The sequence below is a fragment of the Oryctolagus cuniculus genome, chromosome 13 (genome assembly GCF_964237555.1).
Source record: "Oryctolagus cuniculus chromosome 13, mOryCun1.1, whole genome shotgun sequence".
NCBI classification, from domain to species: domain Eukaryota; kingdom Metazoa; phylum Chordata; class Mammalia; order Lagomorpha; family Leporidae; genus Oryctolagus; species Oryctolagus cuniculus.
The window spans coordinates 36,117,458-36,189,546 of NC_091444.1; the positions used below are offsets into that span (position 1 = coordinate 36,117,458).

General features: G+C 43.1%; 2 long non-coding RNA genes across 2 annotated transcripts; one reads left to right on the forward strand and one right to left on the reverse strand.

Annotated features, from left to right (window-relative positions):
• Positions 1-16,006: 16,006 nt before the first annotated feature.
• LOC138844949 (uncharacterized) lies at positions 16,007-43,953 on the forward strand. The gene is made up of 6 exons (XR_011381461.1): positions 16,007-16,421; positions 17,834-18,118; positions 19,251-19,443; positions 19,765-19,916; positions 20,806-20,898; positions 43,035-43,953. It is a non-coding gene; the product is annotated as an uncharacterized lncRNA (long non-coding RNA).
• On the reverse strand, positions 27,685-57,810 carry LOC127483539 (uncharacterized). Its single transcript, XR_007909927.2, has 3 exons — positions 57,750-57,810; positions 41,873-41,965; positions 27,685-32,948 (listed from the first exon to the last, which is right to left on the reverse strand). It is a non-coding gene; the product is annotated as an uncharacterized lncRNA (long non-coding RNA).
• Between the last annotated feature and the right edge of the window lie 14,279 nt (positions 57,811-72,089).

Sequence of the window (72,089 nt, forward strand, 5' to 3'; positions counted from 1 at the left end):
GTTCACAGAAAATGGAATTAAAAGTTTTCTTAAAAAATTTATGCATTTATTTGAAAGGCAGAATGACACACAGAGAGTTATCTTCCAACTGCTGGTTTGCTCCCCAAATGGCCACAACAGCTGTGTCTGGTCCTGGTGGAAGCCAGGAGCCAGGAATTCCATCTGGGTCTGCCGCATGGTGACAGGAACTCACGCACTTGCGCTACCTTCTGCAGCCTTCGCAGACACCTTTGCAGAAAGTTTGATCAGAAGGGGCCGGGCAGGATCTGAACTGGCACTCCAATAGGAGAAGCCAGGTTCACAAGTGCTGGTCTAACCAGCTATGCCACAATTCTGGCCCCAAGAGATAGTCTGTTTAGGTAAAAACAATACAAAACAAAACAAACCCTGAAATCCATGCAGTTTTTCACACCATGCATTTCCATGAACTTTTTGAAAACCCCACTGTACGTGTAAATTGCTTAGTATTGTTTTCATTACCTTGAACCCCTACTCCAACTGTATAAGACCCTAGTGTCACCAGACCTGGAGGTGCTCCTATCTGACCCCAAAATTAATTCTCCTGAACATTGTGTGAGGTCAGTGGCCCTGCCTGTAGCCCTGGCCCAGGAGTCTGGGGACTTTCAGAAAACTCTACTTACTCACCACCTCATTGCTTTCTGGAATCTCCCTATCTCTTCCTACTGACATCTCTATCTATTAACCATATTTACTCCAATAATAGCATTTCTTACACTCTTTGGGCACTCTTTATTGATGCCAGATAATAGTATCCTTAAAACTTGTAGCAACGTCAGTTTCCCCAATCTGGGTGGCTTCCATGGCTTCATCTCCAACCAGATACATCTTAACCTCTCCCAGTGGCCACTGTACCTTGGCAGGTAACTGTCATGCTATGACCTACCCTTAGGGCACAGTTGGTACTCTAAACATGCTTTTCTTAAAAATATTTATTTATGTGAAAGAGTAACAGAGAGAGAGGGGGAGAGAAGGAGGGAGGGAGGGAGAGAGAGAGAGAGAGAGAGAGAGAGAGAGAGAGAGAGAATCTTCCATCTGCAGGTTCATTCCCTCAAAGACAATGATAGTTATGGTTGGGCTAGGCCAAAGCTGGGAGTCAGGAAGTCCATCCAGGTCACCCACATGGGTGGCAGGGACTCAGACACATGGGCCATCGTTTGCTGCTTTTTCAGGTGCATGAGTAGGAGATGGAACAGAAATGGAGCATCTGGGAGTTGAACACTATGCTCATATGGGATGCCAGCATCACAGGTGCCAGCTTAATCCACTGTACCCCAACACAGGCCCCAGCATTCTTAACACTTTGCACTTCTTCTACGTCATCAGGATTCCTTGGCATTGTCCAAGTTAAGTCTCACATCCTGGTGATTTCCCTTTTAGTTTCCCTGCCAATAGCATCATAATTGTCTTTCTGTGAACTTCTTGAAACCTGATTTCCAAAAATCAAGTGTTGGTATGTGGCATATGGTAGCATTTCCTTTGTCAGTCTTTGCAAATTTGAAATGGCAGGGTTACTTTTCCCCACTATCATGTTCTTCCTTTCAGAACAGAATTAGATCTACAGCAGTTTTCTATGTCATGTTCTTATCCTCCTAAAAGATTCAAATAGTAAAAAACAGCAACGCTTTTTCTAATAGAGTAGGATATCAGCCCTTTCTCACCATCTAGATGCTTGCCCTGTCATGGTCACTTTTCTTTTGCATCTTATATTATCTATATATATTCTTTTTTATTTTTTTAATTTATTTTATTTTTTTTAACTTTTATTTAATGAATATAAATTTCCAAAGTACGATTTATGGATTACAATGGCTTCCCCCCCATACCGTCCCTCCCACCCACAACCCTCCCCCTCCCACTCCCTCTCCTCTTCCATTCACATCAAGATTCATTTTCAATTATCTTAATATACAAAGATCAGCTTAGTATACATTAAGTAAGGATTTCAACAGTTTGCTCCCACACAGAAACATAAAGTGAAAAATAATAGATGATTTTTTTTAAATGATGATGAAATCAGATCAGACCTATTGTCATGTTTAATCCCAGTGAGAGTCTAGCTGGGAATTGATAATTTCTTTTTTTTTTTTTTTACAGAAGATCAGTTTAGTATGCATTAAGTAAAGATTTCAACAGTTTGCACCCCCATAGTAACACAAAGTGAAATATATTGTTTGAGTACTCATTATAGCATTAAATCTCAATGTACAGCACATTAAGGACAGAGATCCTACATGAGGAGTAAGTGCACAGTGACTCCTGTTGTTGACTTTACAAATTGACACTCCTGTCTATGGCATCAGTAATCTCCCTATGCTCCAGTCATGAGTTTCCAAGGCTATGGAAGCCCTCTGAGTTCTCCGACTCTTATCTTGTTTAGACAAGGTCATAGTCAAAGTGGAGGTTCTCTCCTCCCTTCAGAGAAAGGTACCTCCTTCTTTGAAGACCTGTTCTTTCCACTGGGATCTCACTCACAGAGATCTTTTTGCCAGAGTGTCTTGGCTTTCCATGCCTGAAATACTCTCATGGGCTTTTCAGCCAGATCCGAATGCCTTTAGGGCTGATTCTGAGGCCAGAGTGCTGTTTAGGACATCCACCATTCTATGAGTCTGCTGAGTATCTCGCTTCCCATGTTGGATCACTCTCCCCTTTATTTATTCTATCAGTTAGTGTTAGCAGGTACTAGACTTGTTTATGTGCTTCCTTTGACTCTTAGTCCTTTCATTATGATCAATTGTGAACTGAAATTGATCACTTGGACTGGTGAGATGGCATTGGTACATGCCACCTTGAAGGGATTGAATTGGAGTCCCCTGGTATGTTTCTAACTCTACCATTTGGGGCAAGTCAGCTTGAGCATGTCCCAAATTGTATATATATTCTTTTGATCTGATATTACCTATAAACTTGATTGGAGCAGGCAGTGTGAAGTGCATTCTCATAAAAATATTATCTTGATTTTTATTTTCACCCACATGATCTTCTCCACACTTCAAGACTCGTGTGTGGGTGTGTGTGTGTGTGTGCACGTGTGCACACAAAGTGCTTCCAATACCTTTCCAAAATGAGGCAAGAGATATTTACTTCACTTTTTTTGTACTGCTCATGAGGAAAAAAATGAAATCATACTGTGAGGACACTGGAAAAATTTTCTAAGATGAAATAGGGTATTCAGTTTGGGTTGTTGTCTACCAGGCAGAAGCATTTATTGCTGGCTGTGAACCCAGAGCAGATATGAAGCTGATGTCCTCATTTGAAATAGCAGGGATCTGGTCCAATCATCAAATATTCTGCAAAACTTTGTGTGCATGTGTGTGTTTGTGTGCACATGCATATGTGTGAACTCATTCCTCCCTGAGTGATCCTTTACATGTTGGACCAGAAAAACCCACAATCACGTGGTTAATTAAATCTAGCTGTAGGGAAATCATGGTCTATTCCTAAGCACAGTGAGTCAAGCCAAGTGTTCTAGTCAATGGTCCATTTAGACGGTGACATGAGATGCTGTCAGTGAAGCACTCGGCACCAGGCCTGGCAAGGAGGCTGTAGCCCAGCCACTGCACTTCATCACCACTCACCACGCCTCACGGCTCTGCCTCCGGCACACCAGTCTCCCCCGCCATCCAAGGGGCCTGCACGCATTCTGTTCTGCAGCCTGGAACCTGCCTTTCCCCAACCTACATCAGGATCTTTTTTATAAGCGCTTGGAGATCCATAACCTTTCCATCTCACCACTCCTCTCAAAGTGATTATTGGATTAATGCAGCCCCTCACTAGTGATAAACCTCATGAAAGCAGGGACAGTGACTGCTTTTTTCACTATTGTTTTTATCATACAGAGAGCTTGGCGTATGCTCAGGTTTGAATCATGTTTACTGAATGGATGAATAATTGCTACCATTAACAAGCAACTATCGCCAGCTTTACTGAAGTGCGTGTTTAACTTGGGCCAATTCTTCATCTCTTTCAGCTTCTGCTTCTTGTCCCTCCTCTTCTTCCTCCTTTCTTTCCTCCTCTATCATCATCACCACCACCATCATCATCACCATCGTAATCATCATCGTACTGTTATTTATGGAACTTTTCCTGGGTACTATGCAAAGGGCTTTTCATCCTTACAAAAACCTCATAACACAACAAAAAGGTAGTTTATTATCATTTCCATTTTGTACAGGAGGAAAATTGAGTTAGCCCAAGATCATTCAGTTGGTAGTCGAGCTGCATAACAAGTGACGCTCACGACAGTGTGAAACATTTATTACTATTGATGAGCCAATATTGATTGTTATTATTAACTGAACTCCACAGTTTACATTAGGGCTCTCTCTTTGTGTTGCACAGTTCAACAAATGCAGTGTCATGGCTCCTCCATTACAGCATCATACAGAACAGTCTCATTGCTCGAAACCTTGAAACCTTTCGTGTCCTGTGTGTTCATCCCTCCACATCTCCTGTCAACTCCCTGGCAACCACTGATCTTTATCACTGTCTTTATTGCTTTTGCTTTTCCTGGAATATTTTATAGTTGGAATCATGCACTACTCCTTTGTAGCCCTTCAGACTGGCTACTTTCTCTAAGCAATAAACATTTAAGCTTCCACCACATGTTTTCATGAATGGATAGCTTTTATTTTAATTTGTTTTCCTGCTTGCTTTAAAGATGTTTCTGTTAGCTTTTGGCTGTCAATAGTTTGACTGTGATGTGCCTGGTGTGGCTTTCACTGCTTTAATTTTGCTTATGATTCCCAAAACACTTAGATTTTTAACTAATGTCTTCTTGCAAATATGGGAGTATTTTCAGTGACTATCTCTTAACATATATTTTTCCTCCTCTCTATTCTCACTCTCTTCTCCTTTCACAACTCCGATAATTACATACATGTTGCACAATTTAAGTTCCTGAGGATCTGTTTATCTTTTAGCTTTCCCCCAACCCTGCTGTTTTCTGCTGATTGGATAATTAAGATTGACATTCCTTCAATTCATTATTCTGTTACCTCAGGTTTCCTGTTAAGTCCTCCGAGTAAATTTTTCATATCAATTGTCCTACTTCTTCATTTCTAAAATGTCATTTGGATCAATCTTGTAGTTCTTTCCCACCTTTTGTCAAGATGTTTTATTGCTTACTACTGTTGAAATATATTCATCAAGAGCTGGTGCTGTGGTGCTGTGACACAGTGGGTTAAGGCCCTGGCCTGTGGTGCCGGCATTCCATATGGATGCCAGTTTGAGTCCAGGCTGCTCTGCTTGCTTCCAGTCCGGCTCTCTGCTATGGCCTGGGAAAACAGCTGGGGTTGGCCCAAGTCCTTGGGCCCCTGCACCTACATGGGAGACCACGGGGAGGCTCCTGGCTTCGAATCAGCTCAGCTCTGGCCATTGTGGTCATTTGGAGAGTGAACTGGTGGATGGAGGACCTCTCTCTCTCTCTCTCTCTCTCTCTGGCTCTGCTTCTCTCTGTGGCTCTTTCAATTAAATAAAATTGGCTATTTGAGCCAACTATTTGAGCCATCACCATTGTCTCTCAGAATGCACCTTATCAGGAAGCTGAAATCAGAAGCAGAGCTAATAGTCAAATCCAGGTACTCTAATATGGAATATGGACATTCCACGCAGTATCTTATTTCCTAGCCCAAATTCTCATCCCATATGTTTTGGTTTTGATGTAAACTGCATGCTATAAATTCTACATTGTAGAGACTCTGGATTTTGTTATCATTCTGTGACATGTGATGCAGTGAAGGTGTTTTGGCTTTGTTTCATTCTCTGTTAGAAAAGGTATGTGGAAGGCCAAGTGTTGTCTAAGGCTTTTTATTTCAATGGATTTCAAACTCCTAACTCTGTCTGCCTTGCAGATCTTGTCAAGACTTGGTTTTAGGATTTGATAAGGTGAGTATAAAATGTGTCTTACTCTAGATCAAGTCTGTCACCTCCAGCCTATGACTGTCTTCACATCCCAGCAGGATATCTGGGCAGTTAACAAGACCTAAACTGGTACTGCAAAGCATTCTGGGCTGGTAGACCTCAAGAATCTCTGTGCTGCTCACACCTCTGTAGCAGCTACTGTCTGATAACCCTTCTTTTGTCTCTCTGTGTACACTCACAGTCCAGCAAGCACAGAGAGGCAAGAGCTTGTGGAGGGGCTGTCGCTATGGCACAGTGGGTAAAGCCGCCACCTGCAGTGCCAGTATCCCGTATGGGCACCAATTCTAGTCATGGCTGCTCCACTTCCCATCCAGTTCTCTGCTATGGCCTAGGGGAACAGTGGAAGATGGCACCCATGTGGGGGACCCGGAGGAAGCTCTTGGCTCCTGGCTTTGGAATGGCTCAGCTCCAGCTGTTGCAGCCTATTGGGGAGTGAACCAGCAGATGTAAGACCTCTCTCTCTCTCTCTCTCTCTCTCTCTGCCTTTGCCTCTCTGTAACTCTGCCTTTCTCTTTAAAAAATAAAAAAGAGCTTGTGGAGAACCCCCAAAGAGAGGTACAGCTCCTGTTTCTCCTGTGTTCTGCCCCACAGATCCTAGCCAATTTAACCGGCTCAAATGCTGATCCTTTTATTTATTTATTTAAAAAATTTTTTTAAAAGATTTACTTATTTATCTCAAAGTCAGAGTTACAGAGAGAGGAGAGGCAGAGAGAGAGGTCTTCCATCCGCTGGTTCACTCCCCAGATGGCCACAATGGCCCATGTTGCGCCGATCCAAAGTCAGGAGCCAGGAGTTTCTTCCGGGTCTCCCAGGTGGGTGCAGGGGCCCAAGGAGTTGGACTATCTGGTATTGCTTTCCCAGGCCATAGCAGAGAGCTGGATCGGAAGTGGAAGCAGCTGGGTCTCAAATGGACGCCCATATGGGATGCCAGCAGCACAGGCAGCAGCTTTACCCGATAGGCCACAGCACTGGCCCCTCGAATGCTGATCCTTAGAGTAATCTGTGTGATCAGCTTTTGTTCCAGTTCTCTATGCTATTTTGGAGAAATTTCCCACAAGAAGAGAGTTGAGACAAGTGCTTCATTTTATGAGTTTCCCTTCTCTCAGGGATGGTGATTCAGTGCTATCTATTGTTCAATCGCTGAAAAAATGGCTCATATCTTATGTATAGTTTACATTTATCTATGGTATGAAGGCTAATCCAGTCATAGTGGCTTCATTATAACCAGAGGTGGATGTCCTGATTAAGCTAAGATTTAAATCTTTGCCCATCTCAGTTCAGAATTAATTATTCTATACACCATGCTCTCTTGCCTTTCATATAAAGAAACACAGGGTAGAGGCAAAACAAAGTGCAGAGTTAGAGTCTATATGGGAATAACGACCAAGATATTTCCTTCTCCAGATTGGAGAGGGTAGAAAGAAGGTGTTTGAGTGAATAACACTAGTAATCACATCACCTTACAAAACTTGCACATCTCTAAAGTGATTTGGGGCCCATTGTTTTATTCTCACAGCAACCACTTTTATGCCTGCTAACATTAGATGTTTTCATCCAAGGATGACCAGTAAAGAACTCAGAGACCATGAATAGGAAAGTGGCTTGATTAAGATTACACAACTAGTTAGTAAGGGGTGGATCCAGAACCTAGATGTCGTCACAGCTCAGCCTTTAAAAGCAAAACAAAACAAAACCCCTTATCTCCTTCCACTAAATGAAGGACATCCTCATAGGAAAAAAGAGGAGTGGTTATAGCCTTATTGTCAAGAAAGAGGACCTTGGTCACAACTGCATGTGAAAAGCCATCATTCATTTGCCCTACCTGCTCTGTGGATGCTTGGTCAGAGGCACAAAATGGGGAGTGGCTCTACAGTGGTCTACGCCTCTGATGGGAGGAGCTGGATTCACTCGGACCATGCACTCTAAGATGGCAAAGGCATCTTTCTGGACCTTTATCACAGTGCATTTCTGCATTCCCTACTTTCCCTTATCTAGGGAGGATGCTGTTCAATGTACAATAACAATGTAATAAATAACTGCAAGTCATTTTGCAAATACCAAGCACTATATAAGCCATTATTAATGTCTCATCATCCTGCAGGTAGGTTTATAGCCTACAATCTATCAAATAAGTCTTGGAAAGAATTTACCTAGCATATAGATATGCCCCCATATTGGGTAATACATACTTGTCTCATCTTCGGGAGGTTAGAAATTATATAGCGAGTTTGGGATGGAATTAATTATGGTTGACTTAAAAAAAACCACTACTCAACAGCAGTCCTGATAGACATGCTCACTGGCTTTTATCAGTAAAAGTTCGCTGGCTCAGCTATTATTTATCAATCGTATTTAAAAGTAATATTTTTTTTTCTGTCTAGAGTTTGTCTGTCATGTGTCTGGCTTGTCCTTCAGATTGGGATAATATGAATTAAGAAATTTGAAGTTGATTAGTTTGAAAAGCAACAAAGCTGAGGCTGATAAGTGGCTCCTGCTTCTCTCAGGAGAGTCGGGAGGCTGTGCAATGCATTCCCACTCCCATGCTCATCGGCAGTAAGGCAAGGGTGATGGGAACTAATTAAGCAAACTCATCATAGTGTTTCCACTCTTCTCTTTTCCCGACTAAAGAGAAATACAAGTTTAGAGGCAAAAACCCAGGGTAGAAAATACTGAACTGCATGTAGGCATGCTTCCTCCTGCAGGAGACAAATACGGTGCCCCAAATATCTCTTTTTTCTTAATTTTTTTTTTTTGACAGGCAGAGTGGACAGTGAGAGAGAGAGACAGAGCGAAAGGTCTTCCTTTGCCATTGGTGCACCCTCCAATGGCCGCTGCAGCCGACGCACTGCGGCCGGAACACTGTGCTGATCTGAAGCCAGGAGCCAGGTGCTTCTCCTGGTCTCCCATGGGATGCAGGGCCCAGGCACTTGGGCCATCCTCCACTGCACTCCCAGGCAGAGAGCTGGCCTGGAAGAGGGGCAACCGGGACAGAATCCGGTGCCCCGACCGGGACTAGAACCTGGTGTGCTGGCGCCGCAAGGTGGAGGATTAGCCTAGTGAGCCGCGGCACTGGCCCCAAATATCTCTTATGGCTGCTATTTGGTGAGAAGCGCCACAGCAAAAAAGAATTTCAAAATGACTTTGTTTTAGAGCTGGAGACATTGAGTCTCAGAGAATTCATAGAGGACTTGAACCCAAACTTCCTCTGACTGCAATCACAATGCAGACCAAAACTCATTCTCTCCACCTGCAGTGCAGCTCCCATTCCCTTTTATTTCTTGCCTTTTTTTTTTTTTTTTTTTTTTTTTTTTTTTTGTGAGCTAGCTCTCTCTCTTCCCAGCCAGGGCGAAAGCCCCTAGGTGGACACAGTTAGTGTCTTAATCATCTTTATAAATCTCCTCCTTAGGTAAAGGCACAGTGTGTTGTATGTTGCAGACATGTGCCTCATGCTCATTAAATAAAAACTAAGTTGTAGGGCAGGAATCTGGCACAGCTTGGGATGCCCACATCATATATGCAAGTCCCTCCTTCTGAGGTGTTTTTAATCTCTTCCCCATTCCTCAAAATCACAAGATATTTGATGTTTTGAAAACAGAAATTAATCTTGTGCCTTTAGAATATATAGTCATTATTAAAGAAGCTCAGACTTAGCACAAATCTGGATTTTCCCTACAATGCTAAAATAAATGGCCAATTCAGTCAGTTCAAAGAAAAAAAAACATTCAAACAAGTTGTTGGGTGCTTTCCACAAAGATTACTTCACATCAAATGGTTTCATCAAGTTGGGTGGAAGCAATGGTTAATAATTTTCCATTACTAGTACCTAACAATTTGGATAGAAATGGGGAAATGACACTTGATTGCTTGTGTTTAAAAAAATCCTGACACTTGATTGAATTGTCCCAGCTGGCCCTGAGAAGCCAGAGACTGCAGGCTTACATAGCAAAGTTATCAGCTGGGAAGTGAGCTGATACTGCCATTTCTGATACTGGCATTTTAGTTCAGTAACTTGTTATGTGGTTTACACTGGCTTCCTAAAGTGTGGGCAACAGCAATTTTAACAGCAGTTGGGAACTTACTTACTTGTTCAAAACACAGAATCTTGGACTGCCTCATAAATCCTGTAAATCATAATCTGAATTTTAGTAAGATTTCCAGGTAACTGGAATGCATACTAACATCTGTGCTTAATCTCTAGTTTGTATTTGAGAATATGGAGGCACCTGAGTTTGTGTCTCAGTTTAGAGCATGCATAGCTGTATGCATAGTTGTAGAAACAGTTCACCCTAAGACAAGGTCAGAGTAGCTGGTATTAGAGCCCTGGGGGAAGCCACAGCAAGAGGAGGTTATGATAAGCCACAGCTCAAAGCCATTCTTCTGTTTAATAACAGCTTGATTGATACATAGTTTACATATCATGTGGTTCATTCCTTCAAAGTGCACAATTCAGTAGATTTTTGTATATTCACAGAGTTGTGCAACCATCACCACAATCAATTTTAAAACACTGTCATCATCCCTAAAGAAATCAGTACCCACGAGCCAAGAGTTTCCAATCCCTCATCCCAGCCCTCTGCTCCAGGCAACCACTAATCCACTTTCTGTCTCTATAGATATGCCTGTTCTAGACATCCTGTGGTCATCTGTGACTGGCTCCTTTCACTTGACATAATGGTTTCAGAGTTTATCCAGGTGGTATTATGTATTGTTTCTTTATTCCTTGTGATGGCCTAATAGTATTCCATGGCATGGTTATACCACGTTTTGCTTACCCACCCATCTCTTGATGGACATTTGAATCATTTCCAGTTTTCAGCTATCACAAATACAGATGGAATAAACATTCATTTCCAATTTTTGTATGAACATAGATTTTCAGGAGAACCAGTTTTAAGTTTTAAACAAAGTGACTTATGTGGCTGGTAGCAATAGAAAGGTAGGTAGACAGGACTCCTGCGAGGAATGCCAGCCTACTAAAAAAGAAAACCTCGTGCCCAGCCTGCTTCTTTCATCTACATGCCACTAGCAAATCATGTAACATCACAGAAAACACATAAATATTGCCATATCAACCTCATACGCTTTTTTGGTGTGTGTCAAATGAGATGAACATGCAACCATTTTATAAGTCAAAATGGTATACAAAGCCTCAACAGGATGAATATTCTTATCATGTAACTATTTTGGCAATCCATAAAACTGCCTATAGCTAGTGGATTAATGACATTTTCTCTCAGGGCCTGGGTTGCTGAATCCCACCCTGAGACTCCTTCTACAAAGATCTCAGTTAAAGAGAGATATGAAATCCTTAGAACTCTTTGAAGTTATCTGTCTTCAGTTAATAGACAACTTCTTTGGGGGGCAAATTTGAAACACAACGTAATTCTAGAAATCCATCTGGAAAAAAGTCCAGGGAAAACTCTAATTCTTTGAAGAAGAGCAAAACAACAAAGAAAGAAAAGAGAAAAGATGGAGAGAGGGAGAACGAGAGGGAGAGAGAGAGAGAGGGAGGGAGAGAGAGAGAGAGAGAGAGAGAGAGAGAGAGAGAATGAATTTATGGCTTCATTCACTTTAAGGAGGTAAGGGAGCCCACATGTAGCTAGGTTGTTTTGAGCTAAATGTGAGGCCCGTGGATTTCCCCCAGTACCAAATTTGGTTCCCAGGGCAGAAGGGAACGAGTATGGTGGCCACAAAATCAGAGAATCTGAATTAGAGAAGAAGGAGAGAATGTTGGGTGTGTGGGAGGAGGGGATTTACTTTCTTCCTGTTCTAGCCCCTTGTGCTAAGTTGAAATGCTAGGGTTTTATGGGTTAATATAGTTCCCTGCCCTTACAGGATATGTGTGTGGTAAGGGCACCATCTGGGTGAGTGAAATAGATACTCACAGGTATAACATACTCAACACAGCAGGATGTCCATAAAATTCTTAATCTAGGCCCTTTGGGCCACCAAGAGGAGGCATAAGAGGTTATACAAGCAAACCACTAAGTCAGGTTGAAACCAGACATACAAACATTTTCATAAATATTTAAACATTTCTCCCTTAGCACAAAAGGCCAACTCTCAGACCACTCTGAGAAATATAGATCTCCCTGAGGTGCCAGTACTTTAAGCAAACATTGTCTCTTTCTAGCTGTGTGGTCACTGTCACCAGGAGACCCATCTATCTTTTGCCATAGCCATCTGGGACAACTTGGCTAGACAAAATTTTCCTTCCAGAACCTTCAATTATTACATTCGTATTCAAGGAGAAACTCCTTTGAAGACTTCAGAGTTTCTTCCCCGGGTGATACCACAGTGAGGAGGAAGCGTACACTAAGGCATATATCAAGAATTGCACTCAGTGGAGGATGGCCCAAGTGCTTGGGTCCCTGCACCCCATGGGAGACCAGGATAAGCACCTGGCTCCTGCCTTCGGATCAGCGCGGTGCCATTGGAGGGTGAACCAACGGCAAAGGAAGACCTTTCTCTCTCTCTCTCTCTCTCTCTCTCTCTCTCACTGTCCACTCTGTCAAAAAAAAAAAAAAAAAAAAAGAATTGTGCTCAAACCCCAGTTCCAGCAGTTGGGAGGAATGGGACAAACAACTTTTCCTGCAGAGATGTTGTCTCTTCCTCTTTGATGGAATGACATCCCACAGAAGTGTTTGAAGAAAAGCACCTGCTTCCATATCTTGTACACTGTAAGCTTTCCAAAAAGGCTAGCTTTTCCCATACTCCCACAAGGGGACTTTTGCAAATGAACTAGAAGGAAGTCATGAAGTTCACCATTCTTGCATGGAGAGGAGGCATCTAGGAGTTCTCTCCCTCCAACTCTCACTGTGTGGTAGAGGAGCCAGTCTCAGCTGACAGCATCCACCTCCACTCCAAAACGTATATTCCAAAGAAAGCTGTTCTACTGGGTTTCCAAAGGCACTGCCACTCCTACTAACCTGTCTGTTTGCACTGAGCTCTACCCAGAGGGCCTGGATGGAGTCATCACCTGGCTTTCTCAGTAGCTTGGACTGCAATAAAACATCTAGAATGGAAAACACTTACTACTCTGTATTTGTGACTTCTGGGAAAGTCAAGTGCAGATGATAGGCAAATGATTTGCTAGCAAGGAATCATGAATTCTGGAGACTAAAAAGGAGCCCATCCAAGAGATCCTGTGTTCTCAGTGCCAAGAATGGTGTCAGCTTGTGTGTAAGATGTGTGTTGAGGATATATATAGGAGGGTAAGTTACATTATTGTTAAAGCACCATAAAAATGTGCAGATTTAGGGCTGGAAAGCTTTATGGTGGTCCTGCAAAAGTTAGAGTTTGAGTTCCAGGTTTGTCCAGAGGAATGTGGCATACAGCACTTCAATGGGATAATTTTGAGGATCTTGAGGTCCAGGAGTACATGGACCATGGGAAGGGCGCTGGCCTCAGCCATGTGGTTCTTGGTAGGTCTTCTTGACTCTTATCGCCTTAGTGTTCTCAGATGCCCAGTGATTTTAATTAATTATGGCAACTCATCTACAGTTTCTGATTATGGTAGGAGTATTAAAGGGGATAATTCTGTTGAAAGGACTTCAGAAAGTTGAGATTTGGGAGAAATGTGAGAGAACAATTTTTGAAATTAGTTTCCTGCGTTGGTGGGTAGAGGTGCATAAGGTGCATAAGAGGTGCATTGGGCAACTAGTTACAAGCTTGCTTGCATACATTCAACATTTTCTCTAGAGAATGTTTACACAGCTGGCAAGCAAAGTCAGTCCCAGGCAGCACAGTCTCACCTGAGTACATAAGGCAGAGCCCACACCCAGCCATAGAAGAGGTGTGGTGAGAGCCTCTACTTCCCCAGCCTCTATGCGCTATATCCATAAATGGCCATTCCTCTTACAAGACCAATCCTGCGTTGAAGAAGGACACTCTGAGCAGTCTTAGCTCTGCCCAGTGGGCCCAGATTAAGCCATAGCCTCCATAAGTTTGCCTGGAAAATCCAGGTCCAGAAATGAACACTAGAACACTACCTGGCTCACCAGTTCCCCCAGAATTAACGTACAGGGCTCGAGACAATGGCCTGCCTCCTGACTCACATCACATCACCTCCCTTGCAGGCTCCATTGTGGGTATAAACCTCCTGTGTGTGGACTCACACTCCAGGTTCTGGTGTAAGTAGGCTTACTCCTGACTGTGGTAAGGAGTTCCTATTCTGGTACCTGTCTGGAATTCTTTGTCCTTCCCTGTGCCACTTCTGCACTCAAATCCAGTTTCCTGGGATTTCTTTCTTTTTTTTTTTTTTTTTTTTTTTTTTTTTTTTTTTTTTGACAGGCAGAGTTAGACAGTAAGAGAGAGAGAGACAGAGAGAAAGGTCTTCCTTTTTCCATTGGTTCACCTCCCAAGTGGCCACTACAGCTGGTGCGCTGCGCGGATCTGAAGCTAGGAGCCAGGTGCTTCCTCCTGGTCTCCCACGTGGGTGCAGGGCCCAAGCACCTGGGCCATCCTCCACTGCCCTCCCGGGCCACAGCAGAGAGCTGGCCTGGAAGAGTTTCCTGGGATTTCTCAAGAGCATTTTCCCCATTTGGGACAGCCAGCTCTCAGATGGTTCTCCACTGTTCTTATCTCACCGTGGTTGCGCCCTGGAGTCCACTGTTCTTATCTCACCGTGGTTGCGCCCTGGAGTCCACTGTTCTTATCTCACCGTGGTTGCGCCCTGGAGCAGGTTGCCTCCACATTGATCCTGGGCTGACCTATGCCGCAGTGCTGCACAGTGGCCGTGACAGTGTGTGTTCCCAAAAGGCACTGGAGCTTTCATCTTGCACTCTTGGCTCAACCACTGGGGAGGAAGCTGGTAGCTTTTCCAAGAGGACACCCAAGCAGCTTCAGGAAAGGCCCAGGGAGGGAAGGATCAGAGCTGTCATGGGGGAGGAGGCTTCCTTGAAGGCAGATTTCAGGGCCTTTCAATCCTTTCTATCACCATGGTCTGGCCAACAGCCTCATGGGAGGCTTTAGTCAGAACTACCCATCAAGCTTCTCCTGGAGTCTTGATGCACAGAAGCCATTAAAGAATAATTATTTCGCCCTAAGTTACCAAGGTTATGGGTCTAGCTGTTACACAGCAATAGACAACTAATCCACTGGTTTCCCTAGCTTCTCTGAACCAATGCTGCAAGTATCCACCAAACACCTGTAGCACCTCCCACACTCACCCCAGCCATGTGCTGGTCAGCAGTGGGCCAGTCATTGCAAACACTAACCTATCCCTCTCACCCTCTCTTGTTGTGAGTACAAAAGCTAGCCTTTCCCATGAGGTCTTTTGAAAAAAAAATTATTCATTTGAAAGGCAGAGAGACACAGACACAGAGATAGAGAAATAGATAGACATCTTCCACCTGCTGATTCACTCCCCAAATGTCATCAATAACCAGGGCTATGTGAGGCTGAAGCCAGGAGCCAGGAACTCCATCCAGGTCAACCATGTGGGTGACAAGGACCTAAATACTCCAGCCATCGCCTTCTTTTCTCCAGTGTGTACATTAGCAGGAAGCTGAATCGGAAGCAGAGCCAAGACTCAAACCCAGGGACTCCAATATGAGATGCATTTTACCGGCCGCCCCCTTTTGTATGAGTTCTGATATAAAACTGTAACTAGGCAGGCTTCCCACTGCCAAATCAAAACTGACATGAAGGATATTAATAAGGGTGAAATTGTTAGGATCCAAGCAACTTTCTAGATTGCATTGTTTTACTTTTTATTCTATTTGCAAATACATTTTATAGGTAAAGAGCTAAATGCCTTTTCCAAAAGGGCCTGTGTCCATTTTACAGAGAGGGAATTGAGCCTGCTGTGGGATCCCCGCTGGAGCTGGTTTATCCGAGTGCTTGCTCAGCTCCTATGTGATCTGCTCTGCTTTTCAGCCTCTCTCTTGACCATGGGTCATACTTTCTGCTTCCAGACCCACAGCCTGGTATTGAGCCACATGTGGCCTTTTTGCCTCCAAACACTTGACCTAGTTCAGTTTGGGGAAACAGTGAAGTAAAATTGCATGATGTCATCTGGCAGCTGCCCGGCTGCAGACTGCCCCGCCCCTCACAGCTGCTCAGCCACAGAGGGAGCACCCCCTGATGCCAGCTGGAGCCCCCAGGGCAGGAAGAGGAGACTGGAGGAAAGGTGAGCCAACAGCAGAGTGCACGGTCCTGCCACATGCCCTGACATCAGCTGCCAGGGTGGAATAAATCGATAGGATTAATCGTTCTCCTAGCCATCTTGTGAAAGGGCTTCAGAAATGCAGTGTCACCATCAATTCCCTTGCTGGCGTCATCACAGACACATTTTAAAGTGTCAGCCTGAACGGAAAGCTCCAAAGCACCCAACATTGTAGAAAAGGGGATTTTCTCTCAAGCCATTTTCTCGTTTGGGCTCCTTCTCCCTACCCCTTGCCACAATGGATGGACTCTAATCTACAGTGAAGCCATAGCCAGGCAAAGGAGAAACGGAAGCCGGGAAAGACCTGGGCAAGGTGCGTGAGCAAGCCCAGGTGTGTTTGGGGGGGGGGGTGGCAGGGGTTTTTCCTAGAGTGGTGGTGGCGATGGTAAGGAGCACAGGAAGTGCCCACCTGCCTGTACCACCCCTGCCACTAGCCACTTCTCCAGACCCAATTTTCCTCTCTCCCCATGGTTTGAGTGAGAAACTCAGGATGTCAAGTGCATCCGGGAAAGTTCAAGAATACGTGATCATCGTTTTGGAGTTTGAGTTGGGAACTGCTCTAAGTGCAGTGACGTCCTTGAGAACTGTTCCACTCTGTGGGAGAAGACCTTTGCAGAACCTTCTCTGGTGGGTCCAGCATTTGTAGAGTCTGGTGCATTGCCCAGTAGTCGAGCTCGCCTGAGCCACACTGGTCACTGTGGACCCATGGACATTGTTAGGTATGGAATAGCTTTGGGTTCCGGCCTTTTGTACCCCCAGAAAGGAGAGATGGGAAAAAGAGATGGAGACTGACCTCAACAGAGACAGGTTGCTTTATTTGAAGCAAAGAAGTTGGTGACAGTCTGTTTTTGCGAAGAGAATACATGCTGGTCACATTTAGAACTCAGGTTTTTATCCAGTTGAGGAAGGAAGTTGCCACTGCGGGGTGGGGAGTAGAAGTCGCATTGAAGCCTCAGGGAACCTTTTATCTGTTTCATAGCTGCCCTGTGCAGCTTATCTGCTTTGCCATTTTCATTGCAAGGAGTTGAGAAGGGTCTGGTTAGGCACCAGACATAAGGGAGAAAATGGGGGGCGGGGAGAGGAGGGGAAAGAATGACATGTCCTTTAGGCACGATTTTGAAAGATTTACTTCTTGTCACAAGAGAAGGCATCTGTGCTTTCCAGTGTGATAAAAAATGGCAAGAGTGGCTGGCACTGTGGCTCAGTGGGTCAATGTCCCATCCTGCAGCAGCGGCATCCAAATGGGCACTGGTTCAAGTCCTGGCTGCTCCACTTATGATCCAGCTCCCTGCTACTGTGCCTGGGAAAGCAGCAGATGGCTCAAGTGCTTGTGCCCCTGCACCTACGTGGGAGACTCAGAAGAGGCTCTTAGCTTCCTGGCTTTTGCCTGGCTCAGTCCAGGCTGTTGAGGCAATTTGGGGAGTCAACCAGCAGAAGGAAGGTCTCTCTCTCTCTCTCTCTCTCTCTCTCTAGTTTTCTCTCTCTATGTAACTCTGCCTTTTAAATAAATAAATAAATCTTTAAAAAATAAATAAGTGACAAGAAAAGCAACTAAGCAGCTAAAACTTAAAGAGCATTAATGGCATAGGCCATGTTCTATGTGTTTTAGTAACGTGACTTAATCCACACAACAAATCTCGGATGAAAAATTACTGGTACCCCATTTACAGACAAGAAAACTGAGGCTCTGAGAGTTTAAATAACTAGTCTCATTTCCCCTGCCAGTGCTGCATCTGAGAACTCGTGCTTCTACCATGACACTGGATTGCCAGCAGCTCAGGCTCACCAGAGACAGCCACTCCTGCCTCCTTGGACATGGAGTGAACATGGAGTGAACCACAAAAGGAAAGGAGCAGAGTTGGGCGGCTCCAAAGCCATGGGAGACTCTACCGACTTGTTCTGCTGCTCACTGCTTATGTTGTCTTTTCCAGCACTGATTTTCCCTTTTCTCATTCTTTTTGGCTACTGCACCATGAATGTGAACTAGCCTGATTTCCAGACCCGCTGTGGGTAAGTGACCCAGAAACCCAGGAGGCTAACGTTAACATTCAAGTTTTCCTGAAAGACAGCCTGGTTAGGAGTCATGGAAAGACCTGGAGCTTGAGCACCAACAGGCTCAGGTGTAGGCCCCAGCTCTGCCACTTAAGAGCTATTGGTCAGATTACAGAAATGCCCCCGGGCTTAGACCCTTCATCTGCACATTGGGGTTCATGAAAGCCTGCATTGTAGGGACACAGCAAAACCATGTGTGTGAAGCTCCTGGCAGAGTTCTGGCTTCATGAAGGGTGCTTGGTAAACAGCAGCAATTATTAGTTCTAAAATGAAGAGGATTCTGCTTCTCCAGGGAGGTGTATTTTTTTTTCTTGTCTACTTCATGTTCAGAAATGGGAATTTCTAAAACCTTCTGGTACTGCACCACCACTGACTTTCTCATGTTGTGCTGAGGTCTGGAGAGGTCGCACTGATTGACTTGAGAAGGCTCTGTTTTGATAATAGAGTGGAATCCTTTTTCAGCAGGCAGGATGTGGAATTCTATTTTCTTCCCCAACGCTGTGCCAGAGTGCCTTTTTTAACAATCTACCAGGCCCCCAAGTAGAGCACTTTGCCCCTTGTACTCAACTACCTGGGAACCTTGGCAAGGAGAGCGCTGGCTTGAGACCTGCCGATTCCAGTTCCTGCATTACTCACACCTCTCCTCACAGCTGGGGTGAGAAACTTTCATATTAGACCCAACGGAGGCCTCTATGCTTTTCATAGTCCATGTCCTGCTTCTCTCCAAATGGGTCTTTAAAAAATGTTGTCTGGGGCTGGTGCTGTGGTGTGGAGGGTTAGACCCCCACCTGCAGCATCGGCATCCCATTTGGGTACCAGTTCAAGGCCCGGCTGCTCCACTTAATCTAGCTTCCTGCTAATGTACCTGGGAAAGCAGCAGAAGATGGTTCTAGTACTTGGACTCCTGCAACCACTTGGGAGACCCGGAAGAAGCTCCTGGGTCCTGGTTTTGGCCTGGCCCAGCCCTGGCTATTGTGGCCATCTGGGGAGGAACCAGTGGATAGAAATATTTCTCTGTGTGTCTCCTTCTCTCTCTGCAACTTTGACTTTCAAATAAATAAAAATAAATCTTTAAAAATATTTTCTGCAGACATAAGTATTCTCTAAACTATGCTGAGAGAATGAATGACCCAATCTGGGATGAAATATGGAGTCAGGATAGATGGATGCCAGGCCTCTCAAAGTTCCACATGGCTTAGTCGGTCACAGAGTTCTTGGATTGGATTTGAACCACTCAGATTCCATCTGCATATTCTGCACTGATCTATTTGCAAGCAGGAGAGGTAAGCTGCACAAAGCAGGGATTGAATTCACATTGATAGATTTCCAGGCTTTTTGGAGAAGCCAGGGTCTAGCCAGGAAAACAGAACCTATTCCACATATTTAAAACAGAGGGAATTCAAATTTGAGAAATTAGTCACACAAGCTTGAGGGAGGAGAAGCGGGGGTGGGGAGGGAGGAGGTCTAAGAGGGAATTTGTTTTATTCAACTCAGAATGGCTTGAGGGGTGGGTGCTGTGGCATGGCAGGTAAAGCCACCATCTACAGTGCCAGCATCCCATATGGGCACCAGTTCGAGTCCCAGCTGCTCCACTTTTGATCTAGCTCTCTGCTGTGGCCTGGGAAAGCAGTGGAAGATGGTCCATAGACTTTGGGCCCCTGCACCACATGGGAGACCCAGAAGAAGCCCCTGGCTCCTGGCTTTGGATAGGCTGACCTCTGGCCATTGTGGCCATCTGGGGAGTGAACCAGCAGAGGTAAGACAGACCTCCCCCACCACCTCTCTCTGCCTCTGCCTTTCTGTAACTCTGCCTTTCAAATAAATAAATCTATATATTAAAAAATGACTTGTCATCCCATTCAGGTCACTTAGAAAGACCTGGGACGTTAGGGGCTACCCTGAACAGCTATGGCAAAGCCAGACTGGCTGTTCCTTGCATTATGGGTGACTAAGTTGAGAAGAGGTGTCCTGTGGATGTGACAGGGTGGTGGTAATCACAAAAAGGCTTTGAGATACAGCATTGCCCTCCACCATGCAGGACCCCAGGCCTGAAATGCAGGCCCTACCAAATCCTGATTTCTTCCAGCAGGTAGTGGTGGCTGAGTAGGCCCAAGGTCCCATGCGCATGGATCACCCAGATAACCCACTTGTGGGCTTTGCCGGGCCTCAACCATGTTGAAAAATCTATTCACATTTTACAACTGGATCCTACAAGCCAAATCATTAAGTAGAAATGAGTGGAGCTGTTTTGATTAAATTAACCAGAAAAAAAGTGGAATCCAAGCTCTCATTTGCAAGGGTGCTTTGATAATCCTGTGAATTGAGTATTCAGAATGTTCTTCTTTTTTGAGTGTTTTCATTCAGCATTGGGACTGCCTTTGTGGCATGCACAGAAGTATTGCTTGAGAGGCAGGCTTGTCCAGATGAAAACTGCTGGGAAGGAAGCCACATCAGAGCTCCAGTCAGTCCTTTGGGCCTGGCTCTAGCTGGGGCTTTGAGTGTGCACAGCAACTGGCGTCTCATTCCAGTTTCACCCCACAGTTGCTGCTCCTAATGAGGTCACTAATAAAGCCCCAGTATTATTTGGAATCAAAGGGGAAGGCAACTAAAATGAAAACACATATGAATATTTTTGTACCTCACAGATTAATGAATGTCATGGGAAGAAAACATACGACAATTATGAGCAGAAAGAGTTTCAGAGAACAAAAACTGTCACCTGTTAGCCTGAATGGACGGTAAGAAATGGAAGATGAGGCCGGGGGTTGCCATGATCCAATCATTGGTTTTTGGCTAACAGCCAGGGTGTGATCTGTTTAAGATCTGGAAATGCACTTGATTTGGCCATATCTGAATAGTGCCAAAATGCATTTCTTAAAATAAATATCTAATGTATACAACATGATGTTACAAGATATATATAGTAAAATGATTACCATAAAGGAAAAACTTAATCATCCTGCGTAGTTCTCCATTCATCCCCACTGTGGGGAAGAACTGCTATAATCTCAGCCAAAATCCTGAATACAGCACACTGTTATTAGCTATAAACTTCACGTTGTCCATTCACTCTTTAGACTTGCTCATCCTAAATATTTGCTACATTGTTTTTTAAAGTGACAAATGTCAAATGATATAAAGTCTTGTGATGGGGGAAATATTGCTATGAAAATTTCATTTCACAAAGTATATCCTTTGGAACATTAATCGTGTAAGCAATTCCATCTTAAAAAGCACCTACAGTAAGGTTGGGAGTTCCTCTAATGCATACATATAACCTCCTTGCAGAGTTCTAGCATGTGTGGGCATGTCCAAGTCTCTGAGCTTCAGTAAAGTAAGGAAACCTTCTCAGCTTTGTTCAACCCAGGGCTTCACAGAATTATTTGATTATGGGAATTACTCTCCTATTACTTGCCACTGCATCTCAGATGGAAGGAAAAAATATCCTTTATTTGGAGTGAAATTCAATTTAAATAGTACTAGTTCTAAGAAAGAGTCATCTTTTTAAAAAAGATTTATCCATTTATATATGAGAGAGAGAGAGAGAGAGATGGAGAAATGGAGTGAGACAGAAAGAGGAGAGAGAGAGAGCTCTATCTTCTATCCATTGGTTCAATCCCCAAATGGCCAAAAGATGAGGACTGGGCTAGTTTGAAACCAGGAGCCAGGAACTCCACTTTTGTCTCCCATATGAGGGGCAGGGAACTGGGTACTTGGGCTGTAATCCATTGCCATCCCAGGCACATTAGCAGGAAGCTGGATAGGAAGTGGAACATCTAGGACTTAAGCAAGTAGGTCCGTATGGGATGCTGATATTGCCAAGTGGAGGATTAACTCACTGCACTACAATGCCAGTCCCATGGATTAGTTTTGGTGATGGTTCCCAGGCCTATCTTTCTGCAAGATGTGTGATGGTGGACAGTTCCATCTATCTACCACCCAAGTATTTCTGGCAAGCCCAGAAAATTAATAAGGAAGGTTGTGTTGATTCAACATCCTGGTCTCCCCCATCATCTCTATTAGGGACCCACATCTAGGTAATTACATGTTACACTAGGATTATTTCCTCTGTCCAGCTGAATAGTTCTAAAGATTAGGGAACATTCTTCTCAACATAATAAGCCATCAAAATGCATTTGTAACAAATACCAGGTACATCAAGGGATCTCTGCTGCTGACAATGGCCTTTCTTCCTGCTTGTCTCTTCCATTATGTTCCCAACAAAGGAGCTCTGCTGTTACTCTCACCCTGGCAAGATAGTATTGCGGGCTCTGGAGCTCTGACAATGTGCTCAGCCCATTTAATTACTTCCAGCACAGACCCATACTTTATTAACAGAGGCAGGATCAGCAGGGGCTTCCTTTAGGTCACAAGAACAAAGGTTAATTGAGGCTTATTTATAAGGAGTTAGGCACACAACAAGGAGACAGAAGTAGGGTAGCAGTGGACATTTTCTTCCATGTACTTGAAGTCTAGAAATGAGGACCCTCTTTGTGCGAGAGTCTCCAGAGTTGGCAATTCAAAAAGCAAAATAATAACAGCAAAAAAAGAAATCAAAATAATTATCTTTCAGTGCATTTTTTTACATATGAAGATAATTAAATCAAAATAATGATCTTTCAGTGCATTTTTTTACATATGAAGATAATTAAATATCCCCCAGATCTAGATGTGCAGCCTGCTTGTGCTGTCAAACCTACCCATTTCCTTCCCCGGCTACTGCCATCCAGCCTAATCCATGTCTCAACATCACTCTCAAAAACAAAATCCCCAAAACAGCAAAAAAAAAAAAAAAAAAAAAAAAAAAAAAAACCCACACACACAAAAAACACCTCCTCCCGAAATGGACTTTTCTCATGTTGAAATGAACCCTGAACTGTCTCCACTGGTCTGCATTTATGCTGAAGTGTATCTTTTGGATGGGTTACTGATCCTCAACTCTTAACTGGTTTGTAAGCCTCACTAGGAACTCAGACCTTCACATATCTCTGGCACATTCAGGGCTGCTTTGTGCTGCCTCCCCCCATGTAGACAGACTTGTAAACAGGGAGCCCTCAGAGTACCTTGCACCTTGAAACACTGTAACTGAAGGAAGCCCCAGTAGAAGTTAAGGCATTGCCTTCAAAGTTTCTGAATATACCCTGTGCACCTCTTTTGTGGTGAAGGGGCTGGCACCATACTCCCAGATACACTACAAGGAGAATCCCCTGGGGTCCATTCATCTTTGAGACTCTGAACCTCATCCAGGCATTTGAATGGTAGGTAAACCAATGGGACCAGAGGAAGGACAGAGAAGGAAGTATAATGGCTAACTACAGGCATAGTTTCCATATTAAACAAAGACATCTATTTACAAATAGGATGAAGAGTAGGGAAATCACAACCATTAAATTCAAAATTTTTAAGTATTTTAAATAATTAATTGATTAAAACAAGTTTTAAGATGAACAAATGGCATGCATTTTATATATACAGATTTAGAAGCATGGTGATACTTTCCATCCTCCCTCTCTCCCGCCCTTGTTCCCACCATTCCTCCTCCTCTTCTTATCCTTTCTCTTACTTTTTACAATGATCTACTTTTAGTTGATTTGATAGTCATAAGTTTAACCCTATATTACATAAATAGTTCAACAAATAGTAAGAAGAAAAAAACATGGTTCCTCAACAGTAGAGACAAGGGCTGTAACCATCATCGAATCTCAAAATGTCAATTTCACTCATATATATTTCATTTTTGGTGCTTTATTAGTTACCACAGATCAGGGAAAACATACGGTATTTGTCTTTTGGGGACTGGCTTATTTCACTGAGTATAATGGTTTCCAGTTGCATCATATTTTCCTTATACATACATATGTATAATATACATATATTACACATATATGTTATACATATATACATTATATATTATACACATATATATTATACATGTATCTATAATATACATATATGTATTTTTCCATGGTAAGTTGTAATGAAAAGATCTAGTACTTCAGAGGTCTGGACAAACATGCAAAAAAGTTCAAGTTCACCCAAATGTTATCTCATGACTTAATCAAGACACCCATCTTCTGTTCTAATGAGAATGGAGACTCAGACATAAATTACCAAAAATACTACTTTTCTTTAGCAGTAGCCATTCACCCACTTCACAACATGCCAGGGAATTAGAGCAAAAGCAAGTCTGGAAATTTCAGAAAGCCTTTCTCCCAGTATGTAGAGATAGGAGTACAAATTATGCTGGGAACTTAAATGTTGCTCCCAGAGTCTAGGGAAAGGCAAAGGTAGAGATTTGAACCCAGATTATAGTCTCTTGCTTCTCCTGCGTGCAGAAACCCCTCCACTCCACCCTATGGGCCTTCTGAGATTAGAACTGCCATGTAGCACCATACTTTGGCCTCTGATGGATCCTGTAGCTGGGGAGAGATCATATGTGAAAGAAAGAAAAGTCAAAAAAAGGATGGAGATTGGTGGAGTGCAGATCCATTCATTCAGAGAGTATAGGAATCCCTACCACATACAAGGTACTGGATTGGCTATCAATGAGACACAGACATGCTTACAAGGTCACTGCCTATAAGGAGCTCAACAATCTATGAGGAGTGACTTAATACCAATAAAAATTTGTAGTATTAAGTCATATACATAAATAATTAGAGCTGCACATTATGGCAGGGAAAGAAGAAGAAACCTGTTCTGTGCAGACCTTGGTTTGGTCATAGAACAGACTTCAAAAGTGAGGATATGTACAGTTCAGCACATGCTCACTCAGAATTATCCCTAATGGGAGAGTTGAAACATGCCAGGGGATTCCAATTCAATCCCATCAAGGTGGCATGTACCAATGCCATCTCACTAGTCCAACTGATCAATTTCTGTTCACAATTGATCATAATGATAGGACTAAGAGTCAAAGGGATCACATAAACAAGACTAGTGTCTGCTAATACTAACTGATAGAATTAAAAAGGAGAGAACAATCCAACATGGGAAGCGGAATACACAGCAGACTCATAGAATGGCAGATGTCCTAAATAGAGCTCCAGCCTCAGAATCAGCCCTGAAGGCATTCAGATCTGGCTGAAGAGCCCATGAGAGTATTTCAGGCGTGGAAAGCCAAGACGCTCTGGAAAAAAAAAAAAAAAAAACCACCTAAATGAAAGATCTCTGTGAGTAAGATCCCAGTGGAAAGAACGGGGCCATCAAAGAAGGATTTACCTTTCTCTGAAGGGAGGAGAGAACTTTGACTATGACCTTATCTAAATAAGATTGGAGTTGGCAAACTCAAGAGGCTTCCATAGCCTTGGCAGCCCATGACAAGAGCGTCGGGTGATTACTGATGTCATAAATAACAGTGTCAGTTGTTAAATCAACAACAGGAGTCACTGTGTACTTACTCCCCATGTAAGATCTCTGTCCTTAATATGTTGTACTATGTGAATTAATGGTATAACTAGTACTCAAACAGTACTTTATGTTTCTGTGTGGGTGCAAACTGTTGAAATCTTTACTTAATGTAGAGTTGATCTTCTGTATATAAAGATAATTGAAAATGAATCTTGGGCCGGCGCCACAGCTCAATAGGTTAATCCTCCACCTTGCGGCGCCGGCACACTGGGTTCTAGTCCTGGTTGGGGCGCCGGATTCTGTCCCAGTTGCCCCTCTTCCAGGCCAGCTCTCTGCTGTGGCCCAGGAGTGCAGTGGAGGATGGCCCAAGTACTTGGGCCCTGCACCCCATGGGAGACCAGGATAAGCACCTGGCTCCTGCCTTCGGATCAGCGCGGTGTGCCGGCCGCAGCGTGCAGGCCACGGCGGCCATTGGAGGGTGCACCAATGGCAAAGGAAGACCTTTCTCTCTGTCTCTCTCTCTCTCACTGTCTACTCTGCCTGTCAAAACAAACAAACAAAAAGAAAAGAAAATGAATCTTGATGTGAATGGGATGGGAAGAGGGAGTGGGAGATGGGATGGTTGCAGGTGGGAGGGAGGTTATGGGGAAAAAAACCACTATAATCCAAAAGTTGTACTTTGGAAATTTATATTTATTAAATAAAAGTTTAAAAAAAAAGTTGTATCACAACAGGCAAGGTTCCCAGCTACCTTAGCCTTGGGTTTCTTATAAGTAGAAAAAAAAAGCATTTTTTTAAGGATTTTGCTGAATATTACATGATAATGAGGAAAAGTATATAAAGTGCATGGCCCCAAGACTGACATAATAAGGTAATTTTTTGATACTGATATTAGACAATATGAATTAATTCATCAATATGCCTCTGAAATCATTCACAGTCCCTCAGACAGACAACATCCCATCTACCCGCATGGCCCAAAGAACTGCTAAACTAGGCATAAATGTCAAAAATACAAAAACTAATTCCTCATGTTTATGAAGTACTAAGTGACTGAGTATATGCTTGATTCTGTATTCGAAGATTAACAAATATTGTATTACTTAATCTTAATAACACAATAGGAACATACTTTAAAACTTTTCAATTTATAAGCGAAACTCTTGAAGATCACAGAGGTTAAACAACTCCCCTTAACCTGATGTTGGATCTACTCCAGGGTCTTTCTGACTCAGGAGCATCTGCTATCTACTTGTATCTCTGAGGTTTCAACCTCAGAAGGATGTAGCTGGACAGCCACAGGTCTCAGGGGTATAATCCTACTGCTGGTCTCCCTCAGACATCCCTGAGAAGGCCAGAAGCCCTGGAAGTATGCATGGTTGGGAGTGGCAAAGGGATGGTTTGAAGGCTTGAGATTGTTGCCACCGTGAAGAGCTGTGACTGGCTCCAAGACGTACAAAGGACTCTGCCTTTCTCCCTGCACCCTCTACAAATGTGTGAGAATTCAGCACATTCGCTATGAATTTTCTTTTTCAGAAACCACAATTCAGTGGAAATTTCATTTCTTTCATTGCTTTCAAGAACCCCAACCATTGGTTGGAAACTAATTTTCTTCTTTATAAACCCAGAATTTTTCAATTTTTATTTAGTTGAAAAGCAGAGAGATGCCCTATCCCATGGCTCACACCACAGATGACTGAAGCAGCTGGACCTGGCCAGGCTGACCCTAGGAGGCTGGAACTCAATCCTGGTTTCCCATGTGGGCAAGGATACAGCTGCCTGAGTCATCACCTGCTAGGGAGCACGTGAGCAGGAAGGAGAATAAGCTAGGACTTGAACCCTCTCTAGTATGGGATGTGGGCATCCCAAGAATGTCTTAACCACTACCCCAGATGCCCACCCCCATAAACTCAGAGTTTTTCATTTGAGTGTCGGCTCTTCTAAGGACAACCCATATTGCTGGTTTTACTGTTTTGGTTTACAGGTTCAACTTGCATTTATTCTTGATGCGTTCTTTTCAGTCTGCTTCATGGTCATAGAACTGTGCTCATTGCATTGGTAAATGTGTTCCTTTGGCTTGGAAAAAAAAGGCCATAGGAGAAAAAAGCATAACATCTCTCTCCTGGTGTGGAGAACGTTCCAAGCACCACACTGCAGTCTACACACACACACACACACACACACACACACACACGGAAGCACTCATCAGTCTTCATTGTTCTATTCCTCTAATTCAGGGGCTAGCAAACTGGAGCCTGTGGGCCCAATCCAGACTGCAACATATTTTTTGAATAGAGTTTCACTGGAACACAACCATGCTCATTTGTTTAGTATTGTCCTTGGCTATCATGCTACAATAGTAGAGATGAATAATGACAGAGACCATATGGTCTGAAAAGCTTAGAACACTTACTCTCTGGTCCTTTATAGGAAAAAGTTGCCCACCCCAGCTTAAACTTATTCTTTGTATTTTCATTGCTTGGGCTGTTATGAATTCCTGATTTGAGATTTCCTTATGTTACCAGGTACTATTTTTTTATTTCTTCAGTGACTCCCATTCTCCCTAGCACAAATCCCAACCACATTTAGTGTGCAAGACTTTTCACAACTTGGCCCCTACCTAAAATTTCTACTGTCCTCTCTTGTCAATCTCCCATCACCTGTACACATACTCCTGGGCTACAATCACAGTTAAATTACCCCTCATTCATCAATAGCCCAGGCCCTTCTATCTTCTTTATGTTGTACACTGTTTCCTTCATACTTGGTGAGAGATACTCTTCCTTTAAGGCTCAGGTCCTGTATCAGCATTCACGATTTGTCACTTTCATCTCCATTATATTTTAATTATTTGTTTTCACTTTTATCTACTCCACAAGCCTATGCATTTTTTGAGGGCAGGGATCTGTGTCAATTAACCTTTATACTCAATGTGTCTGGCATGTATTTTGGTTAGAGTAGCTACTCAGTGGATGTTTACTTGACAAATGAATGAGCCAATAAAGAAATGCATGCGTATATCAGTGCCTCTACTAGTCAAGCACTTGCTCTCCCCAAAATCACTCTCCCCATCTACCATTTCCACTAATATTCTCTGCCAGGAGTCCTATTTATGCAGGACAAACATAGACAGCAATGAACATGGAAATGGATGAACACCTCTTGCCTGAAACCTGTTGCTCGCTACCTCAGGTGTCACCAGTTGCGGCCTATAACTTTTAGCCATGACAGAAGAATTGTGGCTTTTATTTTTGTGAAATATTGTGAGAATAGAGAACTATATCAGAAGAAGCTCTAGAAATGATAAGGGGGCTATATTGGAATTTCTCAAGGAGAAGCCATGCTCAGGGCTGCCTGGGAGACGGGCAAGTGAGCATGCACCTGTGTATACTTGGTAAGGTCAAGGCTGATCTGATGGCAGAAAGGTTAGACCCCAGCCACAGGGCTCAGGGAAACTGTACACAGCAGAGCCAATATCTGGGGAAAGGCAATGATGGGGCTAGGGGACATGAGGAAGGAGGGAGAAGAGGACTGGGGCATCTTTTGGGGGCACATTCATTGGCTCAGTGATCAGCAGCATTTTTGGTCAAACCTCAAGTCATGAAACAAGGAGTAAGAGCCTGGACCTCACAGAACTAAGTAAAGAGGGAGAGCAGAAAAGGGAAAGGGAAGTGTAAGGAGAAGGAAGAATGGAACAGAGTGGCCAGGGTGAAGAAATACAAATAAAAGCAGAGGTGACATCAAGCGAGCAGTGGTGGAAGGGTATGACCATGCACCATTCATCAGATCATTGCTATTTCCTGAGCACCTTCTGTCCACCTCAAACGTGGTCAGTCCCACCACCTGGTCAAGCCTTCTCCAGCTTGCCTCTGCTCTCTCCTCCCCTCCTCTTCCACTCCCTCTCATTTCCTCTGCCCCTCTTCCTGGGCCGCCTCAGCCTCTTCTCCTCCTCTTCTTCACTTCCTCATTGCTCTTGTTGCTCCATTTTCTATGCCCCTTTCCAGTATTAATTTAATTCACAAAGGACCTGTGTCTCATGGATAGAGCTCAGAGGCAGTGAGGAGAGGCTGTTTCTTTCTAGTGTGGATGGTCGTGGAACAAGTACCGGGAAGCATGGACTCTCCCTGCCCCTGGGAAAAGTAAGTGCGCTTTCCTTAGAGAGGACCGTTTGCACACACGCTCACATACACACTCAGCTGCAGAAAGGACACTCAGCCTGCCCGTCTCTTCCAACCCTCTGCTTGGACATCCACATTAAGGTCGAGGTTCCTGGCTCAAGGAAACAACGCTAGGGCTCAGGGTGTTTCACATGATTCGCTTTGGGGAGTTCCAAACTATCACAAGCAAGTTTAGAAAAGTCTTATGTCAAGCTAGTGGTGGGGGAATAACCCATATGCTGTGGGCTAACCATGTTACATCAGGTTTTCATGGCATGTAATTATACTGCTGGGAGAGAGAAGGGGATGACTCGACCTGAAGCCCCATCAGTAATAACAGGCTGTGCTACAAGGGGGGTTTGCTGGAGAAATTAATGGGTGCTCTCGCATGGATGATGCAAGCACATATTCTACAGAATGAATCAGTTGGCAAATTTTGTTGTTTCCTCCTCAGTGATGTTTGAAATGATCCATCCTTGTGTTTCCTTTCCATTCCACTGCTAGTGCCCCTTTTCAACTTCCATGACCTCAATCTGTGACTATTACTAGTCTTCCAAATAGTTTCCACCACTCCTGGAGCTTTCCTTTCCAACCCAAATTGCCTGCTAAGGCTAGATTGATGGTTGTAAGGAAAAAATCTCATCACGTAACCCCTCCATTCACCCACAGTAAACAGCAGCTTTTCCTGCTGCTGGCACTCCTGGTATATGGCAGCCTGCCCCCAGTCACCTCCCACTACTCTCATACACAAATCTTGTACTCTGCCCTTACCTGACCTTTCATTATTGTCTGCACAAGTCTCGTGTTTGGTTTTCATTGTGACTTTTTAAAAATCCAACTAGGCATGCGGCCCAGGCATTAGGTCACCACTTGGGACAGCCACATCCCATATCAGAATGCCTATTATGCTTCGGATACAGCTTCCTGCTAGTGTGCATCCAGTTCCTATGCCTAGCTGACTTTGCTTTACTCCTCTTTCATAGGAAGCATATCCTCCAAAGCTGTCTGAGGAAAGATGCTTGAGAGGTAGAAGCATGAGCCCTGGCACATCTGACAACGTCGTTGTTTTCACACAACCTTAACAGCTGAAGAAGTTTCACTGAGATTTTAGTCTCAAAAATCCTTCAGAACCAGAAAGACATTAGGTAGTCCAAAGACATTCTACATCCAGATCCAAATTGTGTTATTTATTTTCCCTCTGGAAGCTTTTAGAATCTTTTTATTTGGTGTTATTTTGAAATTTCACAAGAACCAACCTTGCAGACTTTATTTATTGGATCATTCATTCAGCTAGGCACTTGGAGAGCCCTGTAATTATGGAAAATTCTTCTATCTGAATACTTTTTGTCAGTTTCAATAAAATTGCATCTATTTTAATTCAATTTTTTGATAATTAGTTATTTTAACTTTGAAATGTATAGGCAATTAAAAATATTAGATACACACACACACACACACAGAATGAGAGACAGAGAGAAAGAAAGAAAGAGAGAGAGAATGAGAGAGTTTTCATCTAATGGTTCATTCCCAAAATGTCCACAATCAAATAGAGGGCTCTGTTGAGGCCAAAGCCCAGAATAATTTCTCAGTCCAGGTCTCCAACATGGATGGTAGGAAGGCAACTTCTTGAGCCATTATCCCAGCCTTCTGTATTAGAAGGAAGCTGGAATCAGGAGTCAAAGGTGGATTTTAAACTTAGGCACTCCAATGTGAGATGTAGGCATCCTAGCCTGTATCTTAATTGCTAGGCCAAATATACCTGCTTCTGGTTTTTTATTACACAAACAATAAACACATTTATCCATGTTGTACATGATTCAAACAATACATACATGTGAACAATCTATGAAAGTCTTCCTCTTTCTCTAGGTTACCTCCCTAGGTAACCATGGCTAAAAGGGTGTAGTGCATCTTTCCAGACATAGTTTTTTTTTATTTTTTACATATATGTAGGCATATGTATTTTTTAAAAAGATTTATTTTATTTATTTGAAAAACAGAGTTACAGAGAGAGGTAGTGACAGAGAGAGAGGTCTTCCATCTACTGGTTCATGCCCTAGATGGCTGCAACAGCCGGAGCTGTGCTGATCTGAAGCCAGGAGCCAGGAGCCTCCTCCAGGTCTCTCACATGGATGAAAGGGCCCAAAGACTTGGGTCATTTTATACTGCTATCCCAGGCTATAGCAGAGAGCTAGATCAGAAGAGGAGCAGCCGGGATTAGAACTGGTGTCCATATGGGATGCTGGCACTTCAAGCCAGGGCTTTAATCTGCTGTGCCATAGTGCCGGCCTGGTAGGCATATATTTGTGAAATATATTAATGGAATCCCACTACACCTCTAATACTGCAGTTGATTTTTAAAAAAATTATCAGTGAGTCCTGGATAATTTCCCATATCTGTATGTTTACATTTCTTGGTATATACAACACCACACCGATTAATTCAACTATATATCCGTGAAGATGTTTCTGTTTTTCTTAATGATATTTAAGAGCTGGCTACATCTTGAAATTTTAAACTTCAAAAATGCTATTTCATCATAAACTGTCATAGACTTTGATGACATAGAGCCCTAAAGCTGGTCTAAGCCACCACTTAGGATACCTGAATCCCATATCAGAGAGCCAACATGAATGCTGGCTCCTCCACTTCTAATCTAGCTGCACGCTGATGCATCTTGGAAGGCAGCAGATAATAGCCAAGCACTTGGGTCCCTGCCAGCACATGGGGACCTGGATGGAATTCTGGCTCCTGGTCTCAGCCTGGCCCAGTCCTGGCTATTGTAGGCATCTGGTGTGTGGGAGGGTGACTTGTTATTCTGAACTATAGGTCAAATTCATTAGCCCCTCTCCCTTACAGCTGAAAAGGAGACAGAAGGGGAAATAGAAGATGAGAAAGACAGAGACAAATGTGCTTTCCATGAGGCTCAGCCCTCTATTCAGGAAGCTACTGGGCACCAGGGATGCATCTTTGCTTGCTGGAGAAGCTGGCTCCTTGCAACAGTCAGCATGCTCCGCTGAGGACGGCTGATTCTGAATATTTGCCCAGTGTATGATGTGTGCAGTCTTACCCCGAGGAAAAAGGCAATAAATACGGCATAATAATGACCATAACATTTGTATAGTACTTTATGATTATACTGCCTTTCAAATGCATTACCTCATTTGCCGTGAGTGATGTATAATAACTACACAAGTCGTCCTCGTGGCTCCCATCAGCCACACATTGGTAAGTGCTCCTAGTTCGGGATTGTGTGGGCTAACTTCCCAATCAGGCGGACCTGGATTAACAAATTCAGTCTTGGTTACTGCCTTTCTCTATGACTCTGGGCCACAACTATGCCTACCTTAGTTTCCACAGTTAGCACTCATGCCATGTAGTAATGTTGTTTCCATTAAATGCATTCTAAAGTAAAATACTCTGTGCAGAATTCAAATGTTTTAAGCCTGCAAAAAGTTAGGGCTCCATTTTCTTTTTACTCCATTCAAATAGCTGCAGAAAATAGACACTTTCTATTTTTTCCTAGTTGTTTCAGGGGTTTGCTTTTTTTCGAGAATGGTAACAATGTCTAAAGGCCTATACTCATCCACCAGACCACATAGAGAGCAGTGGCAGAAGATAGCAAGGCAGGAGGGTTGGGTGGGTAACAGCTATTGGCCAAGGGAAAAGTAAACAGGGCCCATTTCTACTCAGACTCCACTGCGTTCAGGTGTTAAAGCTGCTCACTCTCAGAACTGACTCAACAAGTAATGAGCATAGACTCCTAAGAGCTCCCAGATTGTAGAGTTCCAGGATTTAACCATAGGCACTCATAATTAGGGGTTCAGACGACACAGGTTCTGACATAGCCTGTACAGTAGCTGCCTGGCCGTGAGTTGTCTCTGAGTTCTGGGCCAGGCACTCAGAGAGCTTCTTCCCAGGACGGAGGAGTGATTCAGAAGAGATGACTCACTCAGTAATTGGTATTAGTACCTACAAGTTGCTTGGGTGTGTTTCCCTGACCTCTCAACCCCCTTTCTGCTACTACTTTCCTATGTTCTCCACTTTTATTTCAAAGTATTCTAAGATCTGGCTCCACGAGGGGAAATAAACACAGACTAGTTGAGATAACTTCTCTGGGGTAACCCAATGTACAACATACTGAAAGGTTATTGTCGGGGTCTGGTTGTTTTGGGATCCATCTCTGTTAGTGTGAGCTATTCTTTAACATTATTTGAGAATGCTGATGCATGATTATTTCTATCTGGAGAGTCAGATGCGAAGTCCAGTTATGGTCTCACTAAAAAGGCCTCCCCCACCCCAAAAAGCCATTTTAGTTGGCTTTATTGGTCTTCATTGACAAAGGCCAAGTGTGTACATTTTAAACAATCTATAGACATGCTCAAAAGATAGAATGATAATTCCTTTTAGTATTACAGACTTAGAGAAACATCTTCAATATTATTTAGGTTTTATTGTTTATTAGGTATGTAAGATGTCATTAAATAATAAATTTTCCACATCTTGCTCTAGAAAAATTGCCATAAATTGAATCAAATTTCTTTCAAATCAAAGATTGTCTATCAGTGGGAGATACATAATGATTAAGTGAGTTAATAATCTTCAGTGGTTATAGATTTGGACTTTTCTATGTAAAATGGCATGGTTGATAAGATCTTACTAAATAAACTCATCAATCAGCCATTCTGTAGACTTATAAAAAAGCTTTATTGTCAGAGACTACAAAGTAGTGCCCAAGGCATTTTAATTGTTGCTTGTTAATTTTGTATTGAAATAATATTAGCTTAATCTTTAAAACTATAGTATAAAAATTCATTTTATGATCGTTTCTAGTTCACTAGATTTCCACTTATCTTGAAAAATGTACACAAACCTACTCCTCTAAGCTATTCCCTCACTTCCTTCCTATTTTGCACTTTCCTCTATTACTCGGGCAAAAACATCCCAATTTCCTAGTAGCATTAAAATATAGTCACTCTTACCTTAACAGAGGTGCATGAAACCAAAACAAAGAGAAGCTCATTTTATGTTTTCCCAATCACATGTACTGTGTTTGCTTTAAACATGTGAAGTGTTATAGGTTTTGGTTTTTTCTTGTCATAACTGGTAAAAAGAAAAATCCCTCAGAAACAACTGGGTAGTTAGACTAAGGATGGCTCTCAAACTATGAGAAGAGAAAACTTTTGATGGAAAATGTTTGATATAGATGAGTTTAACCCATAAAGAGCCATGTCCTCTCCTCTTAGTGCCAACATCTCAGTTCCAGACATAGAGGTTCCTACTCCAGTAAAGAAAGACCCAGTGGTTTTTTTCCCACTGCAAATTAACGACTCATTTACTGACTGTAGTCTTAGAGATGATAACATGTAGTTAATCAACAGACAGGCGCGTCTCTGATGTCTGGGCTCTTGGCAGGGCCTTTTGATCTCAAGTAATCTAAGGTGTCTTTTGTTGTTTTTTTCTGTTTTTTTCTTTGATCATTTACCCCCATATTTCTTCTCTGATCTCTTTTTCTAGAACTCCTGCTAAATTTTCTGCTTTTTCTCTCCTATTTTCCTTTGTCTTCAGTTTCTGGTATTCTTGTTAGCATTATCTTTCAACTGCTCTATTGAACATGTAAGGTTTTCATGTTCTCTTTCTAGTCCTTTTTCAGTGATATCTTTTCTTTAAATTTTTTTATTATAGCAGCAACAGAGAGATGTAGAAATACAAATTCAAAAAGGATAGAGCTCTCTTGTTGAAAATTATGCTTTTGTGGCAATTGAAGCCTATGAATATAGAGTAGATTAAAATGATATCTTTGCAAGAACTGAGGAAGAGAGAAGGTGGGAGGGGATTGGGTAGCAGAGGAGTGGTGCTGTACCTATGGATGCATAAGATCTATTCTTTCTATATTAATAAAAATAGAAAAAAGACAGAGCCCCTATCCACTAGTTCACTCCTCAAATGTGCACAATGACTGGATTGAAAGCTGGCAGCAGGAACGCAATCCAGGTCTCCCATCTTGGTGTCGGGAACCCAATTCCTTGAGCCATCATCACTACCTCTCAGGGCCTGCAATGGCAGGCAGCTGGAGCCAGGAACCATGGCCAGACATCATCAAACCCTGATACTCCAGTGTGGGAGGTGGGCATTTAACCAGTAGGCAAATGCCCAGTCTAGCATTTCTTTTTTTTATTTTATTTTATTTTTATTTTTTGACAGGCAGAGTGGACAGTGAAAGAGAGAGACAGAGAGAAAGGTCTTCCTTTGCCGTTGGTTCACCCTCCAATGGCCGCCGTGGTTGGCGCGCTGCGGCCGGCGCACCGCGCTTATCCGATGGCAGGAGCCAGGTGCTTCTCCTGGTCTCCCATGGGGTGCAGGGCCCAAGTACTTGGGCCATCCTCCACTGCACTCCCGGGCCACAGCAGAGAGCTGGCCTGGAAGAGGGGCAACCAGGACAGAATCCGGCACCCCGACCGGGACTAGAACCCAGTGTGCCGGCGCAGCAAGGCGGAGGATTAGCCTAGTGAGCCGCTGCGCCGGCCCTCTAGCATTTCTTTATTCATGAGTGCATGATCTTATTGCTCTGAGACTCATCATTTCTTGAGATTTTCTCTCCTTCATTTTCTTAGTTTTTCCAGTTTTGACTCAGGCTGTTTTCACAAAGCATCATAGATTGGATGTCTCCTAAACAATGTAGCTTACTTCTCACAGCTGTTGAGGCTGAAGTCGTAACCCCTGCTGTCAGCAAGGCCAGGTTCTGCGGACCCTCCTCCAGGCTGCAGACGCCGTTGTCTCATTGCATCCTCACTCGGCCGGCAAAGGGCCAGAGAGTTTTCTCTGGTATCCTTTTTTTTTTTTTTAAGATTTATTTATTTATTTATCTGAAAGGTAGAGTTACAGAGAGGGCGAAGCATAGAAGGAAATCTTACATCTGCTGGTTCACTCCCCAAATGGCTGCAACAGCCAGGGCTGGGCCAGGATGAAGGCAGGAGCCAGGAGTTTCATCCCGGACTTCCACGTGGGTGCAGGGGCCACGACACTTGGGCCATCTTTCACTGCTTTCCCAGGCACATTAGTAGGGAGCTGGATTGGAAGTGGAGCATCCTAGAGTAGAACTGACACCCACATAAGATGCCAGCACTGCAGGCTGTGGCTTCATTTGCTGTGCCACACTGTGGGTCCTCTGTGGGCTCATTTTAACAGACCACCAATTCCCACTCATGTCCCATCTCCTGATGCCATCAAGTCGAGAGTTAGCATTTCAACATGAGTTTGAGCAGGACACACATAGTAGATGATACATAGCACAATTTCTTTGTTTCTTTTTCCTGTTTGTTTTGCTGTTTCACATGATGTTGCTTCATTCCTTAACATTTCTGATGATTCCCACTTCTCTGTTAGTATTCAGGAAGGAGCACATGAGTGGGAATATGGTGCAGAGGTTAAGATATGGGATGCACACATCCCACATCAGAGTTCCTGGGTTCAAATGCTGGATCTGTTCCTGATTTTAACTTCCTGCTGATGCACACCCTGGATGGCAGTAGGCAACGGCTCCTGTCACCTACATGGGAGGTCTGGATTGAGTTCCCCACTCTGAGCTTCAGCCTGGTGTAGCCCCAGTTGCAGCAGGCATTTGGGTAGTGAACCAGCAGATGAAAGAATCTCTCTTGTTCACACATGTATACACACAAACACACACACACAAGAATAGGAAACTTAAAGTATATGAGAACCAGAAAAAGGTTAAAAGGAAAATTGCAAACCAAAGAAAATGTTTGATACATGTGACAGAAAAATGGGCAGTGTTTATATATCTATAAATCATGAAAAAATCATAAGATAATTATGCCAATAAAATGTATAAATACCATGGATAACAAATTTGAAAAACAAACTGTTAACTAGTCAAAATGCTAAAGTAGTAATGAATTTAAACAGCCATGAGGTACTATCAAATTGTCAAGTTTTGTTATTATGTTTGGCTTGGTTTGGACAAGAATGGAGAAAAGATTTTCTCATATATTCCTGGTGGGACTATATTTCAGTGAAAATTTTCAAGAGAATAATAATTCAGTTATATGCATCAGAGCTGTGAAAAGAGTACATACTTTGATATAGCAAGTCTATTCCTGATAATCTTAAGATAGTCAAGTTTACAAAGATATATGTTCACTTCAATACTGTTTCTTTTACTGAAAATTGGACACAATACAAATATCAAACATTAGGGATTAACATGATAAATGATGATTACACTCATCTTGGGAATACTATTCAGCTATAAGGAATAATTTATTGCAATTTATTTGTTGGCAAGGTAAGATTTTATTGATGCACTATCAAGTCAAAATAGTGCAATAAGAGAGTGTTTAAGAATACAGATACACAGGGCTGGTGCTGTGGTGCACTTGGTTAATCCTCCACCTGAAGTGCCAGCATCCCATATGGGAGCCGGGTTCTAGTCCCAGTTGCTCCTTTTCCAGTCCAGCTCTCTGCTGTGGCCCGGGAGGGCAGTGGAGGATGGCCCAAGTCCTTGGGCCCTGCGCCCCATGGGAGACCAGGAAGAAGCACCTGGCTCATGGCTTTGGATCGGCACAGCGCTGGCCATAGCAGCCATTAGGGGAGTGAACCAATGGAAGGAAGACCTTTCTCTCTGTCTCTCTCTCTCACTGTCTGCAACTCTACCTGTCAAATAAATTAAAAAAAAAAAGAATACACATACATTGAAAGCAATATTTGTGATATACACAAAAGCAGAAAAAAGCCTAGATGATATATGTAAACCATGATTATTATTAGAAGATGAAAATAGAGATTATTTTAATTCTTTTTATTATGTTCACCCATATGTTTCAGATTACCTGTAATAAATATAATACTGTGCATGAAAAACATTTCTAGAGAAAAGAAGTAACTATAAAAGTGGATTTCGAATCCCGAGAACATGCATAGGTGGGGTGGCTGTGCCTTGCTTGTTCATCAACAGGTTTTAGCATACAGTGCTAAGATGGGGACCCAGTCATTTTCAGTATATGTTAGCATTCTTTGTCCATGTGTCTCTTTCTACAAGGAGCAATCTTACAATCTCTCACTAGGGAAAAAAGATTAGCATCCAGTACACTGGGAGCCAGGCAGGCTACCACGATTACTCGGCCTGCTTGCAGCTTGCCATTCTCACCCACCCTCTGCTGCGGGTGGGTACTCAGGTACAGCCTTGCAGGTGACTTTCCCCAGAAGAAAAGCCTTCAGTTGCGTGACCAGGGTAGGTGACTGGTGGTGAAAGATAGAAAGAGGAAGGGAAGGTTCACTGTTCTTTGTTTGGGTTTTTAACTATTCTTGTTTGAATTCCTGCCCTTTCTCAACTCAAAATACCTACTGTCTCTAATTCCTAAATCATTCCAGGGTTTTTCAATAGAAACTGATTTATTTTTTGTGCTTCCCCCTCCAACATTCTTTCTGGGCTCTGATATATCATTACATCTCAATCATCTGTCTCCAGATTCCAAAATTTTGTTGACATTTCTTATTTGATGAGATGTCTTTGCTCTTCTTCCTCATTGACTCGTACCATTTTTCTCCATACTCTATTAATACAATTTCAGAAGGAGAAGAGATTAAATATTTACATTCAATCCAATATATTTAACAGGAAGTCCCAAGGATGTTTATACATTTTGCCACTATTCATAAATAACATTGAGCACAGATGTCTCACATCAGAAGCTTTAAGGGTTTGGCAAGTCAAGTTAGTGCTAATTTAGTGAAGAGGGTGCACATGATGTCACTTGTATTCACCTGACCTACTCAACAGCCAGGACTTAGAGATACTGCTCCTCTGATTAGTCTATCCACAAGCAGGGATATGAAAAAAGCAAATGGCAATTACAATATGCCAATTTCCCTATAATAAAATGCTGTGCTTGGATGGGAAGGAAACTGCAGCTGTTCAGTACAGATGGCAAATAGCTGACTGCTTTTTAGTAGGATTAAATGAAATATCAAAAGTGAATAGTCACATTGAGAGAAAGACGTGTGAGCTAAGTCCCTACGTCTCATCTTTAAAAAAAAAAAAAAAAGCCCCTGGATAGTTAACATTTATTTAGATTTTTTTAAAAGGAAAATCTCACCTAAGTCACTGACCCATGTAAAGAATTCCCTAAAGGATAGATTGATATATTTTGTGTCACCACTTGCACTTGGACTTGCTCAAGATAGATTTTTCAGGTATTATCTTTGTACCATCTATTCCAAAGTCTGCATTAGCACATAGCTATAACAAGGTCAGAGCCCTACTGTGAGTAGGAGTGTATCTGTCTGCACATTTGTATTAATATTCTATTTACTACCATTGTATGTGTATTCACTAAGCTTCTACCTCTACAAATTTAGAAGTTTTTTAAGGCAGAGATATAATTTTCAAAATTCTTATTTTCTCATAGCACCCAATCCTCTGCTAAATACATGGTAGGGACTCAATAAATCCTTACTGATTTACTGATGGATTATGTTATTGAAAGGGGTGTTTGCACCCTCAATAACACCAAGAGTTCATGTGGACCCATGTGACATAAATAAGTTGCCAAATCATGGCTCTGCTCCAGTCCAGCTTTCTGCTAATGCAGATTCTGGGAGGCAGCAGATGATGGCTGAATTACCTGGGTCCATGTGGGAAACTGGGTTTGAGTTACTGGCTCCTGGCTTCAGCTTGGTCCAGCTTTGACAGTTGTGAGCATTTGGGGAGTAAATCAACAAATATAAGATTCATATTCATTCATTCATTTTCTCTCTTTCTCTCTCTCTCTCTCTCTCCCTATTCTCCCCTTCAAATAAACAAATAAATAAAATGGCTAGAATGGCTGGGGCTGGGACAAGCCAAAGCCAGAAGATGGAAGCGTCTTCAGGTCTTTCACATGGATGCAGGGACCCAAGGACTTGGGCCATCTTCTACTGCTTTCCAAAGCACATCTGTAGGGAACCAGTTGGAAGCGGAGTGGCTGGATCTGGAACCAGTGCTTATATGGGACACCAGTGTCACAGGCAGTGGTTTTTTACTCACTTTTACTGGGGCCATAATGCCAGCCCCTGAAAAGTGTTGTGTTTTTTTTTTTTTTTTTAAGATTTATTTATTCATTTGAAAGGCAAAGTTACAGAGAAGCAGAGGTGGAAAGAGAGAGAGATCTTCCATTCAGTGGTTCACTCCCCAGATGGCTGCAATGGCTGGAGTTGGGCTGAACCAAAGCCAGGAGCCAGGAGCTTCTTCTGAGTCTCCCATGTGGGTTCAGGGGCCCAAGGACTTGGGCCATCTTCTCTGCTTTCCCAGGCCATAGCAGAGAGCTGGATCGGAAGTGGAGCAGCCAGATCTCTAACCAGCAGCCATAAGGGATGATGGCACTACAGGCAGTGGCTTTACCCACTGTGCCACAGCACCAGATGCAGGAAAAATGTTTTTAAAAAAGAGAACATTAGAGTGGCCATTTAAGCTAAGGAGCAAAATGTTTGCATCCTATGCTAGAGTACTTGGGTTTGATTCCTGACCCCAGCTTCCTGCCAGCTTAGAGTCAGGGAAGCAGCCAATGATGGCTCAGGCAATTGGGTTCTTGCCGCCTGTGTGGGAGACTTGGGTTGCATTTCTACCTCCTGGCTCTGGCCTGGCCTAAAGTTAGCTATTGCAGGCTGGGGGAGTGAACCATCAGATAGGAGATCTCTTTCTTTCTGTCTCTGTTTCTATCAGTCTTCCTCTCAAAAAAATAAATATAAAAAAGTTTAGAAGGGAGAAAAGTCACTTATCTAAACTAGATGTTTTATCTGTATGGTATAAAGACTTCTGCTTGCATGAAAATGCTTAAGTCGTTAATTAAATGTTTCACTTTCCTTTAGCTGTACTCAGTGATACAGAGAAACAGCCTGAGAGATAAGATGATAAAAGAGAACAGGAAATAGAACTTCCCTCCTCGGGATAATTTTTGTCACTCATTATTTTCCTGAGTCTCATTTCTGTTTACTCCCCTTCAGGATGTGATTAACTGTAGGTTGCTTCCTGGGTTCACATTGCCAAATCTCTCACTGCACTTCTTCCAAGATCTGACTTCTTTGTGCTCCCTGTCTAACTGAATTTCCCCCAACACAGTCTCCCTACCCTACTATGTTGTTGACTTGACTTCTGTTGGTTTTCTTGCTCTCAAAAAATTCCCCAAAGCTTTCTTTTCCATCTCTTACCTTTCTGAGAACCTGAGCCTAAGGCCCATCCAAGCAGGCTCTTCCTTCCATGGCGGGCATAGGAGAGGGGTGGGAGCATTGAAAGAATATATCCTATTTGCAGATAATAAAAGAACAGGAAGTCATTTCTGAAATGTTCACTTGGGAACCAAAAATTAGCTATCTCATAGCTAAAGGTTAAAGGACTCAAATATCTCATCCTTCATAAGCCTTTGTTTGAAGTTAGTTTGGAGGTAGGGAAAGGAAAAAATATATGAAGAATATCTAATTTTGTGAATCTCATTTTCAAATTCAAATCTCAAATGCTCCCTGAGGCAGTGGCTTGCAAAGGCAGCACAGTGATGAAAACTTAATGAAAGACTCAGAAAGATCATAGATCATGCTGACCCATCAGCTGTCATAAGTAAGAGAATCATAATGACATTATTCTAGTGTTTGGGATGTTCTTGGCTGTGTCTCTCTCTCTGCAATGACAGCTACCCTGACTTCAAGCTTCATCACTGTCTACGATGAGCTCATTCGTGGTCTCTGGTCATTTCTACTAAACACTTCCTTTTTTGTCACTGTTAAAAATATGTTTCGCCCCAACATCTTTGCATGGTGATGTCTTTACAGCATGTCTGTACTTACTTCCCAGCCTGGGCTCTCCCCTTTTCCAGTCCATTTACTCTGCCATCAGTTATCTTTTTATAACAGAAATGTGGATCATAGAAATGTCACCGATTAAGACATTCTCTGGTTTTGCCATTCCTTCAAGTCAGGCAAAAGCCTTTTGAATGGGCTATAAAAGCTTTGCAATATAAAACCTGACTCATTTTGCGTCCTCATTTCCTGTCGCTGTGGCCCTGCTCCTCCTTGTCCCCCAGGCCCTGCCTCCTCTGTGGTCTCTGCTGCTGCTATACTAAACACGTGGGGTTCACTGACTTCATGCATTGGCATGTGCTTTTCTGGAATGCTCTCTTTTTCTGTTTGGATCATGATGATTTGGTTTCCAAATATTTCAAACATCCTCCTCTGTAAAATCTGTCCTAAATTTATGCTAGGATAACTGTTCTACTCTCCAGAGTGATGATGCCATCCTGGAGCTATCTGAGATCTGCAGCCATGCCTGTGACTTCCCTAGACTTGGGAATCTCACCTTTGCACCTCCTTTCCTTTACAGTGCCTGACATCGCATGTTCAACTGATGCTAAATGAAGGAAATAGTGATTGAAGGGATGGAGATGATCTACACAAGAGGAGCGAAGAGCCGTGTATCTTCACCTGAGCAAAGGCTGCCTGTCCCTGTTACTACCCCCAGGAACTGAGGATCCACCCTTTCTGTACTCCTCCGGGAGCTCCCAGAACAGCACACTTTGGGAAATTAGTCCACCATTGGATTCTTTCCTGATTGATTTCTAGCTTGAGGTTCATTTCCTTATGGCCTCAAAGGAAAAGAAGTACTTTCTCTGTGTACATCTAAGATGGCTTCAATTTCTCTTTTTCACTTTGTAGGTAACAACCTCTCTAGAGGAGGCAAAGGGCTCCCCTACCTCATTCCCCATAAATCCAGGGTCAGCAAGGATTACCCCTCCACCAGACTCCACATTCTGAGAAACTCACAAGAACCAGCTTACCAGTTCTCTCCCGTTTGCTGCTGTGAGTGTTAATTAGCAAAATTATCTAAAAATAAATTAGGAAAAAATATATGAAGTCTTTCATCCTTTGATCCAGCATTCACTTTAGTGATGGGGGAAAACACACACACACACACGTGCGCGCACATGCACACACACAGGTGTTTATCTCAGAATTATTTATAATACATGTATTTATAAACATTTTAGAGGCTGGTGTTGTGACACAGTGGGTTAAGCTGCTTTCTACAATGTCGGCTTCCCATATGGGTGCCACTTCGAGTCTAAGCTGTTCCACTTGCAATCCAGCTCCCTGCTCATGTGCCTGGGAAAGCAGTGGAAGATGGCCCAAGTACTTGGGTCCCTGCACCCACGTGGGAGACTTGGATAAATTTCCTGATTCCTGTCCTAACCCTGGCTGTTCCAGACACATGGGGGAATGAACCAACAGATGGGAGATCTGTTTCTTCCCCTCTCTCTGTAACTCTTTCAAATAAAATAAATAAATCTTTTTAAAAAAAGCAACAACAAAGAACACAGAGGCTTGGGGGACACTTCTGATGCAAGAAATACTGTGTGTTTGGGCAATCACTCTTCTGGCTTAATGACCTCCACCATCACTTTAGCTGGCCTCTCTCACCTTCTTTTCAAAAAATTAAAGGGAGTGTATTAAATTAGTTTTGGAACATGTGTTACTAAAAATATCTGAGAAACATATTTAAAATGACGTTTCCAAACAGTCATGTTAACTTGCTAATGAAAAATAAACAATATCTACCAAATTTTCATTCTAACAGATGGAGGCTTCTCTTTTTGATCCAAGAGTAGCCTCGCCCTGGAGCAGGGAAGAGAAGCCCCTGCACAGTCAGCTAATATAAGCCTGTACTCCCAGGGTTACTCTAAGCTTCTCCAGTCTACCCTTCCCACATTTCTTCTGCACACAAGGACAGTATGACTCCTTGGGGTGTTTCCTGGCATAAATACTCCTTCTGCTGATTCTGTAAAGTACACTGTCACCTGCTGCCACACTTCTGAGGTTTCTGAGAGAGGAAATACGGGTGGCTCCTAGCTTGCATCTATATTCCTACATCCAGGCGCCAGAAGTGATCCTGCCAGGCCACTGGTTTCTGAAACACTTCAACCGGATCCTCCTTTGCCATCTGGCTCCAGGGAATCCCACTTTCTATCTCTGTAGCATGGGATACACCTGACATCTGCCTCTGAGTCTTATCACACAAATGCTTCTCCAGGTGAAAAAGAGAAAAAAAAACAAAGATGACATAAAGGGATGAAAAATAGTCTCAACACCACCCTGGGAATCTTTATCCTAAGTCCCAGGGACTGGTCCCTGGTGGCTCTTTCCACATGTTTGTTTATTTCAGGTCTCTCTCCAGAGGGGATAAGTGAGAAGAGAAGGGTGAATGGGGATCCACATGGATCTGAAGATGCTTTCGTCTCACTCCCTGGCTTGCTCCTTCACTAAGAAAACTATCTGAGATGAATGAACTTGGTCAAAAAGAACAGGGTAATTACAATGCCATACAGATATCCTGATCCAACCTGTTCTGCAAGAAAGAGGGGATTTTGTTCTGAATCTTGGGTGTGGTCAGTGTCACAGGATCATGAATTGTCTCTTCACTTTCTGTTTCTCAAAGCACAGTTTGAAAATTATGGGACTTTATGGGTGAGGGTCATAAAATGATGGCTCTGAGGTCAGAGTTGTGGTGCATCAGGTTAGACTGCTACTTGTGATGCCAGCATCCAATATGAGTGCTAGTTGAGGTCCCAGATGCTCCGCTTCTGATCCAGTTCCTTGCTAATGTGCTTAGGAAAGCAGCAGAAAATGGCCCAAGTGCAGCATAAAAGGGCCCCTGCACCCACGTGAGAGACGCAGATGGAGTTCCAGCCTCCTGAATTTGGCCTGGTCCAGCCTTGGCCATGTTGGCCATTTGGGGAATATACCATCAAATGGAAGGGAAGATTCATTCTCTCTCTCTCTCTCTCTCTCTCCCTCCCTACCTGCTTTTCAAATCAATCAATAAGTTTTTTAAAAGAAAATAATAACTCTGTTCTGTTCTCACCATCACTTGCTCAGCATTTTGGGAAGCACTCACATCCTTTGAGTAGCACACTTTCTTATAATCCTCACCACTCCTGCTGTACTACTTCATAGGGACATCTCCCCATGGACAAAAATGACTTAATGCACTGCTCCATGTGCATCCTTGTCTGTCTTAGTTGTCCCTTTGCACCCATTTCCCCAGCTTCACAGACCCAGTGCCACTAGTTTTCTTCATCGGTAACATGCTTTCTTCTACTTTGGGGCCCATACCATCAGATAGGCAGCATATTGTGTCTTCAGTCTTTTGAAAATTAAATGAATAACATGAGTGCTTACTTAGCAGGAGCTCCCAGGGGCCTAGTGTACCTGCTAGGCCTCTGTCTCCTACAGGAGAGTAATGGTTGTAATAAAATTATGGAGTCGACCCCTTCCATTATGATAAGATTCGCAGGGAGTCAGAGCTGTCCAGCCAAGTTGTATTTTAAAAAAGTGGTCTCTCTTACCTATGTCAGCTTCAAGGTAGAGACAGAGACTACAGAGAGAAAACTACTCCACAAGTGTTCTGGGGACATTTGGAGTGAAATATATACAGAGGGAAAGGCTTATGGGGCAGGCAAATTCAAAGGAGGCCCTGTGTAGCTGCCAGAAAAGGTGCTTCTGATGATGGAGGTGGGGACAGCAGCATGGAGGGGTGTCTTATCTTCCCAGAAATGAACCCCAATGGCTGCGTCCTAAAGGCAGCAGAGTGCACCAACATGTCCAGGCTGATGATATCCTCTGGGCAGCACTGGTAAGTTTCATGGTTGGTATTATTTCTTACTCGACAGTAGTTACAGGAATCAATTGGGCTGTAAGGAAGCCACCTTTCAAAATCTAGGAAAGCTTTTCCCACCTGCCCCTGAAAGGAAAGCTGTGGTGCCCGTTTCTCCAGCTGGTGCTTCACAAAGCGCATTTTGGGGAAATGATCACTTGAGTTCTTATATCATCTCTTCCTGCGTTCTAAGCTCTTGGAGGCCTGATTCTGGAGAAAGACGCATACTGATGCGTCTTACCTGACTTGGGGGGGGGGGGGGCAGCATGATTGCCTTTGTCTCTTCTGAGTAAATAATTGTTGAGCCTAGCATTCATCAGAACTGTTTCCACATCAATTATTTCAATTTCCAAATTTTTTTTCAAGCTTTCACTGTAGATCACTCAATATGTAACATAAAACTGATTATCATTCTTAGATTCAAGTAGCTTTGGAAAACTTGCCAACTTAAAAATGCTAAGCAACCCTATCCCAACTATCTCATGGTTTGCATACTTCTCAGGGAGAAGTTAAAGAGGATTTTCAAACTATATTGCAGCTAGAAATTTCCCCTAGAGATATTGATGATATTGTGACTGTGGCTGGTAACAATTCAAATAATAACTCAATGTTGTACAACACTTTTTGATTTTACAAAACATCCTTCCATCTGCCTTATGCAGTTCAGCCTGTAATCCTCCTTCTAAACATAGTACTCTGTCCTGTTTGGAGGCCCTCAACCACTTCATGTCTTCATGCATTCCTGTATCCATTCATTCATGACCCCTAAGAATATGCTTCTTTAAAAAGTACATTTTCTACTAGTGGATCCTCACTATTGAGCATAAAAACGAGCATAGCAGGCAAGAAAAAGCTCAAACATTTTATTTACATAATAGGAAATGCCCATGGGTATAGTAGAAAATGCAAAAGTGTCAACTCAAAAGAAGAGTTGGTAGCTTGAAAGGATTGACTATTGTAATGGAAAAAAAAACTTTTTTAAAAAACCTCTAATCTCATTCTTACCCGGAAATGACAGCATCAATTTATTTGGTTAAAATATATTTTCTTTGGGGCCAGTGTTGTGGCAGAGTGGGTTAAGGAACCACTTGCCATGCCAGCATCCCATATTTGAATGCCAGTTCAAGTTCTGGCTATCTTGCTTCCGATACAGGTCCCTGCTGATGGACCTGGGAAGGCAGCAGAATATGGTCCAAATACTTGGGTCCTCATCACCCATGTGGGAGACCAGGATGGAATTCTGGGCTTCGGTTTTCAGTCTGGCTCAGACCTGGTTGAGATTCAGAATCAGTCTCTCTCTCTCTCTCTCTCTCTCTCTCTCTCTCTCTCATCATTCTTTCTCTCTACCCCCTCTCTTCTTCCCTTTCTTCTTCTGTCACCCTACCTTTCAAAAAATCAAATAAATCATATATATATATATATATATATATATAGTTTAAATTGCTCCGAACGTTGTGACCCACATAATAAGACTTGAAAGAAAAATAAGAGAGATCTATGTGTATAAGGAGAGAAAATATCATTCTTTGTAGAGGATCCAAATACTGCTTGGAAACCCCATGAGAAGACTTCTAGTCAAGACTGAGTTGTAATTGAAAATCTAAGCCAGGGACCAGCGCTATGGCTCAGCGGGTTAACGCCCTGGCCTGAAGCACCAGCATCCCATATAGGTGCCATTTCTAGTCCCAGCTGCTCCACTTCCAATCCAGCTCCCTGCTATGGCCTGGGAAAGCAGTAGAAGATGGCCCAAGTGCTTGGGCCCCTGCCCCCTCATGTGAGACCTGGAAGAAGCTCCTGGTTCCTAGCTTCCAATTGGCACAGCTCCGGCCATTGCGGCCACTTGGGGAGTGAACCATTGGATGGAAGATCTCTCTCTCTGCCTCTCCTTCTATCTGTGTAACTCTAATTTTCAAATAAATAAGTCACTGTGTACTTACTCCTCATGTAGCATCTCTGTCCTTCATGTGTTGTCCAATGTGAATTAATGCTATAACTAGTACTGAAACAGTATTTTACACTTTATGTTCTGTGTGGGTGCAAACTGATGAAATCTTTACTTAATATCTACTAAATCGATCTTCTATATATAAAGATAATTGAAAATGAATCTTGATGTGAATGGAATGGGAGAGGGAGCAGGAGATGGGAGGGATGCAGGTGGGAGGGAAGTTATGGGGGGGGAGCCATTGTAATCCATAAACTGTACTTTGGAAATTTATATTTATTAAATAAAAATTTAAAAAAATAAAAAATCTAAAAAAAAAGAAAATCTAAGCCAAAGAATTGGAGAGATACCAGCATTACATATAACTGAGATCAGATACATACTCAGAATTTACAAAGACCACCCACAAATCAAGAAAGAATAAATAAACCAATAGAAAAATGGAAAAAAAATTTTTTTTTTACAGGCAGAGTTAGACAGTGAGAGAGAGAGAGACTGAGAGAAAGGTCTTCCTTTTTCCATTGGTTCACCTCCCAAGTGGCCGCTACGGCCAGCACACTACGCCGATCTGAAGCCAGGAGCCAGGTGCCTCTCCTGGTCTCCCATGTGGGTGCAGGACCCAAGGACCTGGGCCATCCTCCACTGCCCTCCAGGGCCACAGCAGAGAGCTGGCCTGGAAGAGGAGCAACCAGGACAGAATCCGGTGCTCTGACCGGGACTAGAACCTGGTGTGCCGGCGCCACAGGCGGAGGATTAGCCTAGTGAGCCGCAGCGCCGGCTGGAAAATGGGTTTTTAAAAACAGGAAAAACTGAATGGTCTGTGAACATCTGAAAAGCAGCTCAGCCTCACTGATTCTCAAGGAAAAGATGGTCATGCAGGCCAAATCCAACCAGGAGTTACGTACAAATAAGCAACAATCTCCAAGAAGACTCTAAGAGAGAGGCCATGTGATCCACAAACCATACAAATTTACTGTTTAGCCCTCAACAAAAAGTTTGTCAGCCCTTCATGTTAAGCAATAGTCAAACAAAATAAGACACCTTTTAAGGGCTGGTGATGCGGCGTAGCAGGTAAAGCCGATGCCTGCAGAGCTGACATCCGCGTGAGCATTGGTTTAAGACCATGTGCTCCACTTCTGATCCAGCTCCTGCTGATGTGCCTAGGAAAGCATGGAAGATGGCCCAAGTGTGTGAGCCCCTGCACCCATGTGTGAGACCCAGAAGAATCTCCAGGCTCCTGCCTCGGGTATGCTCAGCTCTGGACTTTGCAGCCATCTGGGGAGTGAACCAGTGGATGGAAGATCGTCTGCCTCCTCTGTAACTCTGCCTTTCAAATAAATAAATGAATCTTTTAAAAAGACACCATTTTACATCTTTCAGATTGGTAAGCATTAAACTGTTTTACTGTACCACATGCAGAGCAGGATGTAGAAGAAGAGAGCCAGCTTGGATAGCCACCAGAGAGACTGCATTGGTATAAGCACTAAAAATAACAACTTGGCAATATTTAATAAAGTGTGGGTGGTTTTGACTATGGTGACATGGCACAGTGTGGCTGAGACGTGGCTGCCACTTGGCTGGCTGTCAGGCTAGATGTGTTTTGACTACAGGTGTTATGGGGCTGAGACTATTTGGCATACTCTCTGGTAGGTGTAGCAACCACTTGGCTGTCTGGCTGTTGAGCTAAGTTCAAAGTGCTTTGAACTCATCAGCTGTGTGGTCGGCTATCCAGGGAGAAAAGCCTGCTGTCTAGTGACTGTTGGGCTGGTATCAGGCACATAAGAGGATGTCTGTCTGGCTGGCTGTATGCCAAGTTCTCACTGAGAAATGGGGAGAATATCTGAATATGCTGCCTGTGTGCCAGCTTCCTTTCTGTGCAAGTCTACAAGTTCCCTGGGGTGTGGAGTACAAATCAGTTTCAAAGCTGGGCTCTTGGCCTTTCTGCTAGGGCTAGGCTCTTAGCAGTTAAGGTTTTAAAGCTTCAGCCTGGGGCCGGCTCGCGACCCAGCTGCTCCACTTCTGATCCAGCTCTCTGCTCTGGACTGTGAAAGCAGTGGAAGATGGCCCAAGTCCTTGGGCCCCTGCACCCACATGGGAGTCCTGAAAGAAGCTCCTGGCTCCTCGCTTCGGATTGGCACAGCTCTGGCCGTTGCAGCCAACTGGGGAGTGAACTAGCAGGTGGATCTCTGCCTCTCGTTCTCTCTGTGTAAGTCTGACTTTCAAATAAATAAATAAGTAAATCTTAAAAAAAAAAAAAAAAAAAAAAGGCTTCAGCCACCCATGTGAGTATGGCAGAATGAAGGCAAAGTCTCAATAAGGGAAAGTTTAGTGGCTACTAGTTCCCAGGGCAGAAGGCACTGTAGCCTTTCTAGCTTTAAGATGGCTCTGGGCTGTAGCAGCTTAGGTCATGGGCATGAGAGTCACATAATGTGGGCTCCTACTATGTGACAATACAGCCACAAAAACCCTGGGAAATTCTCTAAACTGTGCTCAGAGCCTGTGATGGCTGCAGGAATCTCCCATGTAGTCATTTGTAGTAGCAGTGGGGCTTTCCAGGTCTCCACCTACTGTTTCCTTGTAAGGAGAAGCCCAGCTTGGCGTGGGGCCAATCCAGACAGAGTGGGAGAGGCAAGGTAATCTTGCTCTCCTTTCTATGCTGTTATCCTGGGCTTCCACACTCCACACCTTCCCTGCTACACTTCAGTGTACTTTTTCAGTCATTCTAGTTGAGTTACAGTTTTTAAGTATTTGTTGGGGTCCTTGTTTATGAGGAAAATGAGCAACAGGTAACTATTTGGCTATCTTGCTGATGTCATTCTGCAAATGTGATATTTTATATAGGATTGATTATAATTATGTATACACATGTATACAGATGGGAACATGTGATGGGAAGAATGTTTCAAAAATTAATAGTGATTAGTTTCATGTTGTGAGGTTATGGATTATTATTTTATTTCTTTAACTTCTTTATTTTCCCTATTTTCAAGGTCTTAAAGCAAGTGCATTAACTTTATGATCATATATTAAAACTAACAACTTCCACTAATTTATTGTCAATGATTAACCAATAATCTATTAATGTTCTGTCTGATGAACACTTACCAAATTATTTCTGTATGGCAGGCAAAGAATCACATTTTGTGAAAATAAAGTGATTATTGAGCTGATATGCTGGCTTTCAATGAAAGCAATCTATAATTCCCACTCAGAAGGAAATGGAATAAAATCAAGTGTATTTAATATTGCGTAACTAGGCCATCAGCATAACTGGAAAACAAATATATTTGTTTTCAGGAGTGAAAAGATTTATTTTTCTGGATACAGAAAATTGAAAAGCCAAAAAGTCAGTAGAAACATCTGACCTCTGTAAGAGGTCAGATCTAAGGCTTCATTAATTTCCATATTTGGGGAGGTTCTCAAAATTTAAATTGCATTTTTCATCTCTGGAGACTTGTTTTTCTCTTACACAGTAAAGGTACCCGGTAATGAGCTAGTAGTTAAAAGCTGATTTGAAATGGAATTTTTATAGAGTCAATTTTTTGGTTGCTTAAAGTTAATTGCTTTGTACCTAATTTAGGTCCCATAGGGAGCAATTTTGACCTCCCCCAGCAAACTTTATCTTAAATGAGGCTGATCTATAATTCTATTACATGTGTCTGGTGTCTATCTGTAAATACCATGAGATGCAGTCCATTTCTACAGGGTACTATGTGGTTTTAATACCTTCAAAGGACTTCAATTTTAGCAAAGGAGCAATTTATTTTCCTGAAGCCAGGTCAGTCACTGTATGAAACAGAAGTTATGTGAAGACAGTGAGGTTTGTACCACTTTGGCTGCCCAAGAAGTAAATATAGTTACCTGGCAACTTGCAAGAGATATGACGTTGAAATGGGAAAGAATGAAATAAGAGAGTAGGTGAAACACTGTGTTGAGAATAGAAGGACATGAGGTCTTCAACAATCAGAAACAATCCAAAGATTGACCTTAGCCAGTCTACAGCAGTGGTTCTCAAAGTGTGGGCTCTTGGTCAGTAAAATCACTCTGCTCTCTGAACTTTTAAAAATGCAAATTCTTGGGTCCCAGCCCAAAACTTCTGAATTAGCAACTCAGGTGGTGGAGCCCAGCAACCTGCAACTGCATCTAGCCCTTCTGGTGATTAAGATATACACTGAAGTTTAAGAAATGTGAGGCTAGAATAGGGGGATTTTGCTGGCACACAATCAGGAAGTGAGTGTGGTCAGAAACAGTGGCACCCCCCTACACACACACTGTGTCAGGTTTCCTGAGGTGTGGAATTAGAGATGTACAACACTGGCAAGTCAGCTGCCATCCAAAGTTCATGCAAAAGAGCGCTGATGGGTACTTCCCATTGAAAGAGCGGAATCTTAAGTCAAGCCAAGCCAGGAACCAGGAGAGAAAAATAGGATGGTAGGTAAAATCTTGAGGCCAGGCACAGTTTTCTGCTCTCTGCCTGGTTTTTACTTACATCTCTTACTTGGAGACACGTTCAAGTTACCGGGGTTCTCTCACATGGGAGGGAACTCATTTAAGACAGATCCTAAAGGGAATAAACCTTTCATTCATCTAATTCCACTTGTAAGACAACACACCCAGAGCTAATAGAACTGAGGTCACGTATAAATCAGTGAGCTCTGGGTAGCACATAAGGGGAACAAAGAAACCTTTCAGGAAGGTTGATGACTCTCTTTCACACCATACTAATTTGGGGGGAGATTGGGGGTTTTATTAGTGCGAATAGAATAGATCTTAACAAACCATTATGATGCCCCTCTCAATGGGTCTTATTATAGAAAAAAACAGTACAGAGCTATTCCAGAAAGAAAACAATGCCAAGGATACCAAATCACTTTATAGAATCCACAGCATATGAAGATGGTGAATAGAGCTGTGAGAGCTTGTGACAAATACATTTCCAGAAAACTGTTTTAGCCATGGGTTCTAACTGAGTGGCCTCCATAAATGACTTGAATAGTACCTGGGTATTGATTAAATAATTAACAAAAATGGAACATGCTTTGGCCTCTGGCACAGATTATCAGTGGTAGGAGTTGATCAAAAGAATCAGTTGACCTAGAACAGTGGTTTTCAAACTGGGCTCCCATCAGAATCCCCCTGGCGAGCTTAATAAACAGATTTCTGAATTCTGCCCTCAATGTTTCTGATTCAGCAGGTCTTAGATTTTGCATTTCCAGCCAGTTTTAGGTAGTGGTCCAGGGGCTACCCCTTGAGAACCACAGGAGGAGACAGAGCACTGAAGAGTTATAGATACATTTCTGGAATTAAACCATAGGGTGGAGGAAGCAAGTGAAAGTACTCCACTGCATGAAGCTGAAAGAGACTACCCCTTGTGGTCAGGTTCTAAGAGCTAGGAATCAGAGGTCTTGGGCAAGCTTTGGATGTTACAGTACATCAGTTCAGGCAGGGTGAAAACAAAGTCAGACTTCCACACATCTGTGTAACTTTTAATGAGTTCCCATTTCACCAAGAATCAAAACAATGGCCCTAAAAGTAACTGTCCTTGGGGCTGCGTGACATTCTTGCTGTGCTCCTGCCCTGTGAACTCAGCCTACCCGGATGCTTACTTCCAGAAGGTTAGCCATGAACTGAGGAAATGCACTGGGAAATTGTCCTTTGCTGAAGCTGACGCTTGCATAGTCTCTGGGGTTTGGATGCAAGGAAGGGGTGACTGGAGCATGTGTCTTTTACAAAGTTCTCCGCCATTCATCTATAAAAGCTCCCCGTGACCCATGTCGCCACCCTCTTTACCCTAGAACATCACCACCATCTTTTCCTCAAAAACTTTGGCATATGCCAGGTCCCTCTCGTTGCAGGATGGAGCATTAGATGCTGTCTGAATGCTGGAGAAAGCTCTCTAACAAAAAAAGGATTTGTGAGTAGAGAAAAGCACTAGCTTATCAGACTTGTGTGGAAATTGCTGTTCTGTGCCTGCATTTAGCTGAGTCAATTACCACCAGTAGTCCCCTGACTACCCTGCCTCCAGTGAACCATGTGGTAATTGTGACTTGTGCAGGGTGGAGGATGGACGGGTGTGGCCAGCAGAGGTGATCTGTTCGCCTCAGCCTCCAACATGGGTATCTGACTGGCCACATTCGGTGAAAGCGAAATGGAAGACTTCCTTGAAGAAGCTTGTCTATGGGAATTCTGTAATTATACTGTGGCTATTATGAGCTCAGAGACTGGCAATCTGGGGAAGGAGGAAGTCCATTAGGGTACACTAGGGCTAATAAAAAGTGAGAGTGACTCAGGTACTAGGGAGCCAATGCTCAGCTGGTTCAGCCTAATCCAGAGAATGATTCAATACTGAGGTGCCACTTCTGGAAGGGAGGAGAGTGGGGAAGTACTGAACCTATTTCAGTATTTCCTGTCTCAAGCCCACACAGGTCTGGGGACTCCGGCCTCAGCTGGAAGTTGGGAGAGTTAGGGCATCTGGCTGTAGACATCTCAGACCTACAGAGCGAGAGCATAAGACAGGTTGAACCTCTGTGACTTACCAGGACAGCCTGCAGAGCACTGAATCTGACCTAGAGACCCGGACTATTATCTAAGTGTGCCTCTCCAGGGCCTTCAGACATGTCATGACACCCTGTCATGACACCCTCGGCAGCAGCCGGCATCACTGTGATGGCACAGCCTCAAGCTCCCTCCAAGACTCAGTTCCAGATTTTGGTCTCATTCTTAGAAGAGTTTTCTTGGATGAGTTAAACTGGAATCATCTTGCTTTCCTGGGCAACTGCTGTTACTTTTGTCTGCTCTGCCTCTGGGCAAAATCTGTAGTCCTCATTTGCTGCTATTTCTACCATGCTAATAATAGCTCATTGTAAAGCACACAGTATGCAAATGTGCGTCTCACAACCCTGGGACTTGGGAGTATCTTCCAATTTAAGTTCTATGTTTTTATCCTTTGATTTATTTTCTGTTTGCCCTCAGTTTGGTAGAGAAATAGATAGGCTACTGATGGAAGAAATGAGAAAGTATCAGTGCATTTTTATTTACTCTGGTGAGTTGCTTTTTCCATAATCTTCTGACCCCACACCTCCTGTCCCTACACCTGCTGCGGAAAGTACTTCATGCAATGAAACTGATCTTAACGTGTGTCATAAGTGAGTAAACTAAATTTGGTGTGAGCCATCAACAGTCTCACTTGACCATTTGGGCTGGTATCAATTATTACCTGTTTCTCATTTTGTACTTTAAAAGTGGGAATCAGGTATACCCAATGCCTGACCTTCCCCTTGGAGCACTTTTCATTTAAGATATTTTCAGTTATCTGCTTGTAAGAGTTTATTTGTTTGAAAGGCAGAGTTACTGAGAGAGAGGAGAGATAGGGAGACACACACACACACACACACACACACACACAGAAGTCTTCTATCCTCTGGTTCACTCCTGAAATGGCCGAACAGCAGGGGTGAGCCAGGCCAAAGCCAGGAGCCAGGAACTTCTTCTGGGTATCCCATGTGGGTGGCAGGGACCCAGGCACTTGGGTCAACTTCCGCTGCTTTCTCAGGTGCATTAGCAGGGAGATGGATTGGAAGTGGAACAGCAGGGACTTCAATCGGTGGCCACATGGGATGCTGGCACTCCAGATGGTGGTTTAACTCTCCGCACCATAGCAATGCCCCTCAGTTATCTTTTTGAATCTCCCCTCAACCTCCAGTGACCACTGATCCTCACCCATCTTGTTTTTCATCCACTGGAAAAGGAGGCAGAAGGGCAAAATAGTTTGCCACCGAGGAAAGGAAACCTGACAATCTTGGAATCAGGGAAAGCCAAGGAAATACAAGTGAAGCTCTCAAGAGCTTCAAGAAGTTCTAAGAACCTCAGACCCCAGGCTCCTTTTAAAAGATGGCATCTTAATAATTGTGTCTTGGATTGAAAATGGGTACATTTCCTTGCTGCTTCAACCTTTCTTCAACACCACTTTTGCAGCCACCCATAGCTGTTTTGTGGGCACAACCGAAGACCCACTACTTCCCAGGCTGGTGATCAAAGATTCTTTCCCACTGGTCACTGAGGCTGTCCATTCGGCCATCAGGCACAAAGCGGCTTCATTCCAGATAGGACTGCCACCTTCCTCGCATGTGAACCTCCACACCCTTTCTCTCAAGAGTGTTTGCTACTCAGCAGGTATGCTTCACTCTGCTTTGCAACTCCCTCTCTTTATAAACTTTTAAAAAATCAGTTTCTTTTTAATTGACAAAAACTTTACACATCTGGTTTACAATATGATGCTTTGAGATTATATATGCACATTGTGGAATGGTTAAATCAAACTATTAACATATTCATTACCTCATATAGTTTCCATTTACTCTGAGTAATTTTCAAGTGCATGATAAATTGTTATCAACTATAGTCACCATGGTGTGCAAAAGATATCTTGTATTTATTTGTTCCTCCTAATGGAAAATTTCTATTTTTTGACCAAAATATCTAATCCACTCCTCTCAATTTCCAACTTTTTTCTTTTTTTGCAAACTCCACTACTCCTTTTCCAGCTGGGAAGCTCTCCTCTCTTTGTTCGCAATGGGCCCACATTTCCCTACCAGCCAGAAGGCTCTCCTTTCTCCATCACAGTCCATCCATCCAAATCCTCTTTGTGATTCAGGGTTCAAAGTAAGTTCCAATTGTGCCATAAGATTTCTCCCCCCATTATGATTCTTTCTGGTATCTTTTAAAGTTATTTTCTCTAGCACTTGTTCCAGTGATTCATACCCCGAATGCTGGCTCAGTTGGGGCTATTTTAAAAATACAGACCTTGATCAGATAGACCTAATCAGAGTCTCTGTGGGTGAGCTCTGGGCATCTATGACTTAATAAAGCAACAGCAGTGATCCTAATGCTCACCTAGGGATGAGAAGCACAGATAATATGCAGATGATTAATTTTAAATTTAAGCACTCCATGTCTATAGCCACTAATTTGTCCCATGAATATACGCTCTGTTAGCAAACCCTGGAGGGCAGAACACATATCTGAATTCTTGTTTCTACCTTCCAATTGCAGACTATATCTAGGCAATGGTAGGTACAGGGCTCAGATTTTCTGTGAATAGGAAAATCACCCAATGTTTCAGCAAGCTTTTTCAAGTACTTTCACTGTACCAGACACTGAAGCTAGGAAGATGAAGGCAGAATTAGCCCCTTTAGACTACAGGCATTGGCTAGCAGGCTAAGGTCATTGTCTCTGCTATTTGGTTGTTGAGGCAATGTGGGACTAAAAAGTTTAGGATGACTGACTGCTGAAAGAGGATAGTGGAAGATGGCAGAGGTCCCCAGTTTTGCTAAAGATAGAGGTTTCTGAGGACCTTGAGGTTCAAATATTTGTGCCTTCACACATCCCACACCTTCCCATGCTACTCAACAGGCAGTGAGAGGTTGAAAAGCAAATGCACCTACCTCCACCCCAAAATGGCCACTCACAGGAAGCATCGTGTTTAACTCTCCCACTAAAGGAATGTAGGGCACTGCCTGGGGCACATTTAGCTGAGTGAGAGCACATGTGTTTGCTATGACATAAACAGGGGCATGTCCAGGTGCCCCTGGAGGGAGTATGTGTACAAGGTCAAGTCTGCAGCTTTCTGCAGGCTTCTGGCACCTCTTTACCTGAGACCCTCCCCCAGATGATACTGGGAAAATTGTGTGTGGCTTCTCTTAGGTGGCCCACTCTGTCTCCCCATATTCTTCACCTTCTCTTAGTTATTTGCTTCTTCTACTCCCAGGTACCTTGTGTACCCAGGATCTCTCTTCCCTTCCCTTTAGCAAAAATAATTCTTTTTATTTGTTTATTTATTTGAAAGGCAGAGGAACATACACACACACACACACAACACAAACACACACACACACACACACACATCGAAAGAGAGAGAAAGGGGGAAGAGAGAGAGAGAGAGAATCTTCCATCCACTAGGTCACTTCACAAATGGCCACAACAGCCAGAGTTGTGCCAGGCCAAGACTAGGAACCAGGAACTCTATCCTGGTCCCCCACAAAGGTGACAGGAGCCCAAGTACTTGGATCATATTCCACTGCCTTCCCAGGTGTATTAGCAGGAAGTTGGATTGGAAAAAAGAGTAACCAGGACTGGAACTTGCATTCTAACATAGAACGCCAGCAACACAAGAGGTGACTTAACCTGCTATATGACAACACACAAAACTAATTCTTTTTTTTTTTTTTGAAGATTTTATTTATTTATTTGAGAGGTAGAGTTACAGACAGAGAGACAGACAGAGAGAAAGGTCTTCCATCCATTTGTTCACCCCCCAAATGGCCGCCACGGCTGGAGCTATGCCAATTCGAAATCAGGAGCCAGGTGCTTCCTCCTGGTCTCCCATGTGGGTGCAGGGGCCCAAGCACTTGGGCCATCTTCTACTGCTTTCCCAGGCCACAGTAGAGAGCTGGATTGAAAAAGGAGCATCTGGGACTAGAACCGGTGCCCATATGGGATGCTGGTGCTTCAGGTGGAGGATTAATCTACTGAGGCACAGCTCCGGCCCCCAAAACTAATTCTTTTTTTTTTTAACTTTTATTTAGTATATATAAATTTCCAAAGTACAGCTTATGGATTACAATGGCTTCCCCCCCATAACGTCCCTCCCACCCACAACCCTCCCCTTTCCCACTCCCTCTCCCCTTCCATTCACATCAAGATTCATTTTCGTTTCTCTTTAGATACAGAAGATCAGTTTAGCATACATTAAGTAAAGATTTCAACAGTTTGCACCCACATACAAACACAAAGTGAAAAATACTGTTTGAGTACTAGTTATAGCATTAAATCTCAATGTACAGCACACTAAGGACAAAGATCCTACATGAGGAGTAAGTGCACAGTGACTCCTGTTGTTGACTTAACAAATTGACACTCTTGTTTATGGCATCAGTAATCACCCTAGGCTCTTGTCATGAGTTGCCAAGGCTATGGAAGCCCCCTGAGTTCACCGACTCTGATGATATTTAGACAAAGACGTGGTCAAAGTGGAAGTTCTCTCTTCCCTTCAGAGAAAGGTACCTCCTTCTTTGATGACCTGTTCTTTTCACTGGGATCTCACTCACAGAGATCTTTCATTTGGGTTTATTTTTTTCCCCCAGAGTGTCTTGGCTTTCCATGCCTGAAATACTCTCACGGGCTTTTCAGCCAGATCCACATGACTTAAGGGCTGATTCTGAGGCCAGAGTGCTGTTTAGGACATCTGCCATTCTATGGGTCTGCTGTGTATCTCACTTCCCATGTTGGATCATTCTCTCCCTTTTTTATTCTATCAGCTAGTATTTGTAGACACTATTCTTGTTTATGTGCTCCCTTTGGCTCTTAGTCCTATCATTATGATCAATTGTGAACAGAAATTGATCACTGGGACTAGTGAGATGGCATTGGTACATGCCACCTTGATGGGATTGAATTGGAATCCCCTGGTATGTTTCTAACTCTACCGTTTGAGGTAAGTCAGCTTGAGCATGTCCTGAACTGCACATCTCTTCCCCCTCTTATTCCCACTCTTATATTTAACAGCAATCACTTTTCAGTTAAGTTTTAGCACTTAAGAATAACTGTGTATTGATTACAGTATTCAATCAAAAGTATTAAGTAGAACAAACAAAAAAAATACTAAGAGGGATAACATATTAAGTTGCTCAATAACAGTCAGGGTAAGGGCTGATCAAGGCACCATTTCTCATGGTGTTCATTTCACTTTAACAGGTTTCCTTTTTGGTGCTCAATTAGTTGTCACCTATCAGGGAGAACAAGTGGTATTTGTCCCTTTGGGATTGGCTTATTTCACTCAGCATAATGTTTTCCAAATTCCTAACAGGGATCACTTTTCAGTTAAAATTTAAACACCTAAGAATAATTGTGTGTTAATTACAGAGTTCAACCAATGGTACTAGAAAAAAAGAAAATACTAAAATGGATAAAGTATTACATTGTACATCAACCGTCAGGACAAGAGCTGATCAAGTCACTGCAAAACTAATTTTTAAGAATTGATCTCAGGCCGGTGCCATGGCTCACTAGGCTAATCCTCCGCCTTGCGGCGCCAGCACACCGGGTTCTAGTACTGGTTGGGGCACCGGATTCTGTCCCGGTTGCCCCTCTTCCAGGCCAGCTCTCTGCTGTGGCCAGGGAATGCAGTGGAGGATGGCCCAAGTACTTGGGCCCTGCACTCCATGGGAGACCAGGATAAGTACCTGGCTCCTGCCATCGGATCAGCGCAGTGTGCTGGCCGCGGCTGCCATTGGAGGGTAAACCAACAGCAAAGGAGGACCTTTCTCTCTGTCTCTCTCTTTCTCACTGTCCACTCTGCCTGTCAAAAAAAAAAAATTGATCTCATAAAATAATTTCAGAGGAAGGTGAAGTTCACTGAGAAAGCATTTTCATTTTACCAAATAAAGCAGGAAGCTAACACTAAGTGCAGCACCTAATATTTGCAAGCCTCTGCTATGTGGAAAGACTACTAGCTAATCAAAAGAAGGTGCTTGCAGATCTGGGGTCTCCTGTACCTCAGTGCTTGTGGCACACGATGGCTCTTCTCCCTCCTCTTAACATGAGCCCTATCTGTTGCTTCCTAGAGGTCCACTCAGTCTCCATTTCAGATCCCATTTTGAGCAGGTATCAGAACCTCTCTGCAGGTTTTTTTTTTCTCCTATGAGCATATTATTTCTTTTGTTCCCAACTCCTATTCCCAGATGCACAAAATTACTTCCTAAACAGTGAACCTTGGGGAAGATAATTTTTCTGATAGGGCTGCCATCTTTACAAATGGCCCAGTTTGAGCCTAATGTAATTTCTGTATGCAATCTACATACATGTGGTATCAGTTGTTATCAATTTATATGTAATATAAATCTATATGCATTGTCACTTTCTATGCATGATACCAACACTCTCTAGGCAAAGTGACAGCAATTAATTGGCCCCAAGAGATCATAATCATTGCTACCTCATCGAGTTGTGGGGAAGATTCCCTGAAATACGCGGGTAAGGGACCTACATCAGTGCCCACCACGTAGCAAGCACTTCACAAAAGTCTGCTCTATTGCCCTCGCTTCCCCTTCTGAAGAGACAGGCGATGATCTGGTGTTCCTCAGCCTACGTCCCTTAGTTTCAACTCACCTAGTGTCCTCTGTCCCTCGCTCCACTCAAAGCTATCCCTGCTCCCTCCTTCCATAGAGTCTCCATTAATTGCAATAGTACAAGTAGGAACAGGATTTAAGAATTAATAGGAAGTGACTTCCTATTGCCTACAGTCATCACCAGCTACAGTCATTTCCTCGACATAATAAACACAGAGGAGCTCTGCAGGGAAGGCTTTCTCGGCACCGCCCAGTTGGAGCCTCTAGCCCTCTCCTTGTCTCCTGTCACTCATGGCTCTGTAAGTGGCCACTATACACTGTAGCTTCTTGTTAGATCTGCTCTGTTTGAACTTTGTCATTAGGAATTTAATCACATCCCCAAGGCAGGTTCTGTTGCTTTGTTAATGCCCCAACCCAGTTGTGGTGTCAGGAAGAAAATTGGCAAAATTCAGGCTCCAATGTTCAAAACAGCTATTTAAGATGCCCTTTCAATGCAAGCGTAGTTATTGTCTTTGAGGTCCTAAAAGTAAGTCATTTATCACAACGTGAAGAGAGGTAAAGAGAAACTGAGTTTGCAACATAAAACAACAGTGACACATAAATTTGCAGAAAGAGTAGAAAAGGCATTCAGGGCAAAATTATGGGCTTAGTGGAGGTCCATGGAGTGAATTTAAAACATATCATTACAGTAGGAGCTGACAACCTCTCAGGTACTTTAGCCTTCTGATAGCTTTTGCCATGTGATGGGCTGTTTATCTACACTTAAACAAAAGCAAATACTGCCACAGAAAGACAAGGGAGGCCACTGGCTGCCCTCCCACATCCCAGCCTTGTCATTTGTTAAAATTTTAACTCATTTTCCTCCAGAAATAAAGTCAGGCAGGGTCCAATGCCAGTTTCTGTCTGTATAGTGCAGGCATTCGGTGCCACTGTACAGCATAGCCAGGGTTCTGAGTGCCTATTAAATATGTATAAATTTTCCTGTAAGGAGCTTAAAAACAGTGTGCAGCTTCATTTGAATAACAAAAACTATGAATGTTTAAACGTCAATATGGGGGCATTATTTGATTTTCAAAGGATCATTGGCAAGCAACCTTGCAACCTAGTGAGAAGGAAGGAGCTATCCTATCTAGGCTTAGAGTTAGGTGGTGTGATTCTGTCCAGTGAGACTCCTCCCCAGGTTGTTAGCACCTGTGACAGAAGGCAGAGGCTCCTCTGCGATAATCCCAGCCTTGAACATTGAGATACCAGGCTCGGGAAAGGCCCAAGGAGACACTTGGCACCACCAGTGGGAACAAGAGACACATTTCCGATGTTTGACTTAGGATTAGATGATTGACATTCCATAGGGACACTAACTATTTGGGGACAGATAATAGGCTACCAAGAGCAAGTGCTTCATCCCTAATCTTAAGCTTTAATATTTCATTCAGTAGACCAATTTTCTTCTTCCTTATCAAGATATCTCCGACTTTAGGAGGGCACTCTCATTCAATGAGAACTTAACAAGTATATTAGAGATGGGAGGATGGTAGAATATTAGCATAATAGTAGGATATAGATACTTTACTTCGTTAGTGTAGAGTGAGGAGAGATTCAAAATTATGAGTGTTGAATGGGCCAGATAGTGGTTTAGGATAGGTTATGGATAAAATGGCAGACTTTAGGGGTTGAGTCTGGTAGATTGAGAATGTTTTCATATATATTAAGAAAATATATACAAGGGCACCAGAGATGATTCTAAGAGTTACACGAGTACCAGCACCCAAGTAAATATAGAATTAATAATTTTATTTTGTTTTTAGTTTTTATTTAGTTGAGAGAGAGCACTCACCTGCTGATTTATAAATGTCCACGATATCTGGGGGCTGGGCCAGGGCCAAAACAACCAGGAGCTTGGAACTCAATCCAGGTCTCTGGCATGAATGATAGGAAACTAACCATTGAGCCATCATGGCTGCCTCTTACAGTCTATATTAGCAGGAAACTGAAGTCAGGAGCTAATCAGAGCTGGGAATTGATCACAGGCAGTCCATGGTGGGTGGCAGGTGTCTTAACCATTGTCTTAACTGCTAAGCTAAATGCCCGCACCAGAATTTGTCATTTTAACCCCCCTTCCCCCACGCACTTAGACACACACACAAATCTCATGCAATGGAGTCCCATGTTGTCAGGAGCTGCCTGGTTTCGCTTGCAGCAAGGAACATGCTAAGACAGTTACTGGGTTTTAATGGATTGCGTCTATGGCGGCTGACCTGATACTCCTCAGAGGAAGCAGAAGCCTTTGGTATCCTGGAAACTTGAAGAATTGTCAGTAGGGAGTGGTGCACCAGTCATTGTTGAGATTGTTTCCTGTGCGGGCATCAAGTTACCCTAAACCTGGGTGCATCAGAGTGGGCTGTTCTGAACCTCCAGCCAAGTGGGTGAGCTTCACATGATTTTTCCCAGAAGCAAGATGATCACTCTTGCTGCTCTGTCTCTGACCTGGGGCCCTGACCAACAAGAATGAAAAGAAGCAAGAGAGGGCTTCTAGGAGAGTAGCAAGAATGAGCACTCTTATTTATCAAGAACCTTCTACTCTATCAATGCTGCTTTGCTGAGATTAGATATATTAACATGATTGATGATCACATCCTCTTACAAGGTTCCTGGTCTTCATTCATTTTATCAATGAGGAAATTGTTGTTCCCCCATTCGTGGAGGAACGACACTGGACCCTGCGCTGTTCTTTTTGCCCAGCCCTTCCTGGGTTAGCTGCCATTCCCTCACTCGCGGAGGAACGACGCCATCCTGGGTTAGCTGCCGCCCCCCCACCCTGCGGAGGAGCGGCACACCGCCGGCCGGCTCTCTCAGGGGCTGCTCAGATGTTCCTGGTGCATGTTGTCTCTCTCCTCCTTTATAGTCCTCTTCCACCAATCCATGCTCTGCTGCCCACACGCCGAGCACGCTGCTCTCCTCCAATCAGGAGCAGGATCAGCTCCTGCAGTTTATTAGTCAAACTGGTGAGGCAGCTGCGTAGAAGTTGTTTGCTGTCGCTCAGTGCCATATTGTGGGAGATCAGATGCATAGAATTAGTCCTAGCAGTTCCAGTAATTTAGTCTAGTCTCAGTTGCTCCCCACAGAAATAAAGGCCAGAATCATTCATTTTCTTAAAATAAGTGACAATGTCTTGATTTCATCCTTTATTGTATTCTGCTTTTCTAACATGACCACGGATTCAATCCCATAGCGTACTCTGGTGCACTATGGAGGGAAACACAATGCCACAAGAACATTTGCTTCATTTATGTCTTTGTGAGAATTCTTTCATTTATTCAGATGAACTTTTCTGGCACACTATTTGGCAAGAACAGAAGATTTAATCTGATCATCATTAACAGGTGTCCATATCAGCTATCACAAAGCAACATGTACACAGATACTTGCACTATTCTTTCTAAAGTAAAAGTGTTTGTGTCTTTAGGACCTAGTACAGCATGCTGGTTCAGTGATCAAAATTTGAAATAAGACTTCCTGGATTCAAGCCCACTCTCCGAGCTGGGAAAGTTGGCTGATGTGTCCCAATATTTTTTATCGCTACTTCTTTCCTCAAAGGGTTATGAGGAGAAAATGCATAGACAGCTTCCTTATAGGATTGTTATGTAGTAATGCACAGCACTTAGAACAAGTGCTGTTCTATAACTGACACTAGGTGAATATTAGTTATCCTCAATATTAATTAAAGAAGGAGATGGGGCGGGATGGACAAAAGTATTTTGTAGACAGTGTTGAATGAATAAAGCAGAAAAATTAAAAAAAAAAAGAGGTGTCCATATCCAGGTTCATGCTTTGAATACCTTTAAGGCAGGCTCTAGGGGCAGGGCTCAAATTCCACAGTATGTCTGGTGAAGAACAAGAGTATGTCCCCTCTACTTTCTGAGTTACTATCCTACAAAAGGCCCTGAACAAACAACAGGAGGTCACAGTTCCCACAGAAAAGCATTGCTCTTCTCCAATAGTCCCCTTTAGTCTGTCTTGCTGCCTAAAAAAATTTATACTAAATATCTGAAATAGCCATCTTCTGTGAATGCACTTGGAACATTCAAAATGGGAAATTGTAAGTCCACAGAACTTTAAGTTCCAAACAGGTTTTGGATTTTTTTTCTTCATGCCTGGCTGGTCCTCCTTGGTGTTTCTCTGACATCATTTCATTTTCTGATTTTTCTCCTTGGCTGGGTACCTCTTTTTAACACTGTGCAAATAATAACTCTTGGGTAGACTAGGGGCATGCAAGGCTGTCTTGCATGGACCCCATTATGTAATTTAAGGTTTGGGCATCCGCCATCTATTACATCTCTCTATCTTGTCCATGATGTTGCAATCAATATAAATAAGCTTCAAGGGCCCTTGGCTATAGGTAAATTGTGCCAGCATAAATCAATGAGATGTTGAAAAGCTTTATGTCACATAATCTAGTACTCTGTAATTCTATTTTTCTCATTACCAGAACCTCCCACAGACTCCAGGACTTGGTTTAGAAATCTCCCTGCCTTCCCTAACTTAGCTCATAATGATCTCATCCAAACATTTGGACTTCTCAGAAAAGACAACTGAACAATGGGAACTATGGGGGCTGTGCCATTCTCACTATTTGACTATATCTGGACTACATGCAGTGTGACAGAATATGGTCAAGACTCTCAAAGTCATCTCTGGACCACCAACATCAGAATCAAGTGTTCGTCAGCAATGTAGATGCCCTGTTAGACCTGTTCCTCATTCAGGATTTCTTCAGTACGTAGCCATAACTCTAAATTGTAAACAAACTGCTGCATAATGTAGTCAAAGCCCCTACAGGAAACTGCTCACACTCAAATTAGGATACTTTGTGGAGAGCTTAACAAAGAGTTCATTTTCAAAGAGGTGGTCAAGGTGAGCAGAAGCTGCAGTACAGTGCTCTGGTTAAAGAGGACCTTCCCTCAGGCATGAAGTGGAACCGAGACTGTGCAGTTACAGGAATTTGGTGCAGGAGGTCTTTAGGAAAAAGGCCACCAGACAGGACCTGCATGGGACTCACCTGGTGGAAGGGCTCAGTCAACACTTGGTGGCCCCAAGGGGAATAAATACCCCAAATTCACTTGGCTCCACACAGCTTATCTCCTGGCAGGGCACTGTATCAATTGAACCTAATAAGAATTCAGAGGCAAGGATCTCAATGTTTTGAGACACACATATGAGCCCCCCAAGGGCCTGGGGCAAAATAGAGAAGGATGATGAGTGGATCTTCGAGGGCAGGGTCTTTCAGAGTGCACCAAACCCTAAATACCCTGCCTGGAATGCTGGCCCTGGCAGCAGCAAAGCAAGGCCAGTCTCAGGTCACGAGGAAAGCCAGAGAGGGTGAAAGGACACAGAAGAGATGGAAACTGAAAATGCAATCAGAGACAGACATTTGGGAAAAGAGAATTCTGCAGTGGAGGGGTATGAGCAAGTAGAGACTTCACTTCCCCGAAACACTCCCAATTCCACTCATGCTGCTCTGCACGTCTCCTTCCCTAGTGCCTTCTCCACCCACCTCTTTATACGCAGCACTTTCCCGCCAACTTCCTTCCAAGTGTGAAGTTCCTTTTGTCCATGTACTAGCAGTTGGGGACAGCGTTTTAGGTGTGTTTGACTCATTCGCTCATCTCCAGGATCTGCTCCAAGTAGTTCTCATGGCTTTTCTAGTTTTTAAAAATTAATCAAATAATTTGAAGGGCAGAGAAAAAGAGGAGGAGAAAGAGAATGAGCTGTCATGCACTGCTTGACTTTCCAAATGTTGGCAAGCCAGGAATGAGGCAGTCCAAAGCCAGGAGCCCAGAACTCAATCCAGGTCTCTGATGTGGGTGGTAGCAACCCAAGTGCTGGAACCATTACAGCTGCCTCCCAGTGTGTGCATTAGCAGTAAGCCAGGATTGACAATGGAGCTAGGACTTGAACCAGGCACTCTAATATGGGATGCAGGCATTCCACGCACCTTCTTAACTGCTCTTTCAAATGCCCATTCTGGTTTCCATGTTTACAAGCACTTTTCCAATGCTTCATTTGTTCCAAGAGGATCCCATGACTACTTTCAAAAGTGTGACATTGAACAGGGAGAGAAAGTTCCAGGAAGAGATGTAAGACCAGAGAGGGGGGATCTTTAGACAAAGCTGTTTTGACATTTTTTTTCTTTTTAACTTTTATTTAATGAATATAAATTTCCAAAGTACAGCTTATGGATTACGATGGTTCCCCCCCCCATAACTTCCCTCCCACCCGCAACCCTCCCCTTTCCCTCTCCCTCCCCCTTCCATTCACATCAAGATTCATTTTCAATTCTCTTTATATATAGAAGATCAGTTTAGCATATATTAAGTAAAGATTTCAACAGTTTGCTCCCACATAGAAACACAAAGTGAAAAATACTGTTTGAGTACTAGTTATAGCATTAAATCACAGTGTACAGCACATTAAGGACAGAGATCCTACATGAGGAGTAAGCGCACAGTGACTCCTGTTGTTGACTTAACAAATTGACACTCTTGTTTATGGCATCAGTAATCACCCTAGGCTCTTGTCATGAGTTGCCAAGGCTATGGAAGCCTTTTGAGTTCACTGACTCTGATCATATTTAGACAAGGTTGTAGTCAAAGTGGAAGTTCTCTCCTTCCTTCAGAGAAAGGTACCTCCTTCTTTGATGATCTGTCCTTTTCACTGGGATCTCACTCGCGGAGATCTTTCATTTAGGTGGTTTGTTGTTGTTGTTGTTGTTGTTGTTGTTGTTGTTTTTGCCAGAGTGTTTTGGCTTTCCATGCCTGTAATACTCTCATGGGCTTTTCAGCCAGATCCATGTGCCTTAAGGGCTGATTCTGAGGCCAGAGTGCTGTTTAGGACATCTGCCATTCTATGGGTCTGCTGTGTATCTCACTTCCCATGTTGGATCATTCTCTCCCTTTTTGATTCTATCAGCTAGTATTTGCAGACACTAGTCTTGTTTATGTGCTCCCTTTGGCTCTTAGTCCTATCATTATGATCAATTGTGAACAGAAACTGATCACCGGGACTAGTGAGATGGCATTGGTACATGCCACCTTGATGGGATTGAATTGGAATCCCCTGGTATGTTTCTAACTCTACCGTTTGAGGTAAGTCAGCTTGAGCATGTCCTGAACTGCACATCTCTTCCCCCTCTTATTCCCACTCTTATATTTAACAGCGATCACTTTTCAGTTAAGTTTCAACACTTGAGAATAACTGTGTATTGATTACAGTATTCAATCAAAAGTATTAAGTAGAACAAACAAAAAAAATACTAAGAGGGATAACGTATTAAGTTGTTCATCAACAGTCAGTGCAAGGGCTGATATTTTGACATTTTTAATCACTTAATTTTGGAGTTTGGTCAAATTTAAGATTGCTTAAATGGTCTTAAAGTTATGTCTCCAAGCAGAAATTGCTGCTGACTTCTGAACAGTGACCATTTATCTCTTAGATGTCTTTGAATCTCATGTAGTAAAACCTATCTGAAATCTACCCTTTTATTTATGATATAAGAAAAGCATAGATTTTTTTTCTGGTTTGGTGACACATTTTGCCTTCTAACTATATTTTCATGGTTATATACAGCTACACTTAGCTATATTCCAGCATCCTTCTTGTTACATCAAATTCCATATAAAGCAAAGGGAGTAAAAATTAGGGGACAAGTAAAGGCAGAGTATAAAAGTCATTAACATCTCCTCTCTACTTTTCACTAAAAATGGGATCTGAATTTATTTCTCTTCTCTAACCCTAAACCCATCCAAATGCACAACTATTTTATCAGAAACAATCAGCTTCATCCACAGGGACAGATGAATAACAGAAGTAGTTTACACAGACTGGGTACTTCCTATATACCTTGCGTTATTCTAGGCACTGACTCTAGATGGTTTTATTTAACCCTTACTAGGATGCTATGGTATGAGACTGTTGTCACTATTATCATTTTTCATTGTAGAAAGTAGGACATTGAGCTGTTCAGGAACTTGCCTAGGATCAGACACCTGGTCAGTTTTAGAGCCAGAATTAAAACCAAAGCAGTCTGACTTCTCAGCTTGTGGCCTTAACCTCAAAACCACGCTGCCTCCATGGGCATTAAGAGCTCCTGTACTTAAGAATGCCCTTCTGTTTTCATTCATTATTAATTATTCAATAACAGACATTCATAGCGTGCCAGGCACTGGTCATAAAATGCTGAATAGGACTGGTTCTCCCTTCAAGCAGTAACACCAGAAGTCTACAGAGTAGAAGAGGAGGGGAAGATACCATTGCAATATGTGTGAGATGTAACAAGAGGTATAAAGTCTCCTGCAACGATACAGGAGAAAGTGACTCTTTGGGAAAATCATAGAAAACTTCACAGAGGGGACTGACATTTAAGTCTGTCAAAAAACAGCCCTTATTTGAGTGAGCGTATGAATGAAATTTAATAGCCCTGCACCAGGAAGACAAGAGCATGATGAACAAAGAAAGCACCAAGGGCAGTGGGTGGCTTGACCTTGGCCTTTTAATTTAGGGACCCAGTAAATGTGAGTCCCAGGTGCACAGCAGAATGGAAGATCCTGAGATGCAACTCCCTGAGCTGCCCTCAGTGAAGTGAGGACCTGGATGTGGCTGAAAGTCTGGCACACCAGCAAGGGTGAGACAGGGCTGAGTTGACAGCCAGGGCAAAAGGCGAATCGCCAAAGGTGAAAAGGTAGTCACAGCCGCGGTGAGGTATCTTTTGTGATAGCAGGATCTGAGGGGAGATCAGGTCAGCTGGAAACTCCCATGAGCCCAGACAGGAAGGTGATGAGTAGCAAGACGACCATTTGGGTCACAGGTAAGATGGGAGTGGTGTTTGCCCTATGCACGCCAGTTATAAGGACAGTTGAATTTGTACCCGTGCTACTCCTAGAGACATTAAGATAATGTTGTGAAAGTTAACCCTTTCAGAGCATGGAAGACTCATCTCATGTAGACCTGCCAAATCTATCTTGAAGACTTTGTTTTGATCTAAAAAATGATCCCTTCTCATTTTATTTTCTCTTTCAATGAGGGCCACTATGAATTTCCAGCCTGGATGTTCTGGTGTGAATTCTACCCATTGGTAGTGGTGGGAAGAACCACATGTGTCTCTAGAGACCTCCCAGTCTTGCAATCTGTGACTCCATGAGGATGCCTATGAGTCACTGCCAGCATCCAGACTCAGCTGTGCAGGACTGAGGCCTGGGTCTGAACCAGCTGAGTTCCTGGGTCTTTCCTGTCTGTGTTTCCAATGAGTCACTCATAATAGATAATAACAGTAAGGCTGGGTATACCACATGTCTGGTAACAGCCATGATGGGTAATACTGTGAGCCCCTGGAACTCACAACATGAGGGGTTGATTCACAGGCCTGTTCCTGGGGCCGTGTCACATTCCACTCACGTCTTGTTTCTTTCTCCATAGGATCCTCAGGCCTCCAGCTATAGAAATACGACTTCTGTTTGTAAAAGATATTGAACCTGAAGTAGTGACTGGTGGAGACTGAATCCAGAACTTTCCCCCAGGATGAACCCATCATTCTGAACACAGCTAGAGCACAAGTGAGCAGTTTTCATTCACCAAACTTGGTGTGACTCAAAGTTTTGCCAAGGCACAGTGCTTACCCCTTCCCTAACACCTTCTATCAATTTGATTCCCCAAAATCTGGGGAAAGAAAAAGAAGGAGGAATTAAAGAATGAGATAAATGGTTTCTCTCATTTAAGAAAACAGACTGTGAGCTCACTGTGTATCATAAGTACATGTTGGCAGGGACCCATGTAGACCATGACTCTGTCAACATGTGACTTGCAGGGATCTACCTGGCTCAGCTGCCCCACCAAGGTCTCCTGATTACCTCACTGTCTTCAGATCACTCGCCTGGGGATGTTGTCTTAACTATTAAAACCCCTGGAAAAGGCCAGCAGCTTGCGGAATACATGATATTACCTCATTATTCACATGGGATAGTCCAGAGGCTCCTGCAATTTCCCAAAATATCATTATGATGCAACTTTCACCCCATAAAATGTGACAAAGCATAACTCAAAATTTATGTGATCTTTTGTTGGCCCTTAGCAGGGATTAAAGCAGATGAGAACCAAGGTGAGCTAAGATACTGATGCTGGGTAGTGACCTCAGTGCTGAGAGTTGGTGACTCAGCAAATCACGTGCTACTCCATGTCATGGACTTTGGAGTCGGGGAAAGTCGGAATCTGCACATGCATGCATGCATATGTGAGTTTGTGGAAGGAGAGTGGGCAGGGGTAGGGATAGGACACACTGCTAGGGTCAGAGAATTTGGGGCTAGGTGGTGAAACAGGCAAAATGACCAAGTGGACATCATATCAGATGATCAAGGATTTGAGGCTCAGCTCTGCCCTTCACTTCCCAGTTGGCTTTGGAAACTTGTGATTCCTCTCTTCTTCACCTAAAAAGTACATTCACGATGTTGAGCTTGATGAGTGAAGAGATAACATATACAACTGCCTGGTAGTCCCTGTCACAGGGTAAGCCATTAATGAAGGAAAATTGTGACTACAAGTGAGAAGTAGCCCAACAGTGAATGAGCAACCAATCCAGAAAATCTTATGAATGCTGGAAACCATAGTTCAAAC